The following is a 72089-nucleotide window of genomic DNA, read 5'->3' on the forward strand; positions in this document are numbered from 1 at the left end:
GAGTTTTGCTGGATAAATGATCCTTGGCTTGCAGTTTTCTCCTTCAGTGATCTATATATGTCATCCCATTGCCTTCTTGACTGCAGGGTTTCTGCTGAGTAGTCTGAACTTATTCTTATTGATTCTCCTTTGTAGGAGACCTTTCTTTTATCCCTGGCTGCTTTTAAAATTTTCTCTTTATCTTTGGTTTTGGCAGGTTTGATGATAATATGTCTTGGTGATTTTCTTTTTGGAGTAATCTTATGTGGGGTTCGATGGGCATCTTGGATAGATATCCTTTCATCTTTCACGATGTCAGGGAAGTTTTCTGCCAACAGATCTTCAACTATTCTCTCTGTATTTTCTGTTATCCCTCCCTGTTCTGGAACTCCAATCACCCGAAAGTTATCCTTCTTGATAGAGTCCCACATGATTCTTAGGGTTTCTTCATTTTTTAAAAATTCTTTTATCTGATTTTTCTTCATCTATATTGGTGTCAATTTCCTTATCCTCCATCTTCCCGCTCTGCTTTCCAGTTGCTCGATTCTGCTCCTCTGACTTCCTATTGAGTTGTCTAATTCTGTAATATTACTGTTAATCTTTTGGATTTCTGAATGCTATCTCTCTATGGATTCTGTAGCTTATTAATTTTTCCACTATGTTTTTGAATAATCTTTCGATTTCTTCAACTGCTTTATCAGTGTGTTCCTTGGCTTTTTCTGTAGATTGCCTTATTTCATTTCTGAGGTCATCCCTGATGTCTTAAAGCATTCTGTAAATTAGTTTTTTATATTCTGCATCTGGCAATTCCAGGACTGTATCTTCTTTTGGGAAAGATTTTGATTCTTTAATTTGGGGAGTTGTAGAAGCAATCATGGTCTGCTTCTTTATGTGATTTGATATCGACTGCTGTCTCTGAGCCATCTATAAGATATTGTAATGATTTATTTTATATTTGCTCACTGAGTCTTGTTTAGTTTTCTTTCGATATACATAGATGGGCTACTAGGTTGTGCTGTCTTGATTGTTGTAGCCTTTGAATCACTTTTGTCCTATTACCAGGTGGTTTGTGCTGTTACCAGATATATAAGCCTAAGAGTCCATTCACTATTCTTGACTAGAATCTGATTTTGGGTTACCGAGTGTGTGGTGTAGACTGTCACCTATTCACTTAGAGGAGTAGTGGTGATAGTTGTGTGCACCAGATTCTAGTAGCAGCAGGGGGTCACACTCTGGGGGGACAGGATGCTGACAGGCTTCCCCTCAAGTGCCAGTGAGGTAGGTGTGTCTCTATTACTAAAGTACTTTGGTGGGTGTTCTCTGCAGCTGTACCTTAGGCACCCAATGCATGTACCTCTACAGATTGGTAGATGTCACTATCCTCAGACCCCTATGGCAGGAGGCTAGGTGGTTTGGGTGGAGCTTCAGCCCTCAGTTCCCTGTTGTGGGTCAGTGAGGGCTCTCTTTAACACGTAGAGATATCAGACGTGGGAATCTTGTCCTTCCAGTAATCCGCTAAAACAATTACAGTCAGATCACTATCAGAATTGCCTTTGCATTATAATAGCCACCTTGTTGCCTGTAGGGATGAAAGTCCAAGACTGTGGACTTTCATATGCTTGGCTGGAGCTGGTTCTGTATTTTTAGTCCAATTTTGGGAAGTCAGGGAAGGATTTTTGGTCCCTGGGTTTTTTGTAGCTGCTTTTCTCAGGCCAGGAGAATGGGTTAGGAAAAGACAAAAAAAAAAAAAAAGCTCAGAGCACTTCACTCTCTGGCCCAGGAAGTTCCAATGCTAATGAAGCCACCTGGCGGGGGGGATCAGATAGATAGGAGAGAGTATCACCCAGGAATGTAGACAAAGTTACTTATCTTGCTTGGTGATGACTGTTTTATCTGAGATTCCCCAACGGGTGTGTAGCCTGTGTGTGTTGGCTGGGTCGAGATTGTCCCCTAGGGCCAGGCCCGAGTCCTGTGCTTGTGCTGTCTCAGAAGCTGTGGTCAGTTCCTCTGCTCCCAGTCCAAAGCCCAGTGCCAAGGTTCCCCGGCTGGGATGCCACATTCCAGGCTCCAAAACCAGTCGCTGCCTCCCAGTGACTTCTCCTCCTGTCAGCCGCTTCACTGCACTGCCTGCATGCACTGGCTGGGCTTCCCCCGAGGTCACTTCTGGGGGCTAGGGCTGCAATCCGTGTTTGCGCCATCTCAGGATGCTGTGCTCAGCTCCCATGTGCCCAGTCCAAAGCCCGACGCCAAGGTTTTCTGACTGGACACTGGCTCCAGGCTCCGAAAACAGTTGCTGCTTCCCCGTGGTTGCTCATTCTCTCGTTATCTGCATGCAGCCTGTTTGCGCTGGCTGAGTCTCTGTCACTCAGGTCAACTCTTTAGATCTGTGTTTGGTGGTCAGGGTTCGTAGATTGTCATGTATGTGATCGATTCACTTGTTTTTCCGAGTGTTTGTTGTGAAAGGGATCCGAGGTAGCTTCTACCTAGTCAGCCATCTTGGCCCCGCCACCCCAGTAGGGTTTTTAATGGATGATTTTTTGGAAGTAGATCATCAGGCCTTTATTCTGAGGTGGCTGTGGGTGGACTTGAACCTCTAACCCTTCTGTTAGTAGCTGAGTGCTTTAACCATTTGTACCACCCAGGAACTCTTATTAACTCTTATTAATAAGTCATAACTCATTTATTATGAAATAATTAGAGTATAATTATTGATGTATCCTTCTATTTTTTAATTTATCTTTGTTGTCGTTGTTGTTAGTTGCTATAGAGTCAGCTTTGACTCACGGTGACCTTCTATATAACAGAACAAAACATTGCCTGATCCTGTGCCATCTTCATGATCATTGTATCTATAGGGTTTTCATTGGCTAATTTTTAGAAGTAGTTTTTCAGACCTTTCATCATGGTCTGTCTTAGTCTGGAAGCTCTGCTGAAACTTTTCCACCATGAGTGACCCTGCTGGTATTTGAAATACTGGTGGTATAGCTTCCAGCATCATAGCAATATGCAAGGCACCACAGTATGACAAACTGACAGATGGATGATGGTATTTACCTTTGGAATATTTATTTAGTTCTGAATTCAAAAGATTCCTAACTAGTTCTACTGCTAACTCTAAGGGCCCACTGGTACCATCTTTAGAGATTCAGGCTAAGTTATTTAACATAGTGGATTCAAACCTTGCCTGATTTTATTCTCTTGATTGTCCTCACAAGCCACTCTTTGACTGACAGCTGAACATTGAATTGGTATAGAGTGGCATCTGCCACGGAAACCCTCATGGCATAGCGGTTAGGAGCTATGGCTGCTAAAAAAAGATCAGCTGTTCGAATCCACCAGGTGCTCATTGGAAACCCTATGGGGCAGTTCTATTCTGTCCTATTGGGGTCACTATGAGTTGGAATTGACTGGACAGCAATTGGATTTGTTTTTTTTGGTTTGGTGTCCACTACACAGTAGGCATCTAGAACAAGATTTTGAATTTTTTTCTTTTGAATACTGTTTTTAACTTCATTTTTTTTTCCAATTTAAATATGATCTGGCATCCTTTCATAGGCAACCAAGATTCCTATATTAGCTGTACTTAAGTACTCACTTTGCTTGGTGATGTTGGGATTTCCCTAATCACCAGATAGTTTATTTGTGTGATTATTATTTTTTAATACCATGGAAAGATATAGAAATAAACTCTACAACTAACTCACACATGCATATCTCTAAATAAGGAAGCGTTTCTTATCTTTTATTTTAATTCTTAGAATATTACTTCTTGAAAGATTTATTATTCTTTTTAACTTTAATCATAAAAACTTAAAAGTAAGCATAGTAGACTTACTACTTAGTTATAATTTCTCTTCTATTGAGACAGTTTCATTTGTACTGAATGTATAAAATTGATAATTATATGCATGGATATTTAATTAATTAAAAACTTGAGTATTGAGGCACCTATATTTATTTTTAAAAACAGGGATTTATTCCAAGTGTTTAAATATGTTGAAATATAGATCTTTTCAGGCTGTTACTAGGATGTTCTAGGCATAATACTGTTACTTATTTGAGAAATTTTGTTCTGTTGGAGCAATCAAATATATGGTTGCCAGAAAAAATAAAATCTTTAGGATTAGCTTTTATTGAAACAAATGTTCTATAGTCCCAACTAATAGATATATTAAAATTTAAATTATAGGGTCCAGGTATATTTTTTATTGGAAAGCTTAAACTCCAGACTTTAAATTCTGGTCAAAGTTATCATAGAAAGAAGTACAACTTTATTTCTGGAAACATCAAATATTGTAATTCCTTTTTATTTATTTATTTTAATGAGGTGGTAGAATAAAAGAAAATCACTTCTCAAAATTATTTAAGAATTTATTAAGTTTATTCAGGTCTTGTATTAAAATCGTTCCTTCTTTTTGAAAAGGGCAGTTTTAAACACGATTGTTTACTGGTCCAGGACAATTTATGCACAATAATAAGAATAAAGTATATACTCTGAATGTAATTTCTGAACTGTTAAGAGGTAGTTCTTTACTTAGTACTGCTATAGCTATTGGAGCCTTGGTGGCGCAGTGGTTAGATATTTGGCTGCTAACCAAAAGGTTGGCAGTTCAAATCCACCAGCTACTGCTTGAAAACCCTATTGGGGCCGTTGTACTCTGTCCTGTAGGGTCTCTATGAGTCTGAACTGACTCACTGGCAACAGGTAATAAGAGACCAATCTTCATTCTTTTGAGAGGTTTTGTGAATTCCAGACTCAGGCTAGGCTACTAACTGAAAGGTGAGTGGTTCGAACCCAGCAGCCACTTTGTGGGAGAAAGATGTGGCACTTCAGTAAAAATTTACAGCCTCGGAAACACTATGGGGCAGTTCTATTATGTTCCATACAGTGGCTATGAGTTGGAATTGACTAGATGGCAGTGGGTTTCGTTTGCGAATTTTAAACTTTATCGCAGTTAAGTTCTCTATCTCCTGTTCTGTTTCCCCTGGCTTCTTGTCAGGTAGAAAGAGAGGGAACTTTACAGTGAATGGTGAGAGTTTGATGTGTTTGAGACCATCTGAACACTGAATCTAGTCCCTCTACAACTCCATGTGGTCATATAAGAACACAAACATAGGTCAGATTGCATGTGCACATGTGTGGGTATGTATATGTGAAAGGGGTGTGTGTGTGTGTGTGTGTGTTTGTGTTGGAGAGGTGTTTTAGTACCGGAACTAGATGGACCCTAAATCTCAGCGCTACATTTGCTAACTGTGATCTTGAGAAAGTTATTTAACCTCTCATGGTTTCAGTTCCCTCATCATAAGATGGAGTTCGTAATGGTGCCTACTTCATAGGGTAATTTTGAGGTTTCATTGATTAATGCATTACAGTCTTTAGATGAGTACCTGGCACGTAGTTAAGTGTTAAATATTATTGTACGCGTTTTTGCACTTGACTGCTGAGTGGCCTTAAGTGGAACAAAGTTGTTGTTCCAGTGATTGGTGAGAGTTGAAATATAAAGAAAGTTAAACTTTTTATTTTATTAAAAAAATTTATTCCTTCCTTGATGTCGTTTGTTCATTCATGCATTTAAATAACTCTTGATTTGAAGCCTGGCTTTTCTAGCCACGAGCTTCATGATTTGGGGCAGCTAACCTGACCTCTGAACTAATAATAAGCCTTAGATTTCTTAACTGTAAAGTAGTGAGCCCTGGTGGTACAGTGGTTAAGTATTTGGCTGCTAACCAAAAGGTTGGCAGTTTGAATCCACTAGCTGCTCCTTAGAAACCCTATTGGGCATGTCTTAGTTACCTAGTGCTGCCATAACAGAAATATCACAAGTAGATGGCTTTAACAAAGAGAAATTTATTTTCTCACAATCTAGTAGGTTGTTAGTCCAAATTCAGGGCATCAGCTTCAGGGTAAGGCTTTCTCTCTCTGTTGGCTGTAGAGGAAGGTCCTTGTCCTCAATCTTCCCCCGGTCGAATGCACTTCTGCTCCTGGTGCTGCTTCTTGGTGGTATGAGCTCCCCAACTCTCTGCTAGCTTCCGTTTCCTTTTATCTCTTAAGAGATAAAAGGTGGTGCAGGCCACAAACCAGAAAAACTCTCTTTACCTTGGATCAGGGAGGTGGCCTTAGTAAGGGTGGTATTACAATCCCACCCTAATCATCTTAACATAAAGTTACAATCACAAAATGGAAGACAACCACATAATACTGGGAATCATGGCCTAACCAAGTTGACACATGAATTTTTGGGGGACACAATTCAATCCATGACAGGGCAGTTCTCCTCTGTTCCATAGGGTCGTTATGAGTTTGAATCGACTCGACCGCAAGCAACAGGTTTGATGTTTTGGTTTTGAACCTGACCTCCGAGCTAATAATAAGCCTTAGATTCCTCAACTATAAAGTAGAGATAATGGTCTCTGTTTCATAGGGTTATTGTGAGGACTGAATTAAGTAATGAGTTTGAAGCGCTGTATCTGGTGCCTGGCCAGTAAAAAAAAAAAAAATTTTTTTTTTTTTTTTTTTTAGTAGGCACTAAATATCTGTTGCCTTCTATGCCATCCTCCGTATTCTGATAATCTGACTATGGTATTAAGGTGGTACTCTCAAAGAAGTGACTCAAGATGCTAGAACTAGAAGGGAGCTTAGAGTTCAACCAACTTAACTGCTCATGAAAAGATTAAAGAAAGTGAGGCCAGATTCTAACACAGAACTGCTAGCTCCCCGTCTCTGACTCTTTCCGGATAAGCATATTGTGGTCTCTCCGGGAGTTGTTTTGTTTCTTTCCCTCCCTCCCATACAAGGGAGATTTGCATTTAGCAATCAGTGGTTTGTGGCAGGTAGAGATTGACAGGGGAAACCAAATGATTGTAAGGACTTGGCAAGGGTTTTATTGCTTTTCTCATTCTCACAAATGTGAACATGTTTCTTTCATAGGATTATGACCATTAGCCTTTTAGAAGTTAATGACTGAAGCACTGAACCTGTGCTGGCTCCTTCCCTGACTTTTGAACCTCTTCTCTACAGTCTTACTGGATTTTGCTGCTATTCGCCTACGTTCCCTTACTTGTTAACTCAGGACTCCCACAGTCAGCCAAGGCGAAAGTGCATCAGACTCACTGCCTTAGTCATCTAGTGTTGCCATAACAGAAATACCATAAGTGGATGGCTTTAACAAAGATAAATTTATTTCCTCACAGTCTAGTAGGTTACAAGTCCAAATTCAGGGTGTTGGCTCTAGGGGAATGCTCTCTTTCTGTTGACTCTGGAAGAAGGCCTTTGTCCTCAATCTTCCCATGGCCAAGGAGCTTCTAAGGCGCAGGGACCCCAGGCCCAAATGACACGCTCTGGTCCTAGTGCTGCTTTCTTGGTGGTATGAGATCCGCAACTCTCAGCTTGCTTCCCTTTCCTTTTATCTCTTGAGAGAGAAAAGGTGGTACAGGCCACGCCCCAGGGAAACTCCCTTTACCTTGGATCAGGGAGGTGACCTGTATATGGGTGGTGTTACAATCCCACCGTAATGTAATCCTTTTAACATAAAATTAAAATCACAAAGCGGAGACCAGCCACACATGGCCTAGCCAAGTTGATACACAGATTTTTGGGGGACATAATTCAATCCATGACACTTACTTTGCTCTCTGAATTCAGAACTAATACATGCCCTTAGCGGCATTTCTGCACTGTGGCTGATTTGCTATGAATTTATCTTTTGGCAAAGTGGTTTCGTTAGCCAATTAATTTCCATTGTAATCTCTTTATGACTCTCACACATTGCAGCCAAATAAAGGAGAATATACTGATAAGATTAGGAATTTTGAAGCAGCATAAATCCAGCCCAAACAAATTTTGACCTTCTCTCAAGGGATGCAAAACTCTGATAAGGCTGAGAAGGAATCCAGAAGAGAAACTTTGAAGTTTTACAAGAGACCAGTTGGTGGCAGCATAGAATGTGTGAGAAAAACTCTTGAGTAATAACGGTTTAAAAACACTATACAAACACATTGCAGATCGTTGCAAAGGTACTTATTATTGATGATGATTGAAATAAGGAAACTGAATAAGGACGTTTGAGTTTGGCTCTGTTTGGCAATGTGAACTTTGGCAAGCAAATTAATTTCGCTAAACCTCAGCTTTCTCGTTTATAAAATGGAAATAATAGTTACAGATTTGTTTTGGATTAAGAGATATAATGTATTTGATAGGATTTGCTCTATGCCTATCAAGTTGTAAGCACTAAGCACACACACACAGAGATCACATATGAGCATCATATTTTTCAAGGAAGTTTCCATAACTTATTCTAAAACAGTGAGGTACCAAGAGGGAGCTGGGGGCAGTTAGCCTCTAGATGCTGGCAATAAGGAGGTGCATTACTTGTAGAGAGTTTAAGTAGAATAATAACACCAAGCAAAATCAAATATACTTTTTATAGTCACTACATACTGGGAACTCTGGTGGCGTAGTGGTTAAGTGCTACAGCTGCTAACCAAAAGGTCAGCAGTTTGAATCCTCCAGGCGCTCCTTGGAAACTCTATGGGGCAGTTTTACTCTGTCTTATAGGGTCGCTATGAGTTGGAATCGACTTGATGGTGGTGGGTTTTTTATATACTGGCAACTCTAAATATTGCCGTGATAAAATACTCTTCCTCACGGGTGACTCCTCTGTTCCTAACAAATTGAGGTTTTTATTATTATTATTGTTTTTATAAATCAATTCTGGCAACAACAACTTCAATTTGTTGGAATCCCTGGGTGATGCAAATGGTTAATGCATTTGGCTGTGAACCAAAAGGTTGGAGGCTCGAGTCCACCCAGAAGCACATCAAAAGAAAGGCCTGGCAAAAAATTAGCTACTGAAAACGCTACGGAGCACAGTTCCACTCTGACACAGGTGGGGTCACCATGAGTCAGAATCGACTCAGCGGTAACTGGGACTGGTTATCCTCTTGCCCCTGACCTATCTAACTTATCTACTTATCTCCCATGAATCCTTCTTTCAAGTCAGATTGGACTAGTTGTTCAGTAGAGATACTCTGTACATTTCTGCCTCTACATTTTTGATCACACAATTCCCACCACCTGTCATCTTTCATTTATCTAAATCTTTTCTTTTAGGGTCCCAGTGTAAGGGATACTTTTTCTGGGCAGCCTTCCCCATCTGCTGGACCCCACACGAATCTCCCCCTTCTTATGAATGAAGCTATTTTGACACTTAGCGTTTGTTGTCTTATATTGCTGTTTATACCTCCCACTCCTACCCCAGATGTAAGACTTACTGAGGCAAGTATCCTGTCCTGTATGTCTGTGTATCTTTAATGCCTGATATAGTGCTTTCACATAGTAAGTGTTCTGTGGCATTCATGCAGCTGGCATTCATATCCGTAATCCAGACCAGAAGGTTTTGATATCATCTGTACACTTGGTGCTCCAATTTCATTTAGCATTCAAGCCATTCTGCCTCACAGAATAAACATTACTGGTGGATATCTTCCATTTTGAATTTACTCTGAGACAGGTATATGTTACCTTAAATAGTTTATATGATTTAATATCAATTACAATTAGATGTTTGAGAAAGAAAAAATCTGATCACCTTGTAAGTTTCTGGGGCAGGCCATATGTGACCTTTAAATCCCAGATCCCATCTCAGCTATTTTTTTAGTCATTTTCTTTGGGATCTGCAACTTTTTCATCTTTCTCTCTCTCTTTTTTTTTTTGCTAATGCAAAAGCAAATGCAAATTTCATCATATGATGGCCACTCCTTTGGCAGATTGCATGAAAAAAACCGTCTTTGAACGTGAGCCTTAACCTTACATCTACACAGTGTTTAAGACTGCGGCTGCTCACCAAGTGGTCGGCAGTTCGAATTCACCAGTTGCTCCTTGGAAACCTATGGGCCAGTTCTACTCTGTCTTATAGGGTTACTGTTAGTCAGAATTGACTCAGTGGCAACTGGTGTAGTCTAACCAGTTAATGTAAAAAGCATACTGTCAATGTTGGCCTTGACATTTCAATAGAGACATTATTGGCAAGGCTATATCAGGTGGTAGAATAAATGGCTTTAAATAGATTGAGAAGGTTATTGGAGAAAAGTTAGTGTGAATTATATTTCTCCATATTATTATGTTCAACAAGTTAGCCTTATTTTATTGGAACTTCTGTGAAAATCTCTGCCAGATCTGGTACTAGAGACTTAGTCTCCAAAAGTGCTTGGATCTCAAAGATTCTGGGATTCTATGAGTCACCATGAAAAAAAGGAGGCATTTCTGAGCTCAGTTAATCTGGACAGGTGATTTGGTTTCATTCCTCTCAGACCATGAAAAAGTTGAATACGAGTGTTCAGCCTCTCATTTCTTGTGGGTGAGAAGAACTTTGTCTCATCTCATCATTGATTAGAATTACTATCTGGGCTCTTTCAGGAGCCTTGTTCAGGGAGAAGACAAAGGTTTTCATTATCTCTGGTGCAAATAAAGCATGGTAACAGGGAACATGATGGAAGTGTTTAGTTATTTCAAAGGCTGTGATATGAAAGAGAACTGAGACTTGCTCTGCATAAACCCAAGGAATGAAATTTGGGCCATTGACAATAGACTTCAGTTCAACATAAATGGAGGACTTTCTAAGAACAAGTTGTTCATATACTAAGATATGGAGTTTCCCGTTATGAGGTATTAAAACAGGTGGGAATTCTATGGGGTATTCAGGCATCACCGAATGATAAGAATAAATGAACTGTAATGCTCCTTCCTACCCAGAATCTATAGTTTTTTGATTCTGCCATTTCTTTTCCCAAATATGTTGATTAACCAGTCAGAATGTTTCAAACATACTGAACTCAAATGAATTAACACATAAAAAACAAATTATTTTTCCTCTCTCTCCTTCCTACTCTCATTATCACTGTAGAATCTGGTCTCACTCATCAGTTTGGGATGTAGAAGAAATACGCCTCCAAGTAGGAAAGTATAAGATGCTGAGACTATGTGTGAAATTTCACTTTTTTAAATTTTCCCGAGAGAGAAATGCAGTCTTGGGATGAAGTCTGAGATGGCACGTGAAATGAGAAATCAGGAATTTGGCTCTTCTGCTATACTTCCCTATCAATGGCTTTTTTCATGTATTGAACAGTTCTTTCCTGCCTGCCTGGATAGTCCCGAGGGAAGGGCTAAATGAAGAGCTGGTGGGGTGCATAAGTGCTCTGTCTATCCTGTCTTCTATTCAAGGGGCCAAAAGAAAACTGCATGCCTTTTTGGGTGTCTGACTCACAAGATATATGCAAGTGCCACGCTGCCAATTTCATTATGCCAAAAAAATAAAGTAGACCCTCCTCCTTTGTTTTTTTTTAGTGTGGTTGAGGCTTCACTCTGCAGTGAGGTGGTTTGAAGATCCTCAGATGGGGGTAGTACAGAGCCTTCTATATGATAGCCAGCCCACCTGGTCTGAGGAAAAATGATGTGTAATTGAATTAGTCTATGTCCAACCAGGAGACAACAACTGCACAGTAATGAGTGATTTCAACTAGAGAAAGTTAATGAATTATTAACTATAATGAGATTGGAGTAGTGAGAGTAAAGAGAACTCATAAAGAATACAAGAATAGCAGATAGGAGGAGCAGCCACGACCTCTAGGACTGAGATGGAACATCCAAAGAAGAGCCCTTCCTGTCTCCATCCTCTTTCCCCAGTGCTGAGAACAAGACCTTGTTGGAAAAGATACAGTTGTAGGTCACTGGATGTCAAAGAAGTCAGTGGGGGTGCTGCACAGGTAGGAGTTGCTGAAAATCTGACTCTTGTGTTCCAGGGAAGGCTGTTCACAGGGAGGTGTCTCACTGTGAAGGATGTGCCCTGGGAAGCTGTTCGCTGTTCGGTCCTGCTGACTGTTGTGTACTGTCAGAAGCAGCCATGGGAGAAGCAGCACGTGTTGCAGGAGTCTACAAACCCAGCACACCAGAACCAGAAAGGGAAGCTCCCCTTTCCTGCAATGTCTTTCTAGTATTTACATTAACGCAATGTATAAAAAGGATAATTAGATACATTAATATGATTGATTTTTAGGCATTAACCTTGTGTCCTGTGATCTTACTAAAACCACTTGTTAGTTCTAATAGTTTTTTGTAGATTCTTTGAGATTTTGTACAAACATTCATGTCTCACTATACCTTCAAATTGTAGTATATAGCTTCACATAATAGAGGCGCCTTGTAACAGGATATTCCCAATTTCTCTCTCTCATTCATTGTGCTATTGTTGTTGTACGTTTTGCTTTTACTATAAACATACAATTCAATGCTACTATTTTGGTTTTTGCTGTTGTTAGTTGCTGTCGGGTCGATTCATTTTTGCTTTAGATAGCCAATTATCTTTTAGAGCAATTAAAAAATAAGAAAGAAATTATATTTGTCTTCATTTATTTTGTTTTCTGCAGTCTTCATTTCTTTGTATAGTTTCTGGGTTGTGTTTGGCGTTGTATTCATTCTGCCTGAAGAACTTACTTTAACATTTCATTGTAGTATAGTCTATTGGTAATGATTTATCTCTATCTTTTTTTTTTTCCCTAAAAAAGTCTTTATTTCTCCTTCAGATTTAAAAAATATTCTAATTGGTTATTAACCCATTGCCATCGAGTAGATCCCCACTCATAGCGACCATATAAAACAGAGCAGAACTGCCGCACAGGGTTTCCAAGGAGCAGCTGGTGGTTTCGAACTGCCGAACTTTTGTTAGCAGCCAAGCTTTTAACTACTTACATCACCAGGGCTCCAAGACTGGGTATAAGATATATTACAGAGGAACAAAAATAGGAATTACAGCAGACTCCCTGTCCAAAAAATCATGCAATCCAGAAGACAATAGAATGATATCTTTAAAGTGGTGAAAATACATAATCTTAGAATAGGGTATAAGATTACCTTTTCTTTTTTTAACCACTGTAAAGATATCACTTTATTGCCTTCTGGATTGCATGGTTTTTGGCAGGGAGTCTGCTGTAATTCCTATTTTTGTTCCTCTGTAACGTATCTTTTTTTCTGCGTGCCTTCAAAATTTTCTCTTTATCTTTTGTTTTCAACATTTTTAGTATGATGTTTGTTTGGTGTGTGTGTTTTGAAATTTATTTTGCTTGTGTTTTCTGTGCTTCTTGTTTCTGTGGTTTGACATGTTTCATTAATGGAAATTTTGCAGCTGCTATCTTTTCAAATAGTTCTTGCACCACTGTTCCCTCTCCTTTCCTTCTTGGATTTCAATTAGGTATATATTAGACCATTTGATTTTGTCCAATGACTCTTGAATGTTCTTTTTTCTCCACTCAATCTTTCTCTTTGTGTTTCAGTTTGGGTGATTTCTACTGAGTTATTTTAAAGTTCACTGATTCTTTCTTCATTAGTATTGAGTCTACTAATGAACCTGCCAAACACATTCATCATATGTTAGTGTGTATGTGTGTGTGTGTTTTAAATTTCTGGGCTTTTCTTTTGTTTCTATCTCTTTGCTGAAATTACCCACTTGATCAAGCATGTTGTCCCCCTTATCTATCAGAGTCTTTAACATTCTAGGCATATTTATTTTAAATTCCCTAATACTTCCAACATCTGGGTCATATTTCAAACTGATTTTGTTGGTTGCTTTGTCTTTTGACAGTGTGTGTGTACATTTAAAGTACTTCTTCATGAGACTTACACATTTTTCAAAAATCTTGTGTAGGAATGTAGGGACTGAGATAAATGGAATCTGGAAATAGAAGCCTGTGCTTCTCCAATAGTGGCCTGCCCTGGTGGCATAGTGGTTAAGAGCTCAGCTGGTAACCAAAAGGTCAGCAGTTTGAATCCACCAACTTCTCCTTGAAAACCCTGTGGGGGAGTTCTATTCTGTCCTATAGGGTTGCTATGAGTTGGAATTGAGTCTACAGCAATGAGTTTTAAAGACTCCAAACAGCATCTCTATTTGCCACTGATACTTCAAGTACCATTGGATCAGCTGGATCATATTGCCCAAGTGGCAGAGTGGCTTGTGCGACAGGCTGAATCTATTAGAGAGCCTTCTCTTGTTCTGAGCCCCACTCAAAACTAGCAGCTTTTCAAGTCACTTGATAAATAGGCTGGAGTAGTACACTCAAATGAGGGATATGTTGCCTCCAAAATCCAAATAGGCCCACCAGCCATTTTATCTCCTTTTGTTGTAGGAGGGGCCAGATGTAATAACTTATCATTCACTTTAGAAGGAGTATATTGACATGCCCTATATTATTGGACTCCTAGAAATTTCACTGAGGTGGACAGTACCTGAATTTTGGTGGGATTAATTTCCCACCCTCCAGCAGACAAATGTTTTACCAATAAGTACAGAGTCATTGACAGTTCTTCCTTACTAGGCCCTATCAGCATTATGTCATCAGTGTAAAGGACCAGTATGATGTCTTGTGGAAAGGAAGATAATCAAGATAATAAATTATGACATAGGGTTGGAGAGTTGATATACCCCTGAGGTAGGACAGTGAACTTGTATTACTGACCTTGCAGCTGAAGGCAAACTATTTCTGGTGTTTCTTTGAAACTGGAATCAAGAAAAAGGCATTGGCCAGATCAATAGCTGCATACCGTGTACCAGGAGGTGTAATAATTTGCTCAAACAATGAAACTGCATCTGGAACGGCAGCTGCAATTGGAGTCACCACCTGGTTAAATTTATGATGACCCCCTCTCATTCTCCTAGGTCCATCTGTTTTTTGCACAGGCCAAATAGGCAAAGATGAATGAGGATGTAGTGGGAATCAACACCACTGCGTTCTTCGAATCCTTGATGGTGGCAGTAATCTATGCAATCCTTCCAGGAACATGGTACTGATTTTACTTATTTTCCTAGGTAGCAGTAGTTCTAATGGCTTCCACTCGGCTTTTCTTATCATAATAGCCCTTATTCCACTTGTCAGGGATCCCCGTGGGGATTCTGCCGGTTGCTGAGTATATCTATTCAAATTATGCATTCCGAAACTGGGAAAAACACTACAAGATGGGTTCAGGGACTCAGTGGACCCACTGTGAGATGAACCTGAACTAACACTCCATTAATAACCTCATCTCCATATGACCCCACACTGCCTGGTGGGCCACAGTGATGTTTTCAGTCTCCTGGAATTAGTGTCAGTTCAGAGCCAATATCTAGTAATCTCTGAAAAGTCTGATTATTTTCTTTTTCCCAAAGAACAGCCATTCTTATAAAAGGCCATAGGTCCCTTTAGGGAAGGCTGAGAGACAGATTAACAGTATATATTTTTGGCAGTGTAGTGGTGTCCTTCCTCAAGGAAATCCTGCCTCCCCTTCACTCAAGGGATTGTGTGTCTATAAGCTGGCTCAAGTCTAGGAGTTAACTGAGGGGCTCTGACTCTCTATCCTGGCAATTTGTGTTAGGCTGCCATTCACTTGGCCTAGAATTCTCCTGCTTGTACAGGCTAAGTAAGTATTTAGTAGATATCCCATCTATTTCACTCCTAGGGACACCATGACTAAATAGCCAACTCCATAAGTCCATCTAAGTCAGACTATTCTGATTACTGCTTTGACTCTGCTGTCTATTACAGTAACCATGCCCACCTTGTCTTTGTCAGTTGAGTGCAGCCACTTGGCCCCTACCACTGTCTCTTGGATCTCAGGCTCTAGGCCGGAAGATTCTCCTGAGTCATGGAGCTGCAGCAGCTGATGATACCAAGATTAGAAGGTCAGACTGTAGGCTGCAGTTTCAGGGGCTGTAGAGGCTGAAGAATCCAAGATCAGCAGGTAAGATGGCAGGCTTCTGGCTTACATGCTGTGGAAGCCAACAAATCCCAAGATTGGTAGGCAATATGGCAAGCATTTGACTTGAATCCCAAGGACCAGAGGTCAGATGATGACCAGCTGGAAGCAGGCTCCAGAGCAAGCAAGCAAGCTTTGCCAGAACATCCATATATATGTTGGATGCAGTCCACGGCCCCGAGGAAATTGCCCCTTAGAACTGATTGGCTAATCACATCTGATCACATCATGGAGGATGACTACATCATTATATAAGTGCCAAACAACATCATTACATAACTGCCAAATCACTGAGAATCATAGCCCAGACAAATTGACACACACCCTTATCATCACAGTCATTATTGTATCAATGTCCCTCTTTGAACATATTTCCCATTTTCCGGCTCTTTAATCAAAGACAATTCTCCTAGTGAGAGCTACTATCTGCTTTTCTCTCCTTATGACAGACAGATAACATTCTGTAATACCCCGTGAATAAATTGCTTTCAAAATAGTTATCAGCACTGGCAACCATCCTCTTGTTCAACCAAAATCCATGGTTTCCCTTTTGCTTGGGTGTCTGTACTCCATTAGTAAGAAACAGTGTCTCGTTTTGTATCTAAGGTACAGGGATATTAATAAAGTGCTTGTTCTTACTTGAAGTGAATGGTCAAGAATGGTCCTTAAGACAGCACAGGTACTTTTCCTAATCATTGCTTTAAGAAACAAGCATCTTAGATAAAAAAAGAGATTAAGAGATCCTTTCAGATCATGAATTATCCTACATGTGGATCTGTTGATTCCTCATTTCCTTTCCTAAAAAATATCTCAACCATTTTTTTGGGACTACTGATCCCTATTTTTATCTCAGATTATTCAAAGCTCTTGATTTTCTGGACCTATATGTATTATCCCATGTAACAGCATTAAGAGAGAAACATCAACTAATAGTGACATAGATGGGATAGACATTTATTTTTCTCTTACCTTCAAGAAGCTTGGAGGAGTCAGCACAAAGCTGAAATGACAATTCGTAGTGTCAGAGTTAGATCCAGGCTCCTATAGCCTTGCTATCTTTCTTGTGCATAGTCTCCATTCTTAAGTTTCCTTGATAGTCTAACAGGGCTACATTCCAGCCAAGCACCCTCTTCTCTACAAGATTCCCTAGAAAGTGCCTATACCACGCCCATATTCAGTCAGACTGTTCAGAGTCATATGGCCATACCTAGGTGCAAGAAAGGCTAGGAAATGTCTATATTCTGAGCAGCTGTGTTCCCAGCTAAAATTTTGGATTTCTAGCACTAAAGGAAGGCCCCTTGGTGGTAAAAATGGTTTGTAGTCAATGACTAACCTAAAGATTGCTGTTTCAAACTCACCCAGCGGTGCTGCGGAAGGAAAGCCTGGTGATCTGCTTTCATAAAGATTACAGCCAAGAAAACCCTATGGAGCAGTTTTATTCTGTAACATATGGGATTGTCATGAGTTGGAATCGACTAGATGGCAATGGATAACACTAAAGGAAAAAAGGAGGGTGATTTTTGGCAGCAACCGTTGGTCTCTGCCACATATCACACTAGTGTACTTTTCTAAGAAACTGACAACAAAAGTTAGTCAAATTCCAAATTTTTAGAATTCCACTTACACCACAAATGTAATTTATAAATACCGTTGTAATCCATTTATGTTCTGGACGGCCTGCAGACCACAGCAAATTTGAATGCAATTCTATTCTCATATTTCAGCATATATGTCACTATAATTAAAATTAATTTTTGGTAATTATTGATATAAGCCCAGAGTCTTTTCTTATAAAAGTTAACATGGCAAATATAAAGGTTTCTAAACAGCAATATATTAACATCTCTCAATAGATTCTGTAACAGTTTCAGTACACGTGTTTATAGTGTTAGAGATACTAACCATTTATCCCATGCTTGTCTTCCTGGTTTTACATTCTGTGATGTTTACATCCACCCCAGCATTATGAGTTAAAAACCCCAATAATCTGTAATGATCAAAAGCATCAAGAAGAATTTTTCCCCACTCAAATCAAAATATTAAAGGAAATATTTAATTGAGGACTGTATCTAATTAGAATTATATTAACACCACTCTGCATACCCAAATTGAATTGTATGATTCTACTACTACTTGACCTTACTGTTAAAATATATGCCAATTTTAAACAAATCCAGTCAAGAGGAATCAGATAAAAATTCGCTCTCAATTTTCAAGGGAAATTTGTAATTTCTATATAAATTTAATGTAACACATTTCACCCATACCCATGCAGTTAATTCTTCGTATTACAAAAAATTCTTCTGACCCACTTCACTTTCAAACTATTGTCCTGTTACTCTGGTTTCCATTTAGAGCAAACTCTTTGAAAAAATATTCTGTGTTTTCTGTCTTCAATAATCCATCTCCTACTCTCTCTTGAATCTACTCCAGTTAGGTTTTTGCCTCCATCGTTTCACTCAAACCCCTGCTTGACATCATCAATGACTTCTATGGCTCTAAATCCAATGGGCAATTCTCAGCACTCATGTTACTAATGTGGCTGTAGTACTGGTAGTGTTGATTATTCCCTCCTTCTGGAAGTTCTTTTCTCTCTTGATCTCCAGCACACCGTACTCTTGTGGTTTTCCTCTTATCTCAACAAGTCTTCACTCTCAGTTTCTTTTGCTGGTTCTTTCTCATCTTATAAACTCTTAATATAGAAGTTTCGTGTACCTTAACCTTGGACTTCTATTTCTCTTTAGCCTCATTGTCTTATCAAGTCTTATGATTTTAAAAACAGTCTTTACACTAATGATTAAGCAATTTGTATCTATAACATGGATATTTTCCCTTAAGTCCAGACTCATACTTCTAACTGCCTATCTGACCTTTAAACTTGGAAGTCTAATAACCATTTCGAATATAATTTGTCCAAAGCTGAGCTTCTAATTTGTGGGCCAAGAACTCTGCTATCTCTATCATTCCATATCTCCATCATTCCAGGTGCTCAAGCCCAAAACTTTGAGTCATTCATGAGATCTCTTTCTCTTATATGATATATGTAATTACTCAGCAAATTTTCTTAGTGTTATCTTCAAAGACCATCCAGAATTTGACTATTTCTCACCATCTTCACCACTATCATTATGAACAAAGCCACAAATATCTATTGCCTGAGGATTATTGCAATTACCTCCCAACTGTCCTTTCTTCTTGTTCCCTTGCCAAAACCTGCCAGGAGCTTCCCATATCACTCCAAGAAGTAGCTGAAGCCTTTACTCTCATCCATCGTTCTCTATATAATCTGGGCTCTCTGACTCCCTAGCCTACTCTTCTTCCCCTAACTTACTGGCTTCCCTATTGTTCTTCAAAAATGGCCAAGCATGTTTCTTCTTCAGGGTCTTTGTATTTACTTCTGGAACACTGTCCTCTTTTATGTACATACACATGGCTTGTTCCCTTATTTCTCTAAGGCCTTTACTCAGATGTTACCTTCACAGTGAGGCCTTCCTTCAACCCTTTTTTAAGAATCACAGCATCTCCCCTTCCTCCCACATGAGCTGTTCTCACTCTCTATCCCTTTTCCTGCTTTGTATTTTTGCCATAGCAGTTATTAAAATTTAGAATGCTATATGAATTATTTATTTTGTTTATTTTCCTTTTCCTTCACTAGAATATAACCTTCAAGAAGGAAAAGGACTTTTTTCTTCCTTTTTTGCTTTTTTGAACTGCAGTTTCCCTGGTGCCTAGAACAGTGCTTGGTGCATAATAGGTCTAACTATAAGTATTTGTTGAATGGATGAAATGATGAGACTTTTTCACATCCTATATCAGCTGCTTTAACTCATATCAGGATATAAGAAGCTTTTTTTTCTAGTTTTAATTAAGAAAAAAACATTAAAAAACAAATCTATTCAAAAACAATGCAAAAATGGCCCTCAATTTTCTTATTCAACTATGATCTCGTATTTTAGCACCCCTACCTCTGTGGCTTTCTTGCTATATCCAGAGGTTACCTTCAAAAGCAACTGGAGAGGAAATATTTCTCAGGCCTCTCAGTAAGAAAAGGAAAAAAACCTAAAATTATTGTAAAGAAAGGAAAGATTAGCCGCTCCAAGTGGAGTTAAAAATAAACAAAACCCTGACTTGTTACAAATTATTGGTAAGGGACTTGTGCTTTGAAATGTCTGCTTTGATGACTCAGAGGCAAATAAAAGCAACTATTATCCCTTAGAAAGAAGTTGTTTCAGTTAACCCAGTTTGGAAACAATGACCCTAATTGCCTCTTCAAACTTGGGAGGGATCCACTGGTCCTTTGCAGATAGTGGTTCCCAGATGAAAAGAGGCAGACTTCCAATGAGAGAATTATGTTAGTTAAGGATGACTCCATGGCGAGAAAATTTTTGAGCTGTTTTTCAAAGAGGCTATATTTCAACAAAGATGTAGTATGGGAAAACATTCTGTATTGAAGTAAATGGCATGTGTGAAAGTTGGAGGTGAGACCACAAAGGGTGTAGAAACTAGTTCTACATAACAAAGAGTGTGGATGAGTGGCAAATCTGTTGCTCAAGCCCAAGGATCCCTTTCTCTTATATGATATATGTAATCACTCAACAAGTTTTCTTAGTGTTATCTTCAAAGACCATCCAGAATTTGACTATTTCTCACCATCTTCACCGAAATTTTGTGACTCTAGAGCAGCAGTTTTATTTTGATCACATACAAATTTCTGAGAAAAAGAGTCTAGTAATATCTCTGGAGTGAAGAAAGGCCACAGCAATGGTGATGGGCACACGTAGAGAGCTGGGAATTGCTCTCACTTTTTCTGGATTGTGTAAATCCCAAGAGTGAGTGTCTACCTAGCTTTGCCACTAACTAGCTGAGTTCTTCGGCCATCCAGTTTCCTTATCCATAAAATATAGAGGTAATTTCAGAAGTGCTTTTCAGTTTAAAAATCAATAATGAGGCATAATTTCTCTAGAACATATGCTATTAGAAATATCACATAGCTCTTTTTTCAAGATGCAGTGAAATCTGGTTTATTTATCCCACAAGAAATCATTGACTGGCAAATATGCACTAGATATGTGCTCAATTCTGGGGATGTTTTTGGAAGAAAGGTAAGGTCCTGCCCTCCTAGAACTTTTTCTAGCCTCGTTAGCCAAGGAGGAAGTCCAGTATCACTAATAGGTCCTGCTCTATCTCTTGGGTTATTTCAGAACCTTTGGATTTATGCAGTTGAGGAAAATTCAAAATAATTTCTGGCTATTTATGGCCATCACCTTTGCCATTGCTCTTTGCGTGACCCCATAAGGTATTTTGAGAGTGTCTGTCTTGGCAGATAATGGCACTCCTCAAGTACCAAGTTTTGCTCTAGGAACTCTTCCCAAGGCTCTCTTGGCCTTCATTTCCACAGGAACCCACATAACTTCTAATGTCTTAGGTCCTGACATTTACATAGTGCTATGGACAAGCAGAGAAGATGCCCACCATTCCCCAAAATCTCACTTTCACCCAGCTCCCCTTTGTCTGGAGATGTAGCTACTATCAGTCTTTGATCCACTTCTCTACACAATTCTCAATGCCACAACTTTTATTGAATCCCACTTTGGGCAATGTAGATCCTACCTCCTTCAGGCCTAAGACTGGAGGCTGCAAACCTGTGGTCCAAAGACTGAATTTGGCTCACAAATGGGTTTTTTTCTCCAATTTGCTACAGTCACCACCACTCCCTATTATCCCAACATTGAAAGTGAGCATCTGTGTTATCATTCTTTTGATATTGCTTTTCTTAATTTGTAGTTAAAGGCATAACCCCTAGAGCCAGACTATCCAAGTATGAATTTGAGCTGCACCACTTACCTGCTGTATGGCTTGGGCAAGTTATGCAAACTTTCTGTATTTCTATTTCCCCAAATGTAAATTTTAAATAATAAAATAATTATATCTCATAATGATGTTTTGAGGATTAACCGAGTGAATGTATGTTGCAAAGTGTATAGTAAATGCTTTGTATTAGTTTTATTATTACTGTCCAGGCTATTATAGGTATTTAAATAGAGTCAATGAACCAGACCTTTTAGCATAAAGGTCTTAGCGAGAGTTTTCTTCAAAGTAGCTCTACTCTCATCCCCACTGTCACAGATTGAATTACATCCCCCCCCCCCAAATCTGTCAACTTGGCTAGTCCATGTTTTCCAGAATTGTGTAATTGTCCACCATTTTGTCATTTGATGTGATTTTCCTAAGTGTTGTAAATCCTACCTCTATAATGTTAATGAGGTGGGATTAGCTGCAGTTATATTAATAAGCAGGACTCAATCTACAAGATTAGGTCATGTCTTAAATCAATCTCTTTTGAGATATAAAAGAGAGAAGCAAGCAAAGAGACAGGAGGACCTTATACCACCAAGAAAGTAGTGCCAGGAGAAGGGCGCATCCCTTGGACCCAGGACCTCTGTGCTGAGAAGCTCCTAGTCCAAAGGAAGATTGGTGACAAGGACCTTCCCCCAGAGCCGAAGACAGAGAAAGTGTTTCTCTGGAGCTGATACCCTGAATTTGAACTTCTAGCCTACTAGACTGTGAGAGAATAAACTTCTGTTTATTGAAGCCATTCACTTGTGGTATTTCTGTTACAGCAGCACCAGATGACTAAGATACCCACACTGGCTGCATTTTTGGTCTCCAACAATAACAAAAATGTTTATCTCCTTAGGAGTGAAAAACAGGTCTTGTGGTCTTTTTTGTGATAGATGTGGGGAATTACCTTTCATTCTTTTAAAATGAGATACTAGCAAATTAAAAAAAAAAAAATAACTGTATGACATTTTAACAAGTTAAAGAAAATTTTCCCAATTTCTAACTCTGAAGTCTGCATAACTTTCCTCACTCTGCCCTCTACTTACGCATCTTCAAGATGTTTCTGCTACATGGAGAAATTGGCTAAAATTCTTTCTCCATCTGCTTCTGAGGGCTGAATTGTGACTTTTCAATTCACATCACTTATAATTCAAGGTAGATTTGAGTTTCTTCTTAGTCTCAAGCTTAACATGTTAGCTGACTTGTCAGTCTTGCATTTTCAGTGGCAAGAAAAAAATATTTTTCACTTGGTGAATAAAATATAGATATTTCCACTTTATTGAGCCATTTCCAGTTTTCTAGCCTTTGAATTGTTGATGTCTTGAGATTCTTTGCACCTGCTTTATTTTGATATATAACCTTTGCAATGTTTTTGAAAGTCAAGCTTCTAATGGGGAAGATTTTATTTTAATGTATACCTTGCCATGTTTTATAGATTTATAAGCTCTTTCTTTTCTGTGCAGAGACTGAAAATAAAGGGCTCTTTGACAGCCTGTCAGCCACAGAGTTTTATTACCTATGTCTGACCAGGTCCCTTGAGTAAAAACTACAGCCAGGAGAAGCTGAGTTTTTATTTATTGTCATGGCATTTTGTGCACATTTAAAAGGAACTCCAGTTGTAGGTCTGAAAGTGGAGCAAATGTGGAAACCAGGAGACCTAACTTCAGAAGCTACATGAATGACATGTGATGAAATAGGCAGTTTCTAACCAGGTTTCCCATCTTGCTTTTTGTTGCTTTATTGCCAACCTTTTGGTTAGCAGTTAAGCATTTAACCACTGCGTCACCAGGGCTCCTTTTTTCTCACAGTTTAGGAGGGTAGAAGTCCTAATTCAGGAAACTAGCTCTAGGAGAAGGCTTTCTATCTCTTTTGGCTCTGGCAGAAGGTCCATGTCTCTTTTCAGCTTCTGTTTCTTGGTTCCTTGGAGATCTCATGAGGTGTGTGGCATCTATCTTCTGCCATCTGTGCTTGCTTCACTGTGCCTAATTAGCTTAAGACACACTCTACCCGGATATGGCCTCATTAACATAATAAAGAAAACTCTGTTACCAAATGGGATTACATCCACAAGTATAAGGGTTAGAATTTAAAAACCATAGTTTTGGGGAACACAATTCAACCCGAAACAGTTTGCCTCTAGGCCACACAGTGAAAGAAGCAAAAGTTGACTGATTCTCAGAATTTTACTACATTATTGAAAATTTTACTTTATTGATCGCTTATGGTAAACTTGGAAACCCTGGTGGCGTAGTGGTTAAGTGCTAAGGCTGCTAACCAAAGGGTCGGCAGTTCGAATCTGCCAGGCACTCCTTGGAAACTCTATGGGGCAGTTCTAGTCTGTCCTGCAGGGTCGCTATGGGTCGGAAATGACTCGATGGCACTGGGTTTGGTTTTGGGGATGGTGAACTTATAGGCCATATTAAGTTGCTAAGTTATTTTTAATAGTATTTTTTCCCATGTCTTTAAATGCAAATTTTAAAAGTTCTCCTGATTAGTTTTTAAAAATGATGGTAATGTTGCTAGCTAGGCTCTGGCGGAGGAATTTATTTTGGGCACTCATGGAGACATGAGGAGGTATAGGAAACTGTTTTTCAAATTCACCATGAAGTCAGGTCTATGGAGAATTGGAACTTTTTTCAAGATTCAACAGCTGTTCAACGACCCAACTGCAATTTTTGTGACTTGGACATCCATTTTGTGACACTTCTATTTTTTGTTGTAGTTGTCAGTAACTGTCTAGTCAATTCCAACTCTTGGCAACCCCCTCATGGGGGCAGAGTAGAACTTCTCCATAGGATTTTCAAGGCTGTGTCTACCTATTTAGAAGGGGTCGTCTATGGATTCTTGCTCTGGGCACTCTGGTTCAATTAGTTGTAGCCACATTACACCGGCATGTAACAAAACATGAAGCTTTAAGATATTGTCTGCAGTTGCTTTCCTCAAAAGGGGGCTGTGGACATGTAGGTGCTTAGATGCCTCCTCGGTACACCTATATTATGTATTGCTGTAATTCCTGTAAAATATAGTAAAGACAAATACAATTTTGCACTAAAAATCTTTAAAATTTAGATTCCAAGAAATGGCACAGTTTCAACTTCTAGTTGAAAATATGATTGAGGACGTTCAAAGGCTTAGTGATTTGACCACTTAAATGATTTCTAAGTATATAACCATTACTTTATAAGAATCAAGCTAATTTTAACTCCAGCTTTAGCATCTGTGCTAGCAAGCCTCTAAACTGAAACACCTGACATAATAAAATGGCTGACATGAGGTCTGAATCAAAACTCCATTTTGTTGCAGGCTCCTGCTTCTGCATTACTTCCCATCCATATGTATGTGGTCTTGGGTCTCTGGCTGGATGAGATCTGAGGACTCTGGCCCCATATCAATCACCTTGTTTAACCTCCTTGTCTCTTGTCCCAAGATGACTCATATCAAATAAGGGTGGGAGTCAAGAATGTGATTGTAGGAGAACTAGTTAATTCTAGTTGCTAATGATGTACCCACTTTGTGACCATGTGACCATAACATACTTATCTTCCCCATCTTTACTATAAAAAGCAAACCTCTCCCTCCATACTTCAGTGCATGTAGTAGATGGCTCTCTGCCCTGTGTTTCTCCAATTTGCAATTGTATTACCCTCAATAAACCTCTTTGCTTTTTACTTTGTTACAGGGCACCCTGTTTTACTCTTTAATACATCGAATCTCATGAAATCTATAGACCTTGCCCTAGAATTAGTCTTTCCTTCAGCATGATGCATTTACAGTAATAAGGGTGGTGGGCTCAGAATCAATTTGCATTACAAGCTGCTTGATCTTATTTAAATTTAAATATCTTATTTAAAATTTCTGAGCCTCAGATTACTTATGGTATTTAAAATGGGGTTAGTACTATTTATTGTAAAGTGATAATTTTTGAAAAAAAATAAAATGTATTTATCAAGCAGTATCTTGGACAGAGTAAGGGTTAACTGAATTAAAGAAGAATTAATATAATTTAATTTACAGTGATTGGAGTCTGATTTTTTTCCTTCAGTTCTTCTTTTTTGTGATTCTTAGCCATTGGTGCATCCTGAAAACTATATTTCAATTAGGTTTACTAGGCATGAGAGAGAAGAGAATTTGCAAAAAAAGGGAGTGGTATAAGTGATCCTTTTTTTCTCATTTGACCTATGTTTCCCTAGGATCGAAACTGTGGTCCTACCTCAGTAGGTACTTTGAGTTGCCCTATCTCAACTAAGACCAACACTCATGTATAAGAAAACTTGCCATTAGTGACAATGACTTTAGCATTTGTGAATTCAAAGCAAGCCACTGGGAAATGGAGGTGCATGCAATTTCTTCCTGTGAGCAGTTCCCTCTTCTAATTCAGAAAAAACACGCATGCATGTTTGTTTCTTCTAGAAAAAAAATTTGTTTAGAAAAGACCAACATGTTCTACACATTGTACATAAAAGGGTGGAAGTTGGAGAGGTACACAATGCTCTTGTGGTGAGCACCATTTCCTATCTGGGATTATTACTTGGGCTGAAGTATGCTAAGGGGATGAGATATTCTTTAACCTGGGTGTATGGGGATAAGGTATTCAAAAGGGAATAAACCAACAGCCTGCTGTTAACATATTTAAAAAATAAGTAGGTCACAATGCCTCAGCAGAAATATAAAACCCCATCTCATAATAAGAGCAAAAAGATGAGGCTTTTTTCACTCTCTCAGTGATTTTATTCAAAGAAAGATAATCTTTCCTTTATTTCAAACAGCAGGGATTGGCACATGTGTTGAGACTTAGAGAGAGAACTGGGAGGGAGTCGCTTTGAGCTGGCATGTGGTATTATTGAAGAGATTTAAAGGTATTTTAATCATAGGTCTTTAATGCTATTTTAGAACATGTGTGTGGCTTCTAGCTTATCTTCTCCCTTCTGCTCCAGCTGCTGAGAAATAAGCAAATTGCTCTTGGAAGACAAATACAGTATATTTGTGGACTCTGCATTTGTAATCCCAAGTGCTACGAGAAAGCATGTTCACAAAAACATGTCCCTAGAAAAGTGATCCTGTGATTAGAGAGTGCTGTTGCTGGGAAATAGTGGGGAAGGGGGAGTCCTCCCTCTTCATATTAGTTAAGCTTCAGAAGCCTACGACAGGTAGCTACCTGTAGAGGTTCAGCTCATTGATTTGCCATTTCCTTTATTCTCCTGAATATGAATTTCTATTCATGCTATCCTTGTTTCTATTCTACCCTGTAACCTGTGCAAAAGAAAAGTATCAGACGTGTCTGCTTAACAGTCTCTCTTGACATTTTGCAGAACAGAACAGATTGGACCTATTTTCTTTCTGCAATCAGTTTAAAGTGTTTGAACCTTCCAAGCAGCTGTGAGACAATATTTATTCTTAATCAGCAACTGATTTCATGAGTCCGATGCCATGTAATGTATGTGATTGTGTATTAAAACATGCAGGGCTGCCTGAATGATGAGGCAGAATTTCAACAGGAGGAGATCAAGTGTGCAGTGAGAAGGATCCTCTGGGGTCTTGGAATGAGTCAAACTCCATTCTAGAAATGTAATCGTTATCAGGGAAGTTCAGGAGGAGGCTAAGGATTTCTATTTCTAGTAAGGATAGTCAAATTCACAGACAGGAGGACTATTTGTAGAATTTTGCCTGGTGGTGGTGGTAATTGTGGGGGGAGTTGATGTAGTAGAAGGGGCATAGGGAGGAAGACCAGGAAACGATCATTTGTGTGTGAATTTCATAGGCTATCAAATAAATTTCTATACGATTTTGTTAGTTTTTATGTTACTGTTAAGGAATCCCCTGGTGGTGCAAACATTTAACGTGTTTGGCTGCTAACTGAAAGGCTGGAGGTTCAAGTCTACCCAGAGGTACCTTGGAAGAAAGACCTGGCAATTTACTTCCCAAAACTCAGTTTGAAAACCAAGGAGCGCAATTCTACTGTGACACACATGGAATCACTGTGAGTCAGAACCAACTCTACGGCAACTGGTGAAACACCACAGGGAAAGGCCTGGACTATGTGCACTTAGAGTGTGTGTGTAATAATCACCTTGGGAGCTTAATAAAAATGCAGATTCTTGGTTGCATTGCCAGGATTTCTGGCTCAGAAGGTCTAAGGTGGTGCTCGGGAGTTTGTATTTTAACTCATCACCACAGGTAATTCTGATCCATGCAATTCAAGAAACACTTTAAGATTGCAAAAGAATAGTTAGGAATCTAGCATTCTTATTGCCCACGATTAAATGAGAATATTTATCCACAAATATTCAAGACTGAAAAACAGGGGCCAAAATGGATTCTAAAGTGTTATTGTATAATTTGACTTATAGAGATGGGGAAGGTAATTAACAATTTTTTAGTCCCTATTATGCATCTAATGATTGCAACATGATAAATTTTATTCAATCTTTATAATAGCTAAGTAAATCAGTTAATATACCATTTTACAGGTGGTGAAACAGGCTCAGAGATATTGAGGAACTTGTTCTAAATTACGTAGCTAACCAGGGCCCTTTGAGTTTCTTTCTCTCCCTATTCTGCATAGGGAAGTCCATTTACCATGGCCTCAACCACAAGGTCTACAACAACAGATCGTAAATCTGCATCTGTGGCTTGGAACTCTCCTATGTTCTTCAGCCATATATCTGACAGCTGGTTTCATGTCTTTGCTTAGATGTTTCCAAGCCACCTCAAGTTCTACATGTTCTAAATTGTACTTATCATCTTCCTCTACGTATATTTTTCTCCTCTTCTATCTCCTATCTCAGGAATTAGGCATTTCCATCTACCTATTGATCCAAGCCAAAGACCATGGCATGTTTTTGATCAAACCTCCTAAATGTCTCCTGATTCTGTATTGTTCTCTCAGTTTTCACTGCTACCGCACTAATCCAGGCCAGCATCATCTCTTGCCAGGTTTATCAGTTAGTGTTTTCTACATAGCACAAAACTTCCCATAATCTAGTGACTTAAAATAACAATAATTTTAATTTAGTTCACAATTCTGTGAGTTGGCTGGGCAATTCTTTGGACTTGGACCACCTTGGCTAATCTCTGCTGGGCTTTCTCATGTGTCTGTGATCTGCTGGTGAGTTGGGTGATGCTGGGTGATCCAAGATGGCCTCACACACATCTGGTAGTGGGCAGGCTCTCAGCTGAGGGCTGTATGGCACTTGGCTAGGATGCCTAGGTTCTTTTCCATATGGCCTTTCACCCTTCAGCAGGCTAGCTTGTGCTCATTCACATTGAGGACTCCAGAGTCAGATTGAGAACTCCAGCAAGAGAGAAAGAGCCCCAATATACAAGCTCTTTTCAAACTTGTGCTCACATCATGTTTGTTAATGTCAGCCAGAAGCACTTGGTCAGCGTGGCAAGGCACTGCCAAGGGGTAGGGTGGAGGGAAAGAATGTTTTATGGCCAATTTTGCAACTTATCACACTTACACTCTGTAATAACCTCTTATTGGCTTTATGACTACCATTCTTGCTCCCTACAATTCACTTTTGACACAGCAGTCAGTGGTCCACCATGTCATTCCTCTGCTTAAAACTTCACTGACACATCATTGCTCCAAGGATAAAGGCCTAAGTCTTTAAGATGGTTCATGAGGTCCTCAAGGACTTGAGCTCTGTCTACCTCTTGAGGCTTTGACTCACTCCCTATCACACTCTTAATTTCTCTAGTTTCCTCAAATAGCCAGATTTATTCTCCCTTAGGCAGAGGGAACAGGCTGCAATAACCTCTTATTGGCCTCCTTATCTCTCTTTCCCTGAAAACTATTCATTTTTTTCATCTTCCTTCCCCTCCTTTGCCTAACTAATTTACTTATCCATTGGTCTCAATTTAAACATGCCTTTCTCAGACCTCCATTGACTCCTTTGAATCTTAGCACTTATACTTTATGTAATTACTTGCTAAAAGTCTGCCTTTTCTTATGGACTGTAAGCTTTGTGAGGTAAGGGATCATGTCTATAGCACCCACTACTCACTCTCTGGCATGTAGCACAGTGCCTGGTGCATGATAGGTGCTCAATATAATATTGGTTAAAAGAACAAACACCCCTGGTTTGTCTGATTTCAGAACTCTTTTTGCTATGCCACACTGCCACTTAGACTCAATTTGCTGATCTTGTTTCTTTTATTTATCTATTTACTTCATTTTACAATCATGGGCTTATTTTAAAAATGATAGTGCAAAGAGAAGGCAATAATTTTATTTATTTATTTATTTTAGTAAATTCACACTGCTTCTCTATCAAAGGTCAGGTATAAAAAGAACTTTTTTTTTTTATAGGTGACGTTTTATATCAATACATTTTTCCTGTATACCAACAGTCTTTGAAATAAAAATGAGTGCGTAATTTAAGTCTAAAAATGGTTAGACCACTTCAAAGGGCCCTTAGGCAATTTTTCGATGGTCTGAGGGCAGTCCTACCTGTTTTCCCTTAGCTGTGGCCTATGGCAACATGGAAATTTGCCTGGTGGGCTAACATGATGAAGATTGCCCAAGGTCTGCTTTATGGAGACAGAGGTACTCTGGAGGCCCTTCTAGAAGTAATGGAAACCTACTCAGGAAATACAGTGTCAAGGCTTGTATTCATTGAGTGTGCAATTTCTGAAGTACAACCTGTGTCCAGCACATTTTCTGTTGAGTAAACCTATCACAGCAAAGCTCATAGTAGCTGTTATAGCTCTGAAAATAAAAAGACAGAAAAAAATTGCAGAAACCTCATGACACTAAAAAAAAAGTTGTCAAATCAAATAATAATTCTTAAATCCAAATTATCTTTATTGCCCTGAAAGACCAAGTATTCTGTAATTTGAATAAATCTTGTTAGCTGGAAACCTATAGAGTGAGTTACAGCCATCTCTTCAAGTTCTCTCCTTCTGGGATTTCTCAATTTCCCCATCTATGAAATGGAGGAGTTTATAATCTGGTGCTTCATAAGGTTGCTGTAGAGCTAAGATGAGATAATGCATTTAAAATAACTTCCTTTACTATAATGTGCTATTCCAAAATCAAACATTTATTGAGTACATATATACCAGGCCTTGTGCTAGACTCAAAGGAGGAATCTGAAAATGAGTAGGATATAGTCCTTGTTCTGATAGAACTCACAACTCATGGATGTACACAGGATGAACAAAGCTGTAGAATTACAGAAGGGTAACAGTTAATTTTGTCTAGAGGGTTTATAGGTGAGAAGATTTTTCATGTGGACCTGGAAGGACAGCTAAGATTTCACCAGAGGAAGAAGACAATGAAGGCATTCCTGTCAGATGCTTACTTACAGTCAGTAACAGGAGAGAAACTTCCTTTATAAAACAATGATAAGTGGCAGAAAGATACCCATAAGGCATATAAAAAAGTTGTAATTGTGAATTTCTTCTTTTTTACTTAGAGGGAGAGAAGACAAGCTAAATTTACAAAACAAAGCAACATCAAGGACAACTGAACCAGGACAAGAAGGGAGGAGATTTCAGGGAGGAAAACAATAATCCATTATTTGTACATACACCGAAAAGATGCATGGAAGCTTTGAGGCCACCCCCAGAAACTTCGTTGACTCAGAAGAGGATGCTCCTCTCTTCATGATTAGGCAAGTGAATATGTCAGTTCAGAGATCACAAAACAAATCGAACGTTATCTAACAGTATGTTTGGTCGAAGACACACTCAAAGGACTTTTACAAAACAACTTCAGCAGCAGTTCATGAAATAAGCAGAAACTTGGGAGAAAAAAAGCTCAGTTCTAATTAGAGTTATTATCAACACTCTGTGCCACAGGCATAAAGGCCTGTTGCTCTACGCCCTCTCAGCGATTTGGCAGGAGGCTCACCACAGTGCCAGGCGACTATTGAGATGAGTGGTATGATTTAGTTTTATAGATAGAAATCCATGTAAGATAAATTAAAGAAAAAACGGCAAGGCATTTTAAAAGTAAAGAACCCAAAATCTCAGGGGAAACACACACACACACACACACACACACACACACACACACACAGGACTCATTTCCCATGTTCAGAAGTATTAAATTAAAGACAATAACTTAAGTTAATGTCCAGAAGGATGCTTTTGAAAGTGAAACGGGTGTTATTTATAATTTTAACCAGGACAACAGGCAAAAACCTGGACTGCCCTGGACAAATTGGATGCATGGTGAACCTACGCAGAGGAACTACATAGTTACTTTGCAGGATAGAACAAAACAAATGCTTATTGTTCTCCTTTAAGGAGCTAAATTGTGGAACAGTAGCTCCTGGGGTTTCTGACCTTGAAACCCCAGGAGTTTTGACTTTGGTAGAGTTCAGTATTTAGGTGAGGAAAGGGTGGAGGTGGAGAATAGTAATGTGATTCAAGAGCATTAACTGGGCCCACATTCTGGCTCCACAGCTAATTAACTGTGTGACCTTGAGCAAGTTGCTTAATCTCTCTGTGCCTCAGCTCCCTCATTGACAAAATGGCAACAACAATAGTACTTATGTTATAGGGTTGTTTTATGGCTTGAATGAATTAATACATGCAAAGGACTGAGAACAGCATCTGGCTCTTTGTAAGGATTCAAAAACTATTAGATCTTATTTTTACTGTTAATTAAAGCCCAGGCCATAGTGTCTGTGAAAGTTCTGGCTTTATAGCTAAAATATATTAAATGCCTCATGCTCTGCTTTCTGTGGTTTAAAACGGGCATCTCCAAAAGAACAATACACAATCACTAATTGAATTGATTGAGGATTTATTGTGTCAGGAACGTAGTGCTAACTACTTACCATGCGCTTTATCATTTAATCCTCACAAAGTCTGGTGAGGTAGGTTCTATCATCACTTCTTAATAACTGTAAGACCTTGGGCATATTACTTACCCTTTCTGTGTCTCAGTTTCCTCATCTGCAAATTAGGGACAGTAATTGTATTTACTGCGTATGGTTGTTGTGAGAAGCGAATGAGTTAATATATGCAGAGTGGTTATAACATTGTCTGGCTCACAGTTAGCTTGCTATTTTTATAATTATGCACATTTTATAGCTTGCAAAAAAAAAAAAGAAAAAAGGAGCAAATATACAAAACGTGTTGTAGGGTTAACCTGAAGTTTAGGTACTTTGTTGTTGTTGTTAGTTGCCATCAAGTTGGATCCAACTCATGGAGACCTTATGTATAAAAGAACCAAATGATGTCCTTTTGCCATCTTCATGATCATTGATATGTTTGAATCCACTGCTGTGACTATTGTGTTAATTCATCTCATTACAGGTTTCCTGCATTTCACTGACCCTCTACTTTATCAAACATGACGTCCTTTTCTAGTGACTGATCTTTCCTGATGAAGGGTCCGATGTAAGTGAGCTGAAGTCTTGCCATCCTTGTTTTCAAGGAACATTCTGGTTGTATTTCTTCTAAGATAGATTTGTTTGTTCTTCAGGCAGTCCACAGTATATTCAATATTCTTCACCAACACCACAATTCTAATGATTCAATTCTTCTTCCACCTTCCCTTTTCAATGTCCAGTTTTTGCATACATATGAAGCAACTGAAAAGACCATGGCTTGGGCAGGCACACCTTAGTGATCAAAGTGATATCTTTGCTCTTTAAAACTTTAAAAAGGTCTTTAGGAGCAGATCTGTCCAATCGATACGTTGTCCAATTTCTTGATTGCTTTTTCCATGGGCATTGATTGTTGATCCAAGTAAAATGAAATCCCTGACAACCTCAATTTCTTTGCCATTTATCATGATGTTGTTTATTGGTCCAGTTGTGAGGATTTTCATTTTATGTTCATGTATAATCCGTATTGAAAGCTTTGTAGTCTTTGACCTTCGTCTGTAAGTTCTTCAAGTCTTCTTCATCTTTAGCAAGCAAGGTTGTGTCATCTGCATATCACAGGTTGTTAATGAGTCTTCCTCCAATCCTGATGGTGCCTTCTTCTTAATATTGCCCAGCTTCAAGGATTACTTGTTCAGCATATAGACTGAATAAGTAAGATGAAAGGATACAACCCTGCTGTAAAACTTTTCAAATTTTAAACCACACGGTATCCCTTTGTTCTATTAGAAAAACTGCCTCTTGATCCGTGAACAGGTTCCTCAAGAGCACAATTAAGTGTTCTGGAATTCCAGTTTTTCATAATGTTGTCCATGATTTGTTACGATCCACACAGTCAAATTCCTTTGTGTAATTGACAAAACATAGGTACTTTAGGATAATGAGAAAGAGATCTAGGCTTTAGATTGAGCTGGAAACCTGGGCGTCCTCCAGAAAGAAGATATATCTTCTAGGTTTTCCTTGGAAATGAGTGGAGGGGAGGATGTGGGGCCGGACTAAACCCTAACAGTTTGGTTCAAAGTCTCTAAAATGTCCAATGCTGGGTCTGATCTGTATTAAAGTTATTATTCATATAGACATGTTTTCAAGGCAAATGCGGTTTTAGAAAATATTAGAAACAGCCAGAAAAACCACAAAGAGGTCCATATTTATGTACTTACATTTAAGTCTGGCTCACCAGGCTGCAAACTCTTCATTATTGTAAATAATAATAATTATAGTTAATATTCTTTGTTCTCACAAGGTGCCAGGCTCTGTTGTAAGTGCTTCACATTATGAACTTATTTAATCCTCATGACAAACATTTAAGGTAGGTTTATTAGTCCCGTTGTGAGGACCAGTATAATTACCATTTTATAGATGAGGGTAATGAGGGATAGAGAGTTTAAGGATTTACTCATTTTTGTATTTCACCAGTGCCAAACACATGCCAGGCACTTAATAAGTATTTATTGAATCAAATTTTCTTGTAGATTTATTAGCATTTTCTAGCAAAACTCACTTACATAGTTGATTTTATTCAGTAAGAAGGAATTTTATAGATCTATTTAAAGGAAAACCATTTATAGCTGCCTTGTTATCCTTGTATATATTTGTCCTTAGTATTTTGATTTCTGAAAGCTCTGAGTGTTCATAATTATGAACAACATTTAAAATAACCTTTTAAGTACCATCTTAGGTAAGGATAGGCAAGTTAAATGAGATTTTTTAAATTCTAGAAATCAGTCTGACAAATGAGTATGAACTATTTTCAATAAATCAGTTATATTTGGCTTTGGAAAGCATTATTGTGGATATTTTTTCCTCTAAGGATTTGATTTCCTAATTATGTTTCCCTCAGGACAATATTATAATTTGCTTGCACTTTCTGAGTACACACCAGGTGATGGGATGAGGGAAGGGCCTTACCAGGCAGTTCAGTAAGTGTCAGTAGGCCAGTCTGGAGTTAATGGTGTGCTCTGAATTCTCCAAAAAGTGAAGAATCCACACAAGGCCAGCCTCCAATGGATAATATGTTGGTAAAATGCGTGAAGCACAGAAGCAGTGAAATAGGCAAGAGGAAAGACACTAACAGATAACAACAGAAAGATAACACAGAGTAGCCATTACAGGCAATTGATCAGGGAGGCAAACAGAAGATGGTAGTACATTTTTATTCTCCTCAGTGGGCTATTTTGCAATGGTACTTTGTACCCTAAGTGATTGTCTAAAAAAGCAGACAATGCATTTTAATGTTTTGGGTCAGTTATAGAAAACAATAACGGAGGAATAGTATTCCCAAGGATATGGTAATATCGGCGTGTATTTATTTGCCATATTTAAAAGAGCCAGGCTTATGAAACAAATTAAGGCTAGATTAAATGCCTTTCTAAACCCCAGAGTGATGCAATGGCTGTAATTATTTTGCTCTTGTCATGCCTCAGTTTGGTGGCTAAAATCTGAACATAGCCATAATCTCATCAGCTTTGCTTCTTTAATAAAAGGTATTACCTACAGTGATCCATCTGCTCGACAAGCAGTTACTGAGCAGTTACCATGGGCAGGCCAACAGTCTAGTGGGGGAGAGAAACACTGAAAACAGTTACACAGCTAACTCCGTAACTACAATTATGCTAAATGTCATGAAGGAAAACTATAGCGTTTCTCAGAACATTGTATAGAAGGACTTAATCTAGACAGTGTGTGTTGAAGTGGGGAGGTACAACAAGGGAGGGTCAAGAAAAAACTCCCCAAATAACTTACACTTAGGAGGACTCAAATAATAAATAGGAAGTAGCCAGGTGACGTGTGGGAAGAGTCAAGGAACATATGCTTGATCTTATCGTGTTCCCATATTAAAGGTTTTGTACCTATGAAGTTAAAAACCATTAACGGTCGACTCTGACTGATGGTGACCCTATGTGTGTCAGAGTAGAACTGTGCTCCACAGGGTTTTAAATGGCTGATTTTTGGAAGTAGATTGCCAGGCCTTTTTTCTGAGGCACTTCTGGGTGAACTCAAACCCCAAAGTTTTGGTTAGCAGCCAAGCTTGCAACCATTTGCACGATCCGCTGACTCCACCTACAAGTTACCATTGAGTGGATTCCAACTCATAGCGACCCTATAAGACAGAGTAGAACTGCCCCATAGAATTTCCAAGGAGCACTTGGTGGATTCAAACCGGGGACCTTTTGGTTAGCAGCTGTAGCTCTTAACTACTACATCACCAGGGTTTCCTCCTACAAAGTTAGTTGTAGCAAAAAACGTACCCAATTTACTATTTCTGGGATGGCTGGGTAGAGGGAACGTAATGGAACTGGGAACATCGTAGAAATAATAACGTTGTTAGGTGCCATCGAGTTGGTTCCAACCCATAGCCATGTCATGTACAACAGAACAGAACACTGCCACATTCTGCACCATCCTCACAATCATTGCTCTGTTTGAGCCCATTGTTGCAGCCACTGTGTCAATGTATCTTGTCAAGGATCTTCCTCTGTTTTGCTGGCCCTTTACCAAGCATGATGTCCTTCTCCAGGTAACATGTCCCAAGTACGTGAGAGGAGGTCTTGCCATCCTTGCTTCTAAGGAGCATTCTTGTTTGATTTGTTCGTTCTTCTGGTACTCTGTATTCAATACTCTTTGCAAACACCATAATTCGAAGAAATAATAATAGAGCGTTGAAGGGGGGCTTTCGTCCACCTTACGTGATGTCCTTCTGCAGCAAGGTGGGGAGTCCCTGGGTCACAGAGTTCCGAAGGACAGCAGCTTCCTAGTCTCCTTGTAACTACAGGATTTTATCTTATCTAGGGCTTTTTTTTTTTTAGGGCTAGCAGATGTTAGGTGCAGTTTTGCTGTACATATAAAGCACGCAGGCTCTAAGTGGCTAAAAATCTGCTTCTTCGGGCTATTTTTAAAACAACTGGATGTGTACAAATTTGAGTTTGGCACCAGTGGGTTCTTTGAACTAACGGGCCTCAGCTTGCTATGAAGAAGTAAACAACTTTGGGCCAATACACAGAGGCTGTCTTTGGCTCATTTATGTAACAGTCATATAAACTAATCTCCAATTCTGTGTTTTAAAAATAAACTCATTGTCTGTTTCCCCACTGTTAAGCCTCTCCAAACAAATAGATAAACAGTGCAGAGACTGCTGAATGTGGCATGTGGCTGACTTCTAGTCAGTTGAATATGTGCAGAATTTATGGTTGTTTCTCTAGGTCTGGCTCCTACAATGTTAAAAAAAAACAAAAAAACCCAGCGCCCTCGAGTCGATTCCTACTCATAGTGACCCTATAGGACGGAGTAGAACTGCCCCATAGAGTTTCCAAAGAGCGCCTGGTGGATTCGAACTGCCGAAATGTTACTGGTCCACAAAACCACCCAATCAACCAACCAACCAACCAATAACAGCAACAGCAGCAACAACAAAACAGATTAAAAACCTTTCCTGCTTAGTTTCCACTTGGCTACAAATGACCATGCCAACCTTGGAAGTCATAAACTGGAAGTGGCAGAGCTTCTATCAGCCTGGGTCCTTAAATAACTATGGGGAAAGAGCCCTGCCATCCTCGATCTGAAGCCATCCTGGACTGTTTGGAGAGCAAGCAATAAACCTATTTCAAGTTGAGTCATTGTTGGAGACTGTTTCCACAGCATACTCTAATACAGAAACCTGTTTGCTCTTCTGTGAAATGACAATAACTATTTTATTTTGATAACTAAAAGAGATAATATAAAGAAAGCATTCATTTACATCACTTATAGAAGATACTTGATAGGCTTTAGTTTCTTTCCTTTCTTCCTCCCTTAGATATGAGGTAAACAATCCTTTTTTTTTTTTGCTTCTTAAGTCTTGGGCTGTACCACCTCTTATTCTACTCTCTATATCCCAGAAAAAAAATAGTGGTTATGAGATTGAAGCTTTGGTAATTCCATGTTGCAAATCTACACATAGACATGGTTCCAAGTTTCCTTTTTTCCTCTTCCCTTCTGTTCCAGTCTATTCCTTCTGTTATTTAATATTAGCTTGTATTTATTAATTACTACATGCTAGGCAAGATGTGGAAGGAGCTCTGATGGCGAAACTGTTAAGTATTTGGCTGCTAATCGAAAGATTGGCAATTCAAGCCCACCAGCGCCTCCATGGGGGAAAAGACCTGGCAATCTGCTCCCATAAAGATTATAACCTAGGAAACCCTCTGGGGCAGTTCTACTCCATCATACAGGGCTTCAATGAGTCAGAATCAACTTGACAGTGCACAACAGGCAACGTGGATCTCTGCACGGGTTATATCGTTAAACCCACCACCGTCAAGTCGATTCCGACTCATAGCGACCCTATAGAACAGAGTAGAACTGCCCCATAGAGTTTCCAAGGAGCACCTGGCGGATTCGAACTGCTGACCTCTTGATGTCACAAAGAAGGAACTGTTTTATGTACTCATACTGCAGATTAAGAAAAGCCTGCTGGCATAGCGATTAAGAGCTGTGGCTGCTAACCAAAAGGTCAACAGTTCGAATCTACCAGATTGAAGAATGAAATTAGAACAATGAACAGTTTGCTTATGAGGCAAGCATGGCAAGATCATGCATCTTTAGCCTTTCCACACTATTTCCACATTTAAACAGGCTCCTATCCCTATAATCTGAACAAACACCCTCCCCTGAAATTACCGGTTACGAATTATCTATATTTGCTATTTCCTATCCCTTTACTCATAAGTCAATTTGCTTGTGCCCTCGGACCACTGTAATGAGTTGCCTCCTATTTTCTAATAACACACTTAATGGAGACTTCCTAGATTTTCTATATGCAACTTTTCTGCAGTATTTAATTTTGTTGACTACTCCATCTTTCCGGAAACATGCTTTTCCTTTAGCATTTTTCTTGCTCCACATTGCTTTTCTAGCCACTCTTTCTCAGTCTAACTTTGGGGACTCATTTTCTTCTGGCTCCTCATTTTTTGGGCTCCTTAAATGGCCCTGGTGGTGCAACAGTTAAGCGGTCTGTTAGCTTGCTGATAGCCATAAGGTTGATGTTTCTAGCCCACCCAGTGGCTCCACAGAAGACAGACCTGGTAATCTGAAACACTACAGCCTAGAAAACCCTGCAGGGCAATCCTACTCCTTCACATGGGGTCAGTATGAGGCAGGAATTGACCCCACAGCACCTAATAACAACTCCTTAAATATTGGTGATCCTTAAGGTTCTGTCCCCCAAATCTCCCCCTTTTCATCCTAAATATTCTTCTGATAGTATCATTCACTCCTAAGGCTTCAATTACACTCTTTCCTAAGTCTTTTATTTAGTCCACACATCTCTCTTGAGCTCTAAACTCATTTAGTCAATATCCTACTTGAATGCTGTCCAAGCACCAACATTTCTAAAACTGAATTCATCATTTCATTTCTCCCTCTAAATACATTTTTTCTTAGAAATTTCTCCCTCTAAGCTTCCCTGTCTCAGCAATTTGATCATTTGTCCAAGTGGAAATTGCACATCATTTCTGGATCTGTCCCTTTTTTATTCCCCAAACCCAGTCAAGTTTTAAGTTTTGTTAATTAAGAAGAAATTTCATTTCCTAAATATAATTCATCTTGTTAGGCTTTTTTTTTTTTAAAGTCCCTCATCTTCTGCCATTTGCCATTCTCCATGCCTCCTGAGCACTGGATGCCGTAGCTGCGCTATTCGCCATTCTCCGAAAGCAGCACACCCTTTCATACTGTGAAAAGTGACTTATCTTTTCCTCCCTTTTCTGCTTCCAAAAATCTTTAAAAAAAAATCAGCTAAATTGTCATACTTTGTGAACTTTGAGAAGTCTTCCTTGAGGCTTCTCACCCACCCATCCCCTCTGTGCTACCATAGAATTTTGCACCCACCTCCTTTCTAAATATTTAAATCCATAAATGCTAAAGGTTGCCAAAACGGAATTAGTATTAATTAAAATTACTAAAGGAAAAACTGGAGCCCTGGTGGTGCAGTGGTTAAGAGCTATGACTGCTAACCAAAAGGTCGGCAGTTCAAATCCACCAGCCACTCCTTGGAAGCCCTATGGAGCAGTTCTATTTTGTCACATAAGGTTGCTATGCGTCAGAGTCGACTCGACAGCAACAAGTAATGGGTAAAGGAAAAACTATTTTCTAATCAATTTTTTTTTGTAGTTTTGTATTATGTAAAGAAACTGTCTACCTCTGAAATAGCTTTAGTTACCTTCAAATGTTATTTTCTATTTTTGTTAACTTTAAGTATTTTCCCTATTCTTTTGCCATTTCCTCAAATGGCGTATCTTCTTTCCTTATATATCTCTAGCATTTAACTCTAAGATTAACCTTTAAATTCACAGGCACTAAAAATAAATTAGAATTTTAAATGAAATTAGTATTTAATTAAATACAGTGTTTCAGTTACCTTAAATTTAGAATTAAAATTTAAATTCATCCAAAACGAATCAAAATTAGTTGCCACCATCATATGTCACGTGAAAGTAAACGTGTGATTTCTACCAGGGAACAATTAAGATATCTTGACTTGGTTGGTAGCAATTTACAAAATGATTCTCCATGAAAGCACATAAAATGATAAAAAGAAATTACTGCATTGGGCCAAATGAAAGAGATGTGAAAGAAGGATAAAAAATAAATTGACTAAAAATCATAAAAATGATAACAGATGAATGTTAAAAGGTCAGCTTAATGCAAAGTGACATTTAAAGAAAGGATTAAAAATCAGTATAAACTGATAATTCTCATATGAAAATAGAAATTTTGCTTACTGCATATGAAATGTCTCATATTCAGTTACCAAATCGAATATTCTTCCTAGAACTTATAAAATTATTTTTGTTAAATCAGTGTATTTGATGAGTTGGTTTTCAGTGAATCAGCCATTTGATGAACTGATTTTTAGTGATTTTGTCTGCTTCTTTCTCAATGTCTCAATGTCTTCCCTAATTTCCACAACTTTGTTTGAACTGAAGTCTCTCTTCCTCCTGAGATTCCCCGAGAGCCTTCTTAAGTAAGGTCTGTTTATTCTTTTACGGCCCAGGTACCTTAGGCTTCTCTGACCAGAGTTTTTATATTATTTATGTATTTAATTTTTGTTTTTTCTTCTTTTGTAGACTCATCTTGCTCTGTTGTTGTGCTGTACAATTTCAACTGATAGCGACTGTATAAACCCCCTCCCCAAAACTTATTGCCACTGAGTCAATTCCAACTCATAGTGACCCTATAGGACAGAGTAGAATTGCCCAGTAGGGTTTCCAAGGAGTGGCTGGTGGGTTTAAACAGCTGACTTTTTCGCTAGCAGCTGTAGCTCTTGACTACTATGCCACCAGTGCTCCTAGTGATGCTATAGGACAGAATATTATCCACCTTATGGGACTGTGAGAATTAAATTTTCAAAGCTAAAAGCTTAACAGAGTCTAGCACCTAGTAAGCACACACTGAAGGCATGAGAATTATATATTTAACTTCCAGACTAAGACAAACTAGGAAGAATAGCCTGGTGATCTACTTCTGAAAATTAGCCAGTGAAAACCTTATGAATCACAACAGAATATTGTTCGATATAAACACGCCATCAGGAAAGACTAATCTCTAGGAAAGAACATCCTGTTTGGTAAAGTAAAGGGCCAACGAAAATGAGGAAAACCTTCAAGAAGAAGGATTTACTCAATAGCCATGAGAATGAACTCAAACATAATCATGATCGTGAAGATGGTGTAGGACCAGGCAACATTTTGTTCATAAGGTCACCATGAGTCAGAGCTGACGTGGCAGCAACTAACAACAAGAAATATATGATTTGGTCTTTCTTTATTAATTCTTTTTGTAATATTTATTTTTAAATATTTAATATATTCCTAAAATACAGATAAAATTATTCACCCTCCCGTTAAAAACATTTCAATAGCTTCCTATTACTCTTAAAAAGTTAAATTCATATACATGGCCTCCATTGGTCCTGCAGGTATTGGCCCCTGCCTGCCTTTCCATGTTCCTAGGACACCCCTCTCTGGACTTCAGGCACTGACCTTCCCAGGTCCTGGAATATGCCATGCCATTGTCCTGCCGGAGACTTTGTACTTCCCTGTGCATGCCTCCTCCTTCCTACCCCAGCACCCTTTGCCTATGAAACTCCTCTTCCTCAATTAGCCTCCCCACCCCAGATCTACTTCTGTTATTATTGGCTCTCACAGAACCATATTTGCTTGCTTCCGGTACCACTTCATGATAATAATTTTTTTTTTATTGCGATTATTTGCTGCATGTTTTTTCCTTCACAAGGCATAAACTTCATGAAGGCCAGGATTGTGTTTATTATTGCTTAGCATTTTCTTCCCAATATTTAATCCAGTGCCTGACATATAACCCCTTGATGACTATAGAGGCCCTATATAAAAAAGAAAAAAACAAACAAAAAATAAACAACAAAAAAACCATTGCCATCAAGTTGATTCCAACTCATAGCGACCCTATAGGACAGAGTAGAACTGTTCCATAGGGTTCCCAAGGAGGAGATGTTGGATTCAAACTGCCAACCTTTTGGTTAGCAGCTGAGCTCTTAACCACTATGCCACCAGAACTCCAGTGACCCTACGTTGTTGTTGTTAGGTGTTGTCGAGTAGGTTCCTTAGCAGGTCTTTAATAAACATTCATCATTGGGGTTCACTGACACATATCAGAGCATCCTATATAGGTAAAGCATGGCTCTACATAATTATTATTAAAAGAATTTACAAACCTAAAATAAAAATTAACCATAATTCCGCTACTTGTTTCTGTCTGAGACTATTGTGATGTTCTGCATTAATGACTATTTATAGCTCTTAAAAATTAACCATAGATATTATGCTAAGTATACACATGTTGATGGAAGTAAAATTATTCTGTTATATATTACATATAACTCCTTTTTACTTTCATTTTCTTCATAAGTGTTTTCAAACTGGTAGTGTTTGTTTTCCTCGTGTGGATAGTTTCGGGTACCTTATAATTATTTATTATTTTTTTATCTGAGAATCACACACCACCACAAGGGGGCAGGGATAGACAAATATTCAATTCTTTCAACTCAGAGGTCTGTATCACGAGAATGGATATTCTTTGACAGAATAAATTTGAGCCATTATTTCTTCCATGGATGTCTTTTTGCATTTGCTATTCAGTTTAAAATCCGTAAGTACTATCACTCCCTTCATGCAGTGCTTATCTTTTAAAAGATGAACAAACCTCCTGTATACAAATCGTAGGCGTGAAATAACTCTTCTCCTTAGTACATTAAGTAATTTCACAGAGATACGAGAATGATATACCAGACGTTGCAGTGAATTGGTCACTGGTAATTTTATAGCTAGTTTCCATTCTTCTGTCTTATTTTTAGTGTTTCTTCCACCAACAGATTGTAAGACTATATGTGTATACATTCTTCCACACATATTCTTACAATCTGTTGGCAAAAGAAAGAAGAGTTTATATTCTTCTGGAATAATCCTAATGGGGGATATTTAGGTAGTTATGACATAAACAGGGGAAATTGAACTTCTTTTCTTTTGGGAATATGATTTCATAGTATGGTTTGTTTTATTGTTGTATATTCTGTGCATTGAATAAGTGTTCATCTTCTTTTTCACTTTGATTAAGAAAAAAACATTCTGAGCTATATGTGCCTATCCTGACATAGTTTTCATAAACGGTTTGGCTAGGACCTTATGTTTGTGACCTTATTACGTTATTGACTTTGCTTTATAGGTTATTCTGAAATTTAGTTCCTTATAATAAAAAGCTCATCAAATTTAAAGATGAGTTTTAAGAATGTTAGTTTAATGAAAATTTTAACAAGATGATTTATATGTGAACAGATGCCTTGAGCTGGAGGAAGGCTAGGGAAGAAAGAGAGCTTTTTAGAGACACTAATAGATGAAACTTTGATTCAGATTGGGAACCACCAAAAACCACGTGAGCAGTTCAGAGATAAGTCTACCAGATGTGGGGCATTCAAGATGATCCATAGTCTGAGTCCACACTTTGCAGGCTCTTTTCTCCTATCTTCACCCACCCTACATTTTATTCACTTGAACCACTTACATTTCCTGGAATGGGTCAGACTTTTCCACACCTCTATGTCTTTATTCTTGCCTACTTTCCTACTCTGGGTTAACATTTCCCCCTGCCACCCTCCTCAATTTTCTCTCCGGGTGATGCAAATACATGGGCACATCTGACATATTCAAATCTCCTGAGCTCACAGAAAATATTGCTAATAGATCACAATATTCTTCCTACCCCCACTAAATCTAGCTGTAGCTTTGGTATCCCTCTCAGTACAGCTTCTCAGAATAGCTCAGCTACCAGTTAATTAGAGTTGGCTTATGAGGTAAGCCTTATTTGTCATCTTGGTGAATTAGCCCAATTTAGTGGCTAGGTAAATGAGAATTGGGTGGCTTTGAGGAATGTAATCTTGACTTGAAAATGAGGGTGTTAGTGGAACAGAATGCCCCTTTTCCTCAAACAAAAAAACCCATTGCTGTTGAGTTGATTCTGACTCATAAAAACCCTATAGGGTAGAGTAGAACTACCCCACAGGGTTTCCAAGGCTGTAATCTTTACAGAAACAGGCTGCCACATCTTTCTCCCATGGAGTGGCTAGTGGGTTCAAACCATTGACCTTCTGGTTAGCAGCCAAACGCTTAACCACTGTACCACTAGGGTTCTTCCCCTTTCTCAATAAGTGGATAAAGAAGAATAAAAAATTTAGTCTGAGGATAAGATAATAAAGTAACTAAAAAAGTTATAATTAAAATGAATCAAAACACTCATTTATAAGAACCACAAGTGAAGAGATATGCCTTGTTTTGTCCATCACTGTGTCCCTAGTGTTTAGCCAAGGTTCTGACACTCAATAGTCAAAAATATTTGCTGATTGCATGAGTAAATAATGGCAAATACTTTATTTTATACCACACAATTTTCTCCAATAAATGAGGTTGTTTGGCACTGTAATCTGGTGACTGCTCAGGAGAAATGATTCCAAGAGAAGTAGAAGGGAGAGTTATTTTTTTTGAAGGCCAATCCATGGCCTTTTGGAAGGCAGCGACGGAAAGATACCAGCAGCACGGAAGCCTTTGTGAGTGCCTTTTCAAGTCTATCTCACCTCAAATTATCAGAGAATCTTACGATTTAAAGAGTTTGGAACAAATGGAGATTTATCACAAGTCAATATAGAAACTATTAAATTGGACATAAAATATTAGACATGTTACTTCTCTAGAACTTATTCTTGGGAAGATTTAGTTCAACTTTTAAGTTTTTGAGGAGAAATAGTTCAAAATCTTTCAAGGATATTTAATTTGATTTCTATCTCTAAAGGCCAGTAAAGTCCCAAATTAATTCCTCTTACACACTGGTGTCCTAAACTAAGAATAGATAGATGATAGATACATAGATAAGTTGATAGCTGCCGTTGAGCTGATACTGACTCATGGTAATCTTATGTACAACAGAATGAAACATTGTCCAGTCCTATGTCATTCTTATGATTGCCAGCATGTTGGAGTCCATTATTGTAACTACTGTACCATTCCATATTGCTAAGGGTCTCACTCACCCTTGCTGGCCCTCTGCTTCACCAAACATAATGTCTTCTTCCAGCAATTACTCCTTCCTGATAATGTATTCAAAGCAAGTGAGTAGGACAGTATCTGTTGTGATCCATAAGGTTTTCATTGGATAATTTTTGGAAGCAGATTTCTAGGCCTTTCCTCCTGGTCTGCCTCAGTCTACAAGCCCCACTAAAACCTGTCCAGCACAGGTGACCCTGTTGGTATTTGAAATATTGGTGACGTAACTTCCAGCTTCACAGTAACATGCAAGCTACCACAGTATCACAAACTGACAGATGGGTAGTGGAAACTGAGACTAGAAGACTCAAAGCTGAAAATATTATATATGTGATCACAATAAGCATGAAAAATTTCCAAGTTAGTAGAGCCTCTGGGTCATCTGTCATTTGCTGATGCATTAAGGAAAAGTTATTAAATGTTTCAGAGCTAGGTAATGGGATGTACTGTAAATTCCTTAGATATTATCTTTGTCAGCACTGTCCAGTAGAACTTTCTGTCATGATATCAATGTTCTGTATTTGCACAGTCCAATATGGTAGCCATTATCCTAATGTGGAGTCCTGGTGGTGCAGTGATTAAGAGTATGGCTGTTAACCAAAAGGCTGGCTGTTTGAATCCACCAGTTGCTCCTCAGAAACCCTATGCGGCAGTTCTATTCTGTCCTGTAAGGTCGCTATATGAGTCGGAATCCACTCAATGTCAACAGGTTTTGTATTGGTTTTTATCCACAAGTGGCTGCTGCACACATGTGGAAATAAATTTTTAATTAAATTTTAAAGAATTAAACTTTGTATTTAAATAACCATATATAGCTAGCGGCTAGCATATTGGACAGTGTAAGTCTGGAAGAATTAACTAGAGTGCTGACATTTTAGAGATGAGATATTAATGATTTCGATAAACAAGATATTAGACTGAAACTAGAAACTCAAGAGTTTTAGCATGGGAATTTAGTAAAGGAACAAATTAAGCAGCTACCCTGTGTTAGGTGCTAATCTAGGCATATTCTTATTTATCATCTCAATGAATTCTTATAACAATTATGCAAATAATTGTCTTTATCTTCATTTTATAGGCAAAAAGTCAGATATTAAAATTTCCTCAGGGGAAGTAGGATTAGAACTTACATCTATCTAATTTAAACCACACTGTAAGATTTAAATGGGCAGAAGAAAAATACCCAGGTGAAATTGTGAATGTGTGTTCTATGAGGCAAAGTCAGGGCTGGAATGATTATTGCCTCCCAGAGTATTGGTCTTGAGTTTCTTAAATTCCTTGTTACTAAGATCGGGATTGGTTTTTGGTGAAGTAACAGGGATGAAGCTAAAGGTGAGGTTAGACGATTCTAGTTGGGTAGAGGAAGGATGGGGACCAGGCAAGCACCAAGAGAGAGCATTTTTAGGTGAACATCAGTCTCATAGAACACTGGCTATCAGGTACCTGGTCAACAATGGCTAGCCCCGCTATTTCCATTAGAGGTGCTGACTTATGACAGCATCCTTGGCTATAATTTTATGGTTGGATACTTTGATGTTACTTTTCTCCCCGCTAATGCTCCATGACTTGATTTCATCCTCATTTGTCATATAGCTTAGGTGACGTGGCATTCACATTATGAGTGTGAGGCATTTCCCTGTCATAATTGTGTCAAGAAACAACAGCTTCTGTAACACCAGAAAGCGTGTTTCCTTATGGTGTGGAGGATGGAGATGTGGCTCCACTTGCTGCCTGTGTCATTAGATCCAATGCCTCTGGGTGCATCCATGTTGCTGAGCACCTAAATCACCCCTTGAAAAGTGTATTCCTGTATCCTTAGAATAACAGAACAGATTTTTTCCTGGCTGGTATTCATAGTTGGTGCCGATGCAGAATGATTCTGTACTAGCTTGAATATTAAGTGAAGGAACCTGCTTAAAGAAGGCTGACTCCTGGTTTGAGAATGTGGCTTTCTCAATGACTGAATGAATTAGAGAAGAATAATTGCTGGGGTATCTGTATCACGCTAGTTCTGTATCTTTCTATCCTAGGATTCTTTCCAAAATAGAAATCTAGTACTGGAATTCTTATATAAAGCTTCTAATTCTGAGATGTGGTAGTCTGACCTAGCCCATGTGGGATCAGGGTTCATGAAGTGGGTCCATGAACGGTAAGGGATACCTGAGAGAACAGGACGTGGGTTTGTTGTGAGGAGGGATCCTTAAACAGATTATTAGTTCATGGAAATAGTGGAATAGGAATCAGTACGCTAGCCAAAAAATGGAATACTAAAAGGAAAATGTGTTTCTGAAAGTGCAGATGAAACAGTGAATCAATCTTTAGGGTCAAAGCAGAAGGGGAGCTTCAGAAGAAGCACAGAATTAAGAAACAAGATTGTCCAAAGGTGGTTAGGGAACAAATTGCTTGAAATGAATTCCACTTATGTGTGAGCAGATGTGCTTTCTGGAGCTGGGAGTTTGCTCTTAAAAGAACCAGTCCTATAGAACAGGTGTCTTGCCAAAGTCTAGGTTAGCTTGAGTGCTGAAGGAGAAAACACAATTTACAACACCCAAAGGTTCATAGGTGAGGAAAGGACGATTCCCAGGAAAGGATTTTTCTTTATTTGATATCCTTAAGTATCAACCATGTATTAGACAATATGTAGCCTTAGAAGAGTTGAGTGGGATTTCTGCAAGCATAGCACAATTGCAAGATGCCTTCTGGAAAAATAAGAAGAAATCCTGCTGAGGATCTAAGTAAGATTCCCTCTGTCTCTCTGACCTTTATAAAGCAGGGTAATAAATCTCTTTCCTTTTTTAAAATTTATCTCCACTTTGCAAGGAGCAAGTGGAAATGTTTTATCCGTTCGAGAGGAAGGTTATCTAAGTACCATAGTGTGGGATTCTGTTACAGCCTGCTTGATTTAAGCTCTCATTGTACCTAAAACTCTCAATTCTGCTTCACATGTAGTGAAAGGTCTCATATAGTCCTATTCTATTTCCCAATCATTCACACTCCCTGCCCACCTTATAGAGGAAGACAGACTGTTATTAGCCCAGATTTAATGCATTACAGAGAAAATACTCATTTTTCTCTTATTTTACAAGAGAACTGTGCTGGTGTTTGCAAGTAGACAAACTATGATAAGCAGGGCAGGGAGCTGAAAGGCCATCCTTCTTGCTGTCCATAAAAGTCATCTCACATTTCCCTCTCTTTTTCTCTCCTCTCTGTATACATAAGTATGTCTGTGAGCAAGCACAAATACGCACAAAACACAGAATAGGATTATGAGTTAATAATTCAAATTCATTCATCCTTTCAATAAATACATATGTCTGGCAAGTGTTGCTCTCGTGGATTGTCTCTAAACATTAATTTGTGTTGTCTTTCCTCCTGTTTTTTTCTCTTATTTAAAGCAGATAACTTTTGTTTCTTGCTTCAAGGAATTTTGTAGAGCAGAAAGCAGAAACTCTTTGAAAGCAATCCTGTTTTTGTGAAAGATTGTGCTTGTGAAGAGGGAGCACATGAAGAGTACTCATGAAGAATGGAGACGCGGAGAGAGATGAACACCTTCTGGTCTCTGAGAAAGGATGGGGATTCCTCAGCCTGGGGCGGGGCAAAGGTTGCTGGGTCTACAGGAGGATGACCCTGCCCTTTCTTGGCAGCACCCTTGGGGTGATGGCAGGACTCAAAGTGCACCTGGATCATGGAGTTTCCACTGTAAGATTTCCAGGCCCCAAGAATGGCAAAAGTGAAAGGGGGTGATATAAGACAAAATGAGAATGGAAAATGGACTTCTTGGTGGTAACCAGTGTGAATCTAAGACTGGAGGGGCCTCTGCAGTTCCTTGGAATAGAATAAGACACCCATTTAGACTTTTGAATGACACTAAGGAAAACAGGACAGACACCAAGAATAATAGGGATTACATTTCTCTCCAGATCTATGGCATTATGATTTAAGTTGATTAAGCAGAGGGTGGATTTAAGTTAATTTAACAAGAAAACCCCCAAAAATAAAAAAAAAAATTTTTTTTTTTTGTACAACTGAGTTTGTGGAATAAGATTCTTACCTTCTGTGATTCTAGCACAAGAGACAAATATTAAACAAATAATCACTGTTGTGAATTGATTCATGAAGGAAGAATTCAGGTACTTTGGAGACATGGAACTGGTGACCTAGCTGGGAGTGTGTTTATGGGTAGGATGTTTGGAAGGGTTTATTCCCTGAAGAAGTAACATTTTAGCCGTTTTCTCTAGGATAACAGCTTGGCAAAGGGGATGCAGGAGGGTTGGATGGAGAGTGTTCCAGGCAGTGAACAATATGTGGAAATGTCCTGAGGTGGCAAAGAGCTTGAATAAGACAAGACATGAGAGCAATGAGAAGAACGGCTACTAAAGAGGACAAAAAAGAGAGAGGCTTCAGACATATTGGGCCTAATAAACTATATTAAACAATGATTATAAGACATATGGGAAGTCATTGAAGGAATTTAAGTAGAAGGGTGGAATAAAAGACTTGAGAGTTTCTAATATTAACTTTAGCTGCAGGTTAGAAAATAAACAGTGTCAAGGAAGACTTGGAGGACCAATTAGTAGTTCTTGCAGTAGTAAGGCATTATAATTGGTTGGACTAGCTTGTGGCAAAAAGGATCTTGAGAAGCTTCTAATGAAGACATTTTTAGGAGATTGAATGAATAGAATCTGAAAACTAATGTTGGGGGCAGGGAGCATGACACGGAGGGGAAAAGAGTGAGAATGATTTCTAAGTTTTTGGCTTGACTAACGGGGCAGACACACGTAAACTTATGCAATTAAGAAACACTAATTGAAGAGCATATTTTGGGTTTGGCTTCAAGCAGTGAATTTGATGTGCTTTGGAGACATCTAAGCTTTTATATGAATGTTATAACAATTATGTTATTGACTGTAGTAATAATAATTCATTACTAGACTAAGGGTGATTATAATGACTAGTTAAATAATGATAAAGATAGATCATTTTATTCCATTAAAAAACCCAAAACCCACTGCCATCTAGTTGATTCCGACTCATAGCCACCCTATAAGACAGAGTAGAACTGCTCCACAGGGTCCCCACGGAGTGTCTGGTGGATTCAAACTGCTGACTTTTTGGTTAGCAGCCATAACCCTTAACCACTGTGCCACCTGGGTTTCCTTTATTCCATTAGATACATTAATAAAATAAAATAAACATAATCTATCATGGGTATTGTTGACAAAGCCAGCTGCTTTGACCAAAAATCCTGGCCAAAGACAGATTTATGACACAAAGTTTGTGCAGAACTGCTTCAGATTTCCACATGACAAGAAGAAGCTGGTGGAAGAGACAGCCTAAACTAGCTAACATAACACCCTGAAACTGAAGGTCATCAACTGATAGGATATCAAGTTCTCTCTTAGCTTCTGATGTGCTGGGTTCATAAATTATTAACACAAAAAGTGGGAATCTCATCAAGCTACCATGAAGATAGCTAGGTCTGCACACCTCCACAAGTGTTGAGCCCTCCAAGTGCATCTATCTTCAGGAACTATGAACCAAATGGGTATGTGTGTGGGTGTTGGACAGAAAGGTCTTTACGTCAGATTGTAGCAATAATAGTTTGTTCCTAAGCTTGCCACCTCTCTCCCTTCTACCTCCCAAGAGCTATCATTGCAAAACTAGCTATATGGCTTCTGGCTAAAGCTTTATCATAAAAATTTTGCCATGGATTGAAGAATTTAGGTAGTTTCTATCCAGTCTTTTCTTTCCTTCATGTAAGGAATCAGGGGAGAGGCTGCATATTCACAGAACCATAGCTTTTTTCAAAGGAAAAGGAAAAATGGATATAGAATAGAAGCTTCAGTAAGCAAAACAGGAGAATAACCAATAAGAGATTATTGGCAGGTTATCAGAATCTCCTTGCCAAGTGGTTAATGAAAGACATTGTGAGAAGTCAGGCATGGGAGCCGAGGGATTCTGAGAGGTCTGATTTTTTAAAGAACTTTGTATTTTTCTTAATGACATTTATGTTATTCAGTATGGTAGTCTAATAAAATGTCAAATTATAGAGAATTCTAAGAAATTCTTCTTAGATCATAATTATAAGCTATAAATACCAGGTACCAAAACTTAAAACCCACTGCCATTGAGTCAATTCCAATTCATAGCAACTCTGTAGGAGAGAGTAGAACTGCCCCATAGAGTTTCCAAGGCTGTAATCTTTACAGAAGCAGACCGCTACATCTTTCTCCTGTGGAATGGCTATGGGTTCGAACCACCAACTTTTTGGTTAGCTGCTTAACCACAGTGCTACTAAGACTACTTGCAGATACCAAGTAGGAAAGAGTTAAAGAGTTTTTATGTGCCATCCCAGCCATCTGCATTTTGGTAGAATTTGATCACAAGGCTGGTTGCAACAGTTGGGAAGCATTTGGCTGGGGGACATTTTGAAAGCGAAACAAACAACAACAACAAAAAAACCTTGAAGAATGAAGCCTGTTGTTTCCAGCATTATGGTCTTCCTATGGCCTTGTGCCTGGAAATTCTCCCTTCCCATATAACACCAGTACAGCCAAAGGTCTTAGGTCAGGGAAAATGAGTAGGGAGGTGAAGTAAGAGAAGTCTAGGAGAATCTGTCATACCTCAAATATGTAGCAGCGTGAATAAGCTAGGAAGTGATAGAGAGGCTAGGGTGGTCTATCAGTAGTAACAGGAAAGTATAAGAACAGTGTACTGGTCAAGATAGGTAACACGGGGTCAGGTGGATTGGCTGGAATGTATCTATTCATTGGGTTGTTGTGAAGATGAAATGTAACAACACATCTGGGATGCTTGCCTCATGGTAAGTGCTCCGTAATGTTATTATACTTATTAGTCAGAATAGTTAACAGGGCCAGAGATGAAATATGACTATAAGGTAGTTTAAACTGTGGTTGTATGGGGGGAAGTACTTATAGTTCTTATAAACCTATTATGCTCAGGCACTTGGCTAGACGTCTCACACAAGTTATTTCTCTTGACTTTCATATCAAACATATGAAGAGGTTTATCTTCTCTGTAATACACAGGGGTAAATTTACACTCAGAAAAGTTAAAACAGCTTGTTCAAGGACACATAACTAGTCAGTGGTGGAGCCAGATTTGAAAGCTTTTCTGATTAATGGGCTTTTTCCAAGCGTATGCTTTTTGTTTCCCTAAATTTTATTTATTTTGTAATTGTCTTTGAGAATGTGCACAGCAAAACGTACACCAATTAGACAGTTTCTACACGTACAATTTAGTGACATTGATTACATTCGTCAAGTTGTGCAACCATTCTCACCCTCCTTTTCTGAGTTGTTCCTCCCTCATTAACATAAACTCACTGTCCCCTAAGTTTCCTATCCTAATCTTTCGAGTTACTGTTGTCAGTTTGACCCCATATAGATAGTTCTTAAAAGAGGATAATGCTCAAGGCAGACCTTTTTTGCCAGTTAATTGTTTGGTATTAAGTTTTCCCCAAGGTTATACTTTTTAGAGTACTAGGAGATCTGTGTTAGAGAAAAGACAACAAAGAGAAGGCTTGAACTTCGGAAACTATGCAGAGAGGAATATAAAAATGTAAGCCCATAACACCCTGTGCATGACCCACTCAATACTTCATTGCACTTGTGGATTTATTTGGATGACCGTATCTTTCTCTCTCTATCCCTAGTGGCTGGCATGTAGCAGAATTGCATGGTGTAGCACATAGTTGTATAGAAACTAGTGACAAAACATAAACAGAATCAATAGTATCTGTAGCAAAGATCTTTTCACAGTAAAGGTGATAATAACCTGCACTATAATAATTGGTTTGGGCCGAACAGTAAGAGTGTTACATACATCAACCTGAGGCCAGATTCATTCATGCACACCTTTGTGTCACCTCAAATTCCCAATTCTAAAAATAAGTTAACAAGCTAAAATAATGTATGAAATTCTTATCTTTCAGTAGGAAGTAATATTTCCACGGTTTTAAATCTTAATACTTGAACTGTATATGTTTATGTGATTTGTAGTTTTAAGATTTAAGAATTCCATCTAAACCGTAACTAGCATCTGGACAAGTGGTGAAAAATGTATACATTTGCTGATTTTTGGAAGTAGTTTGTTAGGCCTTTCTTCCTAGTCAGTCTTGCTCTGGAAGCTCTGTTCCAACCTGTTCAGCACCACAGCAAGATGCAAGTCTTCACTGTCGGATGACTGGTGGCTGAGCATGAGGTGCATCGGCTGGGATTTAAACATGGGTCTCCCACATGGAAGGTGAGAATTCTACCATTGAACCACCACTGGGAACTATCTAAGCTACTGCCGTTATAAATGGGCAAAACTACCTACCAACAGTTTTCTGACAACCTTGATTAGTTTAGATTTGAGTGTGCAAATTGAATTAATAAAGGAAACACTCAATGTGCTAGAGAATGATATTGACATTAGTGAGACTCTTTGATGCTTATATTGTGCTGGGAAGAATACTAACAGGGTTAAACAACTGAAGTCCAATGAGATGAGAACAAACGGGGACAGGCTGATTGTTAGTAGGAAGGATAGGACAGGGGTTGGGAGGCTGGGAGATTGATGTAAACTTCCATCTAATTTAGGATTTGAATTAAAGCAAAAAGAAGCTCAAACCTGCTCGAATCATGCTACCATCTGTGACTCTGATGTGGCATTTGGAAGAGTAAAAACACATGCTGGAAAATAACCAAGACAAAGAAAAATTCTGGAATATAGGCACAGGATTTTCCTTCCATGGATAAAAGGCTGCACTGCTTTGGAAACATTTGGATCTCTCGTATGCTTCATCTGTGCTGCAAAGCATCTATTTTTAAACATAGATGTTGCATTCTATCTTCGGAGGAACCTTTGTGGATTAATCAGACATCATTTTCCTGGTTTGTCTATGAGTTACATCATTACAAAATATAAATGCTGGTAGTTAGTGATTATCTAACAAAACAGGAGAACAGGGGAAATTAAAAATATTGTTTAAGTGGCATATTATTTAATGAGCTCTCAGCTGTTCTCTTTAGATGCAGTTTCCATGGAAATTATTTAATACTGAGAGGGCGTTCAAAGTAGTGAGGGAGACCACATGTTTTCAGAGCACCTAAGCAGAGAAGCAAAGCAGGAAGGGTCTGTATCTTTGAATTGAACAATGTTTTGTGTTACATGTGCATTTGCATTTGTGCTTCATAAAAATGTTTCTGGGAGGCTGGTGGGGGAGGGACAACAACACAATTATTTTTTTCAACTTTAAATTATCACCCTATTTTCTGTCTATTACTTACACGATTCTGAGTTACACAGACAGAAATAATAATTTTTTTTAGACATCAAAAGGAAATTATGCAATACCAAAGTATCATAACGTAGTATCATTTTCTGTGAATTCTGTGGATGATAAAAGGGTCTTCCCTTCAATTAAACATAAGGGAATTTTTATTTTTTGGATCAGTCTTTTGGGCTGCAGGCATGGTTTAGACTGTGACAGACCTCAAGAAAAGTAAAGCCACTTTTGACAAACAGCAGTCCACCTTTTCTGTGTTACCTGCAGTGATTGAATTATCTCCTCTCAGTGGCAGGAGCACTGAGCCTCATGGTGAAGGAAACAGCATGGACTTCAGAGCTCAAAGCTCAGGTTCCAGGGCAGGCTTCATCTCCCGTTAGTTATGAGGTTGTTCGCAAGTTACTGAACATCTCTATAGCTCATTTTTCTCTTCCATAAAACCAAAGAAGGAGGCAGGGCCAAAATGGAGGAATAGACAGACACTTCCAGTGAGCAGTCTTGCAACAAAGACCTGAAAATACAAGTGAAACAAGTATATTTATGACAACCCAGGAGCCCTGAACATCAAAGGCAAAGTTAGAAAATGAACTGAGTGGCGGGGAAGGAAGGACGGTTCAGAAGCTGAGAGGAATTACCGGACCTGAATCACCAGGAGCCTTCAGGCATTGTTCCTGCCAGCAACTATGGTGGGCTGGTACTAGCATTCAGCTGCAATTTCCTCAGGGAGAAGCAGCCAGCCACACAGCCTACTCACACCTCCTGAACCAGAGAAGAACGGCGTTCTCAGCAAAAGCTAAGTACTTGCATATATGTTACCATGCCCCCTGCCCCCAAGCTGGCTTCAGCAGCCATTGATTTCCTTGGGCCTGAGATAGGACATAGAGCCATCCTCCTGACTGTGGAGAAGGAATAAATTCGCAGTTGGGGGAAAAGATAATTTGCCAGCTCCACTAACCTGGGGAGCTCAGGACAGATGCCGCTTCTGTCCAGGCATAAACGGTCCCTGGACTTGAGTACCTTTCCCTGCAGCATGGATCTGTATGGGCCTATTTCAGGAGACTAGGCCTTTGCTGACAGACTACAACTGTTTCAGCTGTGCAGCGGAGAGGTGGGTGTTTGATGTTTGACATTGCTTTACCTATTAAACAGGGTCCTCATCAGGGGGGTAAGAACTGGTGGCTTCGCTCAGGTCACCCAGCCACCCGCGACAGGGGTCCAAGGATAACTGGTACCTCCCAGTCCTTACAACCAAAAATTTTGTGTGCCCATGGTCCATCTGCAGAACCCACCCACCTCTACTCTCTAGGGAAGAGGGACACGCTTTCCTCAGAGACACTTGGGGAACCATTCTCAGCCCCCTGCCTTGTTCAGAGCGTGAACCCATGCTGCAACCAGATAGCGGTACCTATGCCAATCATCCCTGCCCCTCTAAGACTGTAGGACAGAGCCTGTACCCCACACTTGATGATCAGCTACCTGGACACCTGAGCTGAATCCATACAAGAAAAGTGAATGGGCTCCTAGACTGATATACCTGATAACACCTCCAGCCGTCTGGTGATAGGACGCCAGAGCTTCAAAGGTGAAAATAATCAATCTAGCTCACTCAAGCACTCCTTTTGGGCATATCAAAACAAAACAAAGCAAGAAGCTAGGATACAATAACCAAACATAAACTAATACAATAACTTATAGATGGTTCAGAAACAACAGTCAATATCAAATGAGATAAAGAAACAGACCATGATCACTTCAACAAGCTTTCAAAACAAAGAATCAAGGGATCCTCTAGATAAAAGTGACTTCCTGAAATTACTGGACGCAGAACACAAAAAATTAATACACAGAACACTTCAAGACATCAGGAAGGAGATCAGGCAATATGCAGAATGAGACAAGGAACACACAGATAAAGCAGTTGAAGAAATTAAAAAGGTTATTCAGTAACATAATAAAAAATTTAATAACCTGGAAAAACCCACAGACAGCAATCAGAAGTTCAGAAGATTGACAATAAAACTACAGAAGTAAACAACTCATAGAAAGTCAGAGGAGCAGAATTCAGCAAGTGGAAGGCAGAATTTCCGAACTGGAGGATAAAGCACTTGGCACCAGTATATTTGAAGGAAAATCAGAAAAAAGATTAAAAAAAAATGAAGAAACCTTAAGAATCATGTGGGACGCTATCAAGAGAAATAGCCTACAAGTGATTGAGTACCAGAACAGGGAGGGATAACGGAAAATACAGAGAAAATTGTTAAAGATTTGTTGGCAGAAAACATCCCTGATATTGTGAAAGATGAGAAGATATCTACCCAAGATGCTCTTCAAACTCCACATAAGGTAGACTTTAAAAGAAAGTCACCAAGACATATTATAATCAAACTTGCCAAAACCAAAGATAAAGAGAGAATTTTAAGAGCAGCTACGGATAAACAAAAAGTCACCTACAAAGGAGAGCCAATAAGAATAAGCTCGGACTACAAAAAAGCTCGGACTACTCGTCAGAAACCATGCAGGCAAGAAGGTAATGGGATGACTTATATAAAGAATTGAAGAAAAAAAATTGCCAGCCAAGAATCATATATCCAGCAAAACTGTCTCTTAAATAGGAAAGTGAAATTAGGACATTTCGAGATAAACACAAGTTTAGGGAATTCGTAAAAACCAAACCACAACTACAAGAAATACTAAAGGGAATTCTTTACTTAGAAAATCAATAATATCAGGTACCAACTCAAGACTAGAACACTGGACAGAGCAATCAGAGGTAAACCCAGGCAGGAAAATCACAGAAATAAATCAAGATAAGAAAATGCTGAAAACGGGGAAACAGTGATGTTATTAAGTAAAAGAAGACAACATTAAAACAATGAAGAGGGACTAAGAAATGTAGTCATAGATCTTTCATATACAGAGGAAGACAAGGCGATATAAAGAAATAAAAATTAGGTTTAAATTTAGAAAAATAGGGTTAAATATTAAGGTAACCACGAGGGAGACTAACTATCCTACTCATTAATATAAAACACAAGGAAAAAACACAGACTCAGCAGAAACAAAATCAACAACAATGAATAAGAGGAAAAGACAATATACAAAGATAAACTACTCAGCACAAAAAGTTACATGGGAAAAAGAAACCGTCAACAACACACAAAAAAAGACATTGAAATGACGGCAATAAATTCATACCTATCCATAACTATGCGGAATGTAAATGGACTAAATGCACAAATAAAGAGACAGAGAGTGGAACAATGGATAAAAAAACACGATCCATCTATATGCTGCCTACAAGAGACACATCTTAGACTTAGAGACACAAACAAACTAAAACTCAAAGGATGGAAAAAATATACTAAGCAAACAACAATCAAAAAAAGGCAGGAGCGGCAACATTAATTTCTGTCAAAATAGGCTCTAGAGTTAAAACCACCACAGAGGATAAGGAAGGACACTACATAATGATTAAAGGGACAATATACCAGGAGAATATAACCATATTAAATATTTATGCACCTAATGACAGTGTTGCAAGATACGTAAAACAAACTCAGCATTGAAAAGTGAGATAGACAGCTCCACAATTATAGTAGGAGACTTCAACACAGCATTTTCAGTGAAGGACAGGACATCCAGAAAGGATCTCAAGAAAGGCATGGAAGATCTAAATGCTGCAATCAACCAAATTGACCCCATAGACATATACAGAATACTCCACCCAATAGCAGTCAAGTATACTTTATTTTCTAGTGCACATGGAGCATACTCTAGAATAGACCACGTATTGGGTCATAAAGCAAGCCTTAGCAGAATCCAAAACATTGAAATATTACAAAGCATCTTCTCTGACCACAGGACATAAAAGTAGATATCAATAACAGAAAAAGCAGAGAAAAGAAATCTAACACTTGGGAATTGAACAACACCCTTCTCAAAAAAGACTGGGTTATAGAAGACACTAAGGTTGGAATAAAGAAAGTCATAGAATCCAATCAGAACGAAAACAGTTGCTATCAGAACCTTTGATACACAATGAAAGCAGTGCTCAGAGGTCAATTTATACTAATAAATGCTCAAACACAAAAAGAAGAAAGGGCCAAAATCAAAGAATTATCCCTACAACTTGAACAAATAGAAAGAGAGCAACAAAAGAAACCCTAATGCACCAGGAGAAAGCAAATAATAAAAATTAGAGCAGAATTAAACGAAACAGAAAACAGAAAAACAATTGAAAGAATTAACAAGACCAAAAGCTAGTTCTCTGAAAAAATAAACAAAATTGATAAACCATTGGCCAAACTGAGAAAAGAAAAACAGGAGAGGAGGCAAATAATCTGAATAATAAATGAGATGGGCGATATCAAAACAGACCTAACTGAAATTAAAAGAATCATATCAGATTACAATGAAAAATTGTACTCTAACAAATTTGAAAACCTAGAAGAAATGGATGAATTCCTAGAAACACACTACCTACCTAAACTAACACAAACAGAGGTACAACAACTAAATAGACCCACAACAAAAGATGAAATTGAAAAGGTAATCAAAAAACTCCCAACAAAAAAAAAAGCCCTGGCCCAGACGGCTTCGCTGCAGAATTTTAGTACATTTTCAGAGAAGAGTTAACACTACTACTAGTAAAGGCATTTCAGAACACAAAAAAGGACAGAATACTCCCAAACTCATTTTATGAAGGCAACATATTCCTGATACCAAAACCAAGTAAAGACACCACAAAAAAAGAAAATTACACACCTATATCCCTTGTGAACTTAGATGCAAAAATCCTCGACAAAATTCTGGCCAGTAGGATTCAACAACATATCAAAAAAATAATTCATCATAACCAAGTGGGATTCATACCAGGTATGCAGGGATGGTTCAACATTAGAAAAATAATTAATATAATCCATCACATAAATAAAACAAAAGACAAGAATCACGATTTTATCAATTGATGTAGAAAAGGCATTTGACAAAGCTGAACACTCATTCATGATAAAAACTCTCAGCAAAATTGGAATAGAAGGAAAATTTCTCAACATAATAATGGGCATTTATACAAAGCCAACAGCCAACATCACCCTAAATGGAGAGAGTCTGAAAGCATTTCCCTTGAGATCAGGAATCGGACAAGGATGCCCTTTATCACCACTCTTATTCAACATTGTGCTGGAGGTCGTAGTCAGAGCAATTAAGCTAGATAAAGAAATAAAGCTCATCCAGATTGATAAGGAAGAAGTAAAAGTATCTCTACTTGCAGATGACATGATCTTTTAACAGAAAACCCTAAGGAGTCCTCAAGAAAACTACTGAAACTAATAGGAGTTCAGCAGAGTTTCAAGACACAAGATAAACACACAAAAATCAGTTGGATTCCTCTACACTAACAAAAAGAACATCGAAGAGGAAATCACCAAATCAATACCATTTACAGTAACCCCCGAGAAGATAAAGTACTTAGGAACAAATCTTACCAGAGACGTAAAAGACCTATACAAAGAAAACTACAAGACACCAAAAGAGACCTACATAAGTGGAAAAACATATGTTGTTCATGGATAGGAACACTTAACATTGTAAAAATGTCTATTCTACCAAAAGTGATCTATAGATACAATGCAATTCTGAAAAAAATTCCAACGGCATCTTTTAATGTGATGGAGAAACAAATCACCAACTTCATATGGAGGGAAAGAGGCCTGGATAAGTAAAGCATTACTGAAAAAGGAGAACAAAGTGGGAGGCCTCACTCTACCTGATTTTAGAACCTGTTGTACTGCCACAGTAGTCAAAACAGACTGGTACTGGTACAACAACAGATACATTGACCAATGGAACAGAATTGAGAATCCAGACATAAATCCATCCACATACGAGCAGTTGATATTTAACAAAGGCTCAAAGTCAGTTAAATGGGGGAAAGACAGTCTTTTTAACAAATGGTGCTGGCATAACTGTATATTCTTTGACAAAAAAATGAAACAAGACCCATACCTTACACCATGCACAAAAATGAACTCTAAATGGATCAAAGACCTAAATAGAAAATCTAAAACCACAAAGATCTTGGAAAAAAAATAGGGACAACACTAGGCGTCCTAGTGCATGGCATAAACAGAATGAAAAACATTACTAACAACACAGAAGAGGAATTAGATAACTGGGAGCTCCTGAAAATCAAACACCTATGCTCATCCAAAGACTTCACCAAAAGAGTAAAAAAGATTACCTACAGATTGGGAAAAAGTTTTTAGCTATGACATTCCCAGTCAGCGCCTGATGTCTAAAATCTACATGATACTGCAAAAACTCAACTACAAAAAGACAGATAACCCAATTAAAAAATGGGCAAAAGATATGAACAGGCACCTCACTAAAGAAGACATTCAGGTAGCTAACAGATACGTGAGAAAATACCATCATTAGCCATTAGAGAAATGCAAATCAAAACTACAATGAGATTCCACCTCCAACAAGGCTGGCATTAATCCAAAAAACAAAATAATAAATGTTGGAGAGGTTGTGGAGAGACTGGAACACTTATACACTGCTGGTAGGAATGCAAAATGGAACAACCAGTTTAGAAATTGATGTGGCACTTCCTTAAAAAGCTAGAAATAGAACTACCATATGATCCAGCAATTCCACTCCTTGGAATATATCCTAGAGAAATAAGAGCCTTTACATGAACAGATATATGCACACCCATGTTTATTGCAGCACTGTTTATAATAGCAGAAAGATGGCAGTAACCAAGGGGCCCATCAATGGTTGGATGGATAAGTAATGGTATATTCACACAATGGAATACTAAGCATCGATGAAGAACAGTGAAGAATCTGTGAAACATTTCATAACATGGAAGAATCTGGAAGGCATTATGCTGAGTGAAATTAGTCAGTTACAAAAGGACAAATGTTGTATAAGACCACTATCATAAGAACTGGAGAAATAGTTTAAACAGAAAAGAGAATATTCTTTAATGGTTATGAGAGGTGGGAGGGTGGGAAGGAGGGAGAGGGATTTTCACTAATTAGGTAGTAGATAAGAACTATTTTAGGTGAAGGGAAAGACAACACACAGTACAGGAAAGGCCAGCACAAGTGGACTAAACCAAAAGCAAAGAAGTTTCCTGAATAAACTGAATGCTTCGAAGGCCAGCGTAGCAGGGGCAGGGGTTTGGAGACCATTATTTCAGGGCACATCTAAGTCAATTGGCATAATAAAATCTATTAAGAAAACATTCTGCACCGCACTTTGGAGAGTGGCATGTGGGGTCTTAAACACTACCAAGCAGCCATCTAAGATGTATCAATGGGTCTCAACCTACCTGGATCAAAGGATAATGAAGAACACCAAAGACTCAAGGTATTTATGAGCCCAAGAGACAGAAACGGCCACATAAACCAGAGGCTACATCAGCCCGAGAGCAGAAGAACTAGATGGTGCCCGGCTACAACCTATGGCTGCCCTGACAGGGAATACAACAGAGAACCCCTGAGGGAGCAGGAGAGCAATGGGATGCAGACCCCAAATTCTCGTAAAAAGGCCAGACTTAATGGTCTGAGATTAGAAGCACCCCGGTGGTCATGGTCCCCAGACCTTCTGTTAGCCCAAGGCAGGAACCATTCCCAAGGCCAACTCTTCAGACAGGGATTGGACTGGACAATGGGATAGAAAATGATACTGGCAAAGAATGAGCTTCGTGGATCAAATAGATGCGTGAAACTATGTTGGCATTTCCTGACTGGAGGGGAGATGAGAGGGCAGAGGGAGTCAGAAGCTGGCGGAATGGACACTAGAAGAGAGAGTGGAGGGAAGGAGTGTGCTGCCTTACTAGGGGGAGAGCAATTAGGACTATATACAAAGGTATACACAAATTTTTGTATGACACTGACTTATTTGTAAACTTTCACTTAAAGCACAATTAAAAAACAAACAAACAAACAAAACCATACCTGTTGCTGTCAAGTTGATTCCAAGCCATAGCGACCCTATAGGACAGAGAAGAATTGCCCTGTAGGATTTCCAAGGAGTGGCTGGTGGATTCGAACTGCTGACTTTTTGTTAAGCAGTTGAGCTCTTAACCATTTAAATTAAACGAGACACTCAGCAGTACTAACTTCCTTTACTCTTTCCCATCCTTTGCAAAAAGTGCTATTATAACATGAAGGCCTCTTTAGGTTTTGTGCTCATATAGAGCCAGCTCCTATGCTACTTCTCCCCTCCACAAGTCTCTACTTTTAATAACAACAACCTAATTTTCTTTTGAGGAAAATCACCTATTCTAACCATTTCAGATGGGATCTAAGCCTAAGAACATCATGTATCTGGTTACTCTGGCCACAGTGTTTTGTTCAGGAAACCTGATTTGGTCCTCTAGGACTTCCAGCAGGGGTTGCAGGTAGGCAGCATGGTGTAGGCCTACAAGAGTCTCTCCTCTCTGGGGATCCTGACCATGAAGCCCGTGGATGGAAGCGGAGCCAAGATATGGGTCTTGATAACTTTATTTGAGCTCCAGTACCCAGTACGCCCATAGCTAAACTTATCCCTGGATTAAAAAAATCAAATTAGCCAATTATTTATCCTTTTTGCTTCAGTAAGTTTGAATTAGTTTTTGATGTTTTGAACTGCCAACATCCACCCATCTGTCAGTTTGTTTTACTGTGGTGGCTTGGATGTTGCTATGATGCTGGAAGCTATGCCACCAGTATTTCAAATACCAGCAGGGCCATTCACGGCAGGCAGGTTTCAGTGAAGCTTCCAGACTAAGAGGAAGGGCCTGGTGGTTTACTTCTGAAAATGAATCAATGAAAACCTATGGGTAGTAACAGAACATTGCCTGAGATAATGCTGGAAGGTGAGGCCCTCAGGTTGGAAGACTTAAAATATGACTGTGGAAGAGCTGCCTCCTCAAAGCAGTTGACCATAATGACATCAGTGGATAAAGCCATGAGAACCTTCATTTGCTGGTGTGGCACAACTCAAAATGAGATGTAACAACAGCAAAGCTGCAAATATCCAATAGTAATTGGAATGTGGGATGTACAAAGCATGAATCAAGGGAAATTGGGAGTTGTCAAAAATGAAATGGAATGCTTGAAGATCGATATCCTAGGCATTAATGAGCTGAAATGGACTGGTATTGGCCATTTTGAACTGACAATCATATGGTCTACTATACTGGGAACAACAAATTATAGAGGAATGGTAACCAACTGTTGGACTGGGCAATGGTTTTGTTCTATGTATGGTCACTACGAGTCGGAGCCAACTGGACAGCAACTAACAACAAGAACAACTTTCGACTGAAAGGATTTTGATTAACACCCTCAAGAAAGGTATACCTGAAAGGCGGGAGGTAACATTTAAATTTGGGGTAGGTGCCTAAGGCTTTAAATTCTCTCTTGTCCTTGTTTTTATCTTACCTGTTGATTTTTGCCTTTCCTAAGAAATTTAGAGAGAGTCTGTGTCTTGCAACTCTTTCAGTTATGATCAACACTTATTATACTGGAGCCCTCTTGATATGGTGGTAAGGTAAGGGGCAAGGGCAAATGTCGTATAATATTATGATTAAATCCCCATCTTTCAGTGGGCCTGTGTTCCTAGGCTGTGCCCTTCAGATATATTTCATACCTTCTCCTAGAAGGTACTGGGGGGAGAAAGATGCCAAATATATTTGTAAAGAAATAAGTAAAATAAATGAATAAATTTTCTAGTAAACACTGAAATATTTGTTTTGGTACCTGTTTTTGAACCCTAACCTAGCGGCTCTAACAAAGGGCATAAGTGAGAGGTAGAATTTTGCCCCTACCCAGGGTTTGTTTTGCTTTCTGTTTTGTCTCTGATTTCTTGATTGATTATATCTTGATTATATCAAGGACCCTTGATATAATCAAAGGATTGAGGAAATGCTTTGTGTAAGTCTTAACATTGCCTTAGATTATATCCGAGGATAGGATATGTCAACTGATAGTGCCCCAGACTACACAGTTAACTGGTGGTACAAGAATACTCAAATCTCATTTTTTGTGTTCCAAATAGGCTGACCAACCATTCTGGTTTGTGTGAGACTGGGGGTTTCCTGGGACATACCACTTTAAGTACTCAGACCAGGAAAGCCTCAGGCAAACCAGGACAAATTGGTCTCGAACACGGGGAATTAGAAACCCTTACTTAAAACCAAACTAAAAAAAACTAGTATAAGATGAAGAATTTTCCCCTTTGAAGTTGTTATCTGTGTGATGATTACTTAGAGCATGCTCATGTATGTAACGTGGTAGATTATAGGAAGATCAGTTTGGTGACAGTTTATAAATTACTTCATTATTTATATCAGAGTCATCTAAGATTTCTGTCTGACTAAACCAAACAATAAAACAGACAGAATTTTCTCTTTTCTTGGGAACTGCGTAAGTGCTAAGCATATCCACCTACTGGCAACCTATGCTTGGATAGGAGTTTGATGGCAATTCTGAGTAAAGCTTTCTGTATACGTTATCATCAGAATCAGGAGTGGGAAGAAAAAGGATGGAGCTAGAGAGAAAAGAGCTTGGTACAATCAGACATAGGAACAGTTCATCCTCTCTCTACCGTTACCTCCACTGCAGCTGGCTTGTAGCTTCCTATCTGTAGTAAACGATTGAGGTCACAGCTGTGTTCTAGAACCAAGGTCCAGTTATTCATCAAGAGGTGTGTCTTCCCAACACTTACAAGAGGATCTGCAGAAGTATTAAAAGTAGAGTTGCTGGGTGTCCTAAGCTGATTGTTCAAGCTAGGCACTGTGATCTCTGACACCATCATCACCGCGATCTTTGACCTGTGTGTCCCAATTCTTACGAATGGGATTAAAATGGCAATCCCAACACTCAAGGTACAGTTATTGTAACCAACCTTGTCTTTTACTTTCCTCCAACCTGGGACTGAGACAATGTTTTCCTAGTCAGTTTCCTCTTCAAAGGGACTAAAATCTTGCCCCTGATTCCCACCAAATTGCTCTGAGCCCTCTGTACAAAGGCTGACATTACCTACCATTTGTTATTTGATGACTGCAGCTTGGAATTCCTCATCTCTGGAGCCCTGATGGTCACAGACAATTTGCCTAAAATCAGGTTGGAGATAGTCTATTACTTGTGGACTGTAATTTACCTGCCCTGCGAACCTCTCTCCTCTAACTCTCCTGCTCAGAAGGAGGTCAGGCTGATGTCCACCTAAACCTGGGCAGGTGCCACACGGCCGGGTGTGCTGCTAAGGAAAGCTATAGCACAGATATAGAAAGTGGTGTCCTGGAAGGTTGCCAAAGGTCATTGATGGGGCCATCAATTCAAGCAGCTTAATGGAGAATCAGACTCAATATATGGAGGCAAAATGGGAGCCAGAAATCAGGGAAGTCTTGGAATAAGGAGTAGTGGAATTTCTAAACGGGAGGCAACTGGGAGAAAATGCAGGAGAGTTGATGAGCAGATATCCACTACAGATTTTATTCAGGCACAGACCCATGAAGGTCGTTAAGTTACTTAAAGGGGCTCTAGTGAAATGGCCACTGACCTGACCTTAATACACAGACCTATTGCCACGTTCAGCACTTTCCTGACAAGTACTTTTGCTCTGAATCAACAGCAAAGCAATTATAAAGTTATGATTCAGGTAATTTTCTTGTCATATGCCAATGCTTTGACTCCTGTCTCATCTAGATAGAGTTCTGCTATTGGCTCTTATCCAGATTGATTTTGAGTATTTAGGGAGTATCTGTCTTTCCTCTTTAATTGGATCACGAATGATTATGTGACTAAGGGAGAAATATTCTAAGATGATAATGGCCATGTTGGAGAAAGAATAATTGAGACTGCTTTAGGCCAAAAAAAAAAAAAAAAAAAAAAAAAAAAATCAATATTTAGCATTTTTACTTGTTTGATACAATAAATGACCATTGAAAATTTTGTTTCAATATTTTCTATCCTTGGAACAGGGTTTCCAACTTGTTCAGAGGTAAGGTAGAACCTTTGCCTCATGACCATTAGAGCTTATAGGCTATTTGCTGATGGGAAAGTTCTTTTACTGAAATATCTAGTCCAGCCACAACTTCTACTCAGCTGGAAATGTCTTAGGGGTGTGTGTTTGTCAGGGGAGAAAGTTTGGCTGGAGACTTTTCTCCAGTGAGCCACCATTTCAGAGATGTTTATCTCTCCCACTTCGGGGAGAATATTCTGCATAGGCAGTCAAGCTGAGCCTGTTATTTTGAAACAGTACCTCTGGGAGTCTCTGCTGCATCAGAGGAAGAATTCTGATATAACACCTTAGTTTATTATTCAGAATTTTTCTGGATGGGGTGGAGTTAATGTGTGTTAGCCCTTGTAGAACTAACACAAATCCAAAACTTTTATGTGAAGAGGTTTAGACCTTTATAACCAAAGTAGGAAATATGGCAAATGTGATTGCGTGTGTGAATGTTTATTTATTTATTTAAAAAAATTAAAAAAAAAAATTTATTGTGCTTTAAGTGAAAGATTACAAATCAAGTCAGTCTCTCACACAAAAACCCATATATACCTTTCTACGTACTCCCAATTACTCTCCCCCAATGAGACAGCCCGCTTTCTCCCTCCGGTCTCTCTTTTCGTGTCCATTCCGCCAGCGTCTAACCCCCTCCACCCTCTCATCTCCTCTCCAGGCAGGAGATGCCAACATAGTCTCAAGTGTCCACCTGATCCAAGAAGCTCACTCCTCACCAGGATCCCTCTCCAAACCATTGTCCAGTCTAATCCATGTCGGAAGAGTTGGCTTCAGGAATGGTTCCTGTCCTGGGCCAACAGAAGGTCTGGGGGCTATGAGCATTGGGGTCCTTCTAGTCTCAGTCAGACCATTAAGTCTGGTCTTATGAGAATTTGGGGTCTGCATCCCACTGCTCTCCTGCTCCCTCCGGGGTTCTCTGTTGTGTTCCGTGTCAGGGCAGTCATCGGTTGTAGCCAGGCACCATCTAGTTCTTCTGGTATCAGGATGATGTAGTCTCTGGTTCATGTGGCCCTTTCTGTCTCTTGGGCTCGTAATCACCTTGTGTCCTTGGTGTTCTTCATTCTCCTTTGATCCAGGTGGGTTGAGACAAATTGATGCATCTTAGATGGCTGCTTGCTAGCATTTGAGACTCCAGATGCCACTCTTCAAAGTGGGATGCAGAATATTTTCTTAATAGACTTTATTATGCCTATTAACTTAGATGTCCCCTGAAACCATGGTCCCCGACTCCTGCCCCTGCTACGCTGGCCTTCGAGGCATTCCATTTATTCAGGAAACTTCTTTGCTTTTGGTTTAGTCCAATTGTGCTGACCTACCCTGTATTGTGTGTTGTCTTTCCCTTCACCTAAAGTAGTTCTTATCTACTATCTAATTAGTGAATGCCCCTCTCCCACCCTGCCTTCCTCCCCCCTCTCATAACCACAAAAGAATGTTTTCTTCTTAGTTTAAACTGTTTCTCAAGTTCTTGTAATAGTGGTCTTATGCAATATGTGTCCTTTTGCAACTGACTAATTTCACTCAGCATAATGCCTTCCAGGTTCCTCCATGTTATGAAATGTTTCACATATTCCTCACCATTCTTCATCAATGCGTAGTATTCCATTGTGTGAATATACCATGATTTATTTATCCATTCATCCGTCGATGGGCACCTTGGTTCCTTCCATCTTTTTGCTATTGTAAACAGTGCTGCAGTAAACACGGGTGTGCATATATCTGTTCATGTAAAGGCTCTTATTTCTCTAGGATATATCCAAGGAGTGGGATTGCTGGATCTTATGGTAGTTCTATTTCTAGCTTTTTAAGGAAGCTCCAAATCGATTTCCAAAGTGGTTGTACCATTTGACATTCCCACCAGCAGTGTAGAAGTGTTCCAATCTCTCCACAGCCTCTCCAACATTTATTATTTTGTGTTTTTTGGATTAATACCAGCCTTGTTGGATTGATACCAGCTTTGTTGGAGTGAGATGAAGTCTCATTGTACTTTTGATCTGCATTTCTCTAACGGCTAAGGATTGTGAACATTTCCTCATGTATCTGTTAGCTACCTGAATGTCTTCTTTAGTGAAGTGTCTATTCATATCTTTTGCCCATTTGTTAATTGGGTTATTTGTCTTTTTGCAGTTGGGTTTTTGCAGTATCATGTAGAATTTAGAGATCAGGTGCTGATCAGATATGTCATAGCTAAAAACTTTTTCCCAGTCCATAGGTAGTCTTCTTACTCTTTTGGTGAAGTCTTTGGATGAGCATAGGTGCTTGATTTTTAGGAGCTCCCAGTTATCTAGTTTTTCTTCTACATTCTTTATAATGTTTTGTATACTGTTTATGCCATGTATTAGGGCTCCTAATGTTGTCCCTATTTTTTCTTCCATGATCTTTATCATTTTAGTTTTTATATTTAGGTCTTTGATCCATTTTGAGTTAGTTTTTGTGCATGGAGTGAGGTATGGGTCTTGTTTCATTTTTTTGTAGAAGAATTCCAGTTATGCCAGCACCATTTGTTAAAAAGACTGTCTTTTCCCCATTTAACTGTTTTGGGGCCTTTGTCAAATATCAACTGCTGATACGTGGATGGATTTATGTCTGGATTCTCAATTCTGTTCCATTGGTCCATGTATCTGTTGTAGTACCAGTACCAGGCTGTTTTGACTACTGTGGCGGTATAATAGGTTCTAAAATCAGGTAAAGTAAGGCCTTCCACTTTGTTCTTTTTTCAGTAATGCCTTATTTATCCAGGACCTCTTTCCCTTCCAAGTGATGTTGGTGATTTGTTTCTGCATCTCATTAAAGAATGCCATTGAGATTTGGATCTTAATTGCATTAAATGTATAGATCGCTTTTGGTAGAATAGACATTTTTATAATGTTAAGTCTTCCTATCCATGAGCAAGGTATGTTCTCCCACTTATGTAAGCCTCTTTTGTTTTCTTGCAGAAGCATACTGTAGTTTTCTTTGTGTAAATCTTTTACATCTCTGGTAAGATTTATTCCTAAGTATTTTATCTTCTTGGGGGCTACTGTAAATGGCATTGATTTGGTGATTTCCTCTTCAATGTTCTTTTTGTTGGTGTAGAGGAATCCAACTGGTTTTTGTATGTTTATCTTGTATCCAGATACTCTGCTGAACTCATCTATTAGTTTCAGTAGTTTTCTGGAGGATTCCTTTAGGGTTTTCTGTGTATAAGATCATGTCATCTGCAAATAGAGATACTTTTACTTCTTCCTTGCCAATCTGGATGCCCTTTATTTCTTTATCTATCCTAATTACTCTGGCTAGGACTTCCAGCATGATGTTGAATAAGAGTGGTGGTAAAGGACATCCTTTTCTGGTTCCCGATCTCAGTGGGAATGCTTTCAGGCTCTCTCCTTTTAGGGTGATGTTGGCTGTTTGCTTTGTATAAATGCCCTTTATTATGTTGAGGAATTTTCCTTCTATTTCAGTTTTGCTGAGAGTTTGTATCATGAATTAGTGTTGAACTTTGTCAAATGCCTTTTCTGCATCAAATGATAAAATCATGTGATTCTTTTCTTTTGTTTTATTTACGTGGTTGATTCCATTAATTGTTTTTCTAATGTTGAACCATCCCTGCATACCTGGTATGAATCCCACTTGGTCATGGTGACTTATTTTTTTGATATGTTTTTGAATTCCGTTGGCTAGAATTTTGTTGAGGATTTTTGCATCTACATTCATGAGGGATATAGGTCTATAATTTCCTTTTCTACTGGTATCTTTACCTGGTTTTGGTATCAGGGATATGGTGGCTTCATAGAATGAGTTTGGGAATATTCCATCCTTTTCTATGCTCTGAAATACCTTTAGTAGTAGTGGTGTTAACTCTTCTCTGAAAGTTTGGTAGAACTCTGCAGTGAAGCCGTCTGGACCAGGACTTTTTTTTTTTGTTGGGAGTTTTTTTTTTTTTTATTACCTTTTCAATCTCTTCTTTTGTTATGGGTCTATTTAGTTGTTCTACCTCTGTTTGTGTTAGTTTAGGTAGGTGGTGTGTTTCTAGGAATTCATCCATTTCTTCTAGGTTTTCAAATTTGTTGGAGTCCAATTTTTCATAGTAATCTGATATGATTCTTTTAATTTCAGTTGGGTTTGTTTTAATATCGCCCCTCTCATTTCTTATTCAGGTTATTTGCTTCCTGTCCTGTTTTTCTTTTGTCAGTTTGGCCACTGGTTTATCAATTTTGTTGATTTTAAAAAAAAATCAGCTTTTAGTCTTGTTAATTCTTTCAATTGTTTTTCTGTTTTCTATTTCATTTACTTCAACTCTAATTTTTATTATTTGTTATCTTCCGGTACCTGTGGGTTTCTTTTGTTGCTCTCTTTCTATTTGTTCAAGTTGTAGGGATGATTCTTTGATTTTGGCCCTTTCTTCTTTTTGGATGTGTGCATTTATTAATATAAATTGGCCTCTGAGCACCGCTTTTGCTGAGTCCCAAAGGTTCTGATGGGAAGTGTTTTCATTCTCATTGGATTCTCTGAATTTCTTTATTCCATCCTTAATGTCTTCTATAATCCAGTCTTTTTTGAGCAGGCTATTGTTCAGTTTCCAAGTGTTTGATTTCTTTTCCCTGCTTTTCCCATATTGATATCCTCTTTTGTGGTCTTAAGGTCAGAGAAGATGCTTTTTAATATTTCAATGTTTTGGATTCTGCTAAGGCTTGCTTTCTGACCTAATATGTGGTCTATTCTAGAGAATGTTCCATGTGTGCTAGAAAAGAAAGTATACTTGGTTGCTGTTGGGTGGAGTGTTCTGTATATGTCTACGAGGTCAGGTTGGTTGATTGTGGCATTTAGATCTTCTGTGTCTTTATTGAGCTTCTTTCTGGATGTCCTATCCTTCACTGAAAGTGATGTGTTGAAGTTTCCTACTATTATTGTGGAGCTGTCTATCTCACTTTTCAATGCTGATAGAGTTTGTTTTATGTATCTTGCAGCCCCGTCATTGGGTGTATAAGTATTTAATATGGTTATATCCTCCTGATATATCATCCCTTTAATCATTATATAGTGTCCTTCCTTATCCTTTATGATGGATTTAACTTTAAAGTCTGTTTTGTCAGAAATTAATATGGCCACTCCTGCTGTTTTTTGATTGTTGTTTGCTTGATATATTTTTTTCCATCCTTTGAGTTTTAGTTTGTTTGTGTCTCTTAGTCTAAGGTGTGTCTCTTGTAGGCAGTATATAGATGTATCTTGTTTTTTAATCCATTCTGCCACTCTCT

Source organism: Loxodonta africana, chromosome 3, assembly GCF_030014295.1.
Source record: "Loxodonta africana isolate mLoxAfr1 chromosome 3, mLoxAfr1.hap2, whole genome shotgun sequence".
Taxonomy (NCBI): Eukaryota; Metazoa; Chordata; class Mammalia; order Proboscidea; family Elephantidae; genus Loxodonta; species Loxodonta africana.